The sequence below is a fragment of the Megalopta genalis genome, chromosome 4 (assembly GCF_051020955.1).
Source record: "Megalopta genalis isolate 19385.01 chromosome 4, iyMegGena1_principal, whole genome shotgun sequence".
Lineage (NCBI taxonomy): Eukaryota > Metazoa > Arthropoda > Insecta > Hymenoptera > Halictidae > Megalopta > Megalopta genalis.
Window position 1 is genome coordinate 1469311 of NC_135016.1, and position 72089 is coordinate 1541399.

Genomic DNA, 72089 nt, shown 5'->3' on the forward strand with positions numbered 1-72089 from the left:
CCCCGCGAGGAACCCGCGAACGCGCTCGAGCATCCTCGCCGGATCGAAGCGCGTTCCGATTCCGGTCCCGGATCGTCACCTCGGAGACGTTGTAACAGCGTGTCCTCGATAAATCGTCTTGCGATATCGCGACGCCTTTATTCCACTTCCAAGAACAATAACCGACTACGGTCGAGCGTCCGTCGCAGGTATACGACACGGGATTTATGGTTAATCGACGATTGAATTTAGCGGCCGCTGCGATCGCGTCGTTCGCCGTTCGCCGTTCGCCGCTGGTCGCGCGCCGCGCGCCGCTCGCCGCGGGCCTACAGAGCTGTAAAATTAAATCGCGATTCCGTTCGAAGAGGCAGAGGCAAGATCGTCGAGGCTAGTTGCAGTCGGATGTGTTATTTACCAAGATTACGTTGCCTTTCCGTGGTGCTTTACGACGATAAGTATAGGAGCATCACGTGGGAAGACGTTGTATCCGACGGCGGAATGGTCGACGAGCAAAAGGCGGAGCGGAATCGTTTCTTACTCCCGATGGAGTTCGGCCGTGACGGATGACATTCGGGAACCGACTTATTCTATTATAATCTCGGTAATGGAGTAGCCGGTTCGCGCGCGCGCGAATCGCCGCACTCTTCGCAGTCCGCGGACCGGAGATCTCGTCGGTCGAATCGCGGTCCGATGGAAGATTCTCGGACACCGCGTATCGTCCGTACGCCGATCTCGAATTTGGACGAACAAGATGCGTCCGTTCGACGCGACAGAACCTCGCGCGCGACGATAAAACGACGCGCGAGGCAAACTCCATTGTTCGCGTGCTACCAACGCGACGCTCGAGGAAAAATGCGCGAGTCGACACGGATGCTGCTTCGTTCGAAGATCTCGACGGCGATCGAAGGAGCGAACGCTTTCGTGGTACGACTCGGTGTTCGGCGCACGCTCGTTAAGCCATTCGATGGCAACGAGCCTCCGGTTATCGTTTGCCTAATAAAACCGGCGCGGCGCGGCGCGACGCGGCGTCGCGAACACGGCGAGGCGAGATAAGGAAACTCGTTTTATTTCCGAGGGTACTAAATCTCCATCGTAAACGCGCGTAATGCGCGACACCGCGCCGTTGCGGAATCGCGATACGATTTCCAAATGTAAGATAATCGCCGATCGTCCACCGAAACTTCGACGGCGCATCGATTTCAGGAAGCAGAAGCAAAATAAATTTGTACCTGTTTTTCTTCAGCCGTTTCGCTTTATCTCGACCGTCGATACGTTTATGGTACTTTAGCCGTTTCGAGCTCGTTCGCGAAAAACGCGCTCGGACCTCGGGGATCGCTCGGAAGTGCGAAAGCTTAGAGCCGGACCCGCTAATTGATTTTAAAAGACGATAATTCTCCTCGTTCGTTCGGATCCGCCTCGGGCGGCGATTTTTCTCGGGATTTCCAGAGCGTCGACGAGCGTCGGCGAGCGTGCGCGCGCTCGGCGCGGCGGGGCCGAGCCGTCGTTAATTTCCATTGGACACTCGTCGAATCGTTCGGGCCCGAAAGCGGCCAAAGCAAATTTGCTTAGTCTGGTCACGCGCGCGCGGACCGCTCCTCGGCGCGCGCATTCTGCGACGCGACGCGACTCGGCTCGGCTCGCTCGCTCGCTCGCTCGCTCGCTCGCACGCCGTTCCTCGGATCCTCCGTTTACCCGTGTCATTATTACCCACGGGGGTAAACCAAATATGCGCGTCGGTTAGTGGCAACGGTAGAGAAGAGAGTTAAACGAGCCACGGGGAGTGAAAGAGGAAATCCTCTTTCCTTTCGACGGCTGACGTCGGTCGCTGGCCGCTGCGCCGACTCCGAACCGAGCCGAGCTTCGTCGTTGCAACGCGACACGCGTCGATCCATGGAGAACGGTACGTTCGGCGAGTTTCCGTGGCGACGCAACGATGGAAAAACCTGCGTTGCCTGGCAAACCGTTTAAAGCGAATCGTTTAAAAAGTTGATTCTTTTCAACGGTGCGATCGAGATCGCGCGAGTTTACTCCGAGTAGCAAATAATTAATTAGGGCAGAGATATCGCTGCCTGCCATTTCGAGCGCGCGTTCTCGAACTCTCTCAATTCCTCGCCGATCGATTGCTCTTAATAAGCGCGAAGCTCTCGGTACGGTGTGCCAGCTCGTTTCGAGCCCGAAATAACCGATCGAAGAGGAGCAACAACCGCTCGTCGTTTCTCAACCGAGACCAGCGTCGCTCGATCGGATTTTCGAAAATTTCGCGACTCCCCGTTAAAATATTGCTTGGATTACGGAGCTTGTAGAGCTTGCGAAGCTTACGGAGTTGGACGAATCACCCGGTAGATCGAAGACTTTCTTTCGCAACGACGCCTCTTATCGAGCGCGCCGCCCGAAGCAGAGTGGGGGCCGGGGAGGGGGGGAGGACGCGGCCTGTGACCACCCGCGTGTCATCAATTTCCACGAATAGAATTCCGCAACGGCGATCTTCCTTGTATCGAACGATCACGTTCGCGGGCACGTGGCCAAGCGTGCCGCGGATTATTTTTGCGAGCCGACCGTCGCGGACGTCGCGCCGAGCCGAGCAGAGTCGGACTATCGGACGTCCGTTCGTTCTTCGGACACGACGCTCGTAGAAATCGGCTCGATCGTATTTTCTCTTCACGCTTTTTTGCTGCCTCCTTCCTCCTCCGCGCGTCGACGGCGGACCGAGGTCTATCTCCTGCGATAGCGTGCCCGAATTTATGATTCGATAACCACGGGACATCGAACCTAGCGTCGTCGTTTCGGCGATCGATGGAAATTTTCGGGCGACCCGTTGTTTCGAAACGATCCCCATTGTTCGCGCGTTCTCCCAACAGCCGATGCGCCTTTCGAGACGATTTCCTGGGGAAATTCCAGGCTCGAAGCACCGCCGAGTCGTACGAATTCGGCGCGTCTTACGCTCGCCCGGGGCGGCCCTCTCTCGTCTCGAGCGACAAGAGGCCGGCCGCGATCGTCGAAGGAAACGAAATCGCGGCGGTATCTCAGCCACGGCGGACGCAGAAATCCGCGGGATCGGACGACCGGCCGACCGTCTCGTGATCCGCGTTCAAGTTCCACGGCCCGGATGACCTCCCGCGACAGGGCTTCACAGGGGAGTACGGCAATTACACCGATATCTCTTTGTACGCGACGAGGGGCGCCAGAGGAGAACCGCTCGTCCGTCTCGCGTCGCGTCGATATCGGCCGATTAGCCGCGAACCGGCACGTGACACCCTCCACGGACTTTGAACGCCTCGTTAAGATTGTTTACGAGGAAACTTCATTAATTCGATCGGACGCGTTCGCGGTGATTTATCGCGCGGAACGTCGGCGGCACGATAAACGCCGATAATTAGAGACCGGATCGGATAATCGTGTCTCGTGTCTCGTGTCTCGTGTTTCGTGTTTCGCGTCTCGATCTCGGTCTCGGTCTCGGTCTCGGTCTCGGTTTCCTCGATCGCCGAAGGAGAGTCTCGCGATTTCTTCTTTGTCGCGATCCAACGAATCCCCGAGTCCCGATCGCGCGGTATTTTTCGATCGGCAGGGTAGACCAGTCGCGCAAAGATTTTTGCAAAGATCCGTGGATCGACCAAGTACTCGTACGTTCCGATTTTTCGGTACGATTCATCCTGGAGAAAGGGTTTTAGAATTTGTCGTCGATACCGTGGAATCTTGGCCAGATCCGGTATCGATCGATTCCCGCGATTCGATGCTCGGAATATTCTTGCTGAAACGCGTCGTCGCTAACGATCGCTTCTCGCGCGTACTTTTTCCAAAGTTTTTCATCCGTCGTTCGAGCGTCGGGCGAGGTGTCACCTTTACACTTTAATCTGTCGTAGCAGATGCTCATTTCTATTCAACCACTGTCGCGGCGGCGCTCGTTTCTATTCAATGTTAATGCCGTATAGTTATCTTCTTGTCCAGTCGACGACGCTCCTTTTTAAGAAGTTCGTTCGATTGAAAAAAATTTATTTATACGAGCCTGCGCTTCGACTTTTATACCGTTAAGGTTGATACGCGTATCCGAATATAAGCGGCGAATTAACGACCCCGACACAATGGACTGCGGACTCGTTCAGCTTCCTCCCTTCCGTGCGCCGCGGTTCTGCGTGCTCGCGCGACATTTTCGACGATATTTATTACGTTTCGAATTCTTTTAAACGAAGAGATTTCGTTTTCTACTCGACGTTGATTCGTCGACGTTTATTCGATCTCGATGTTCGTTCGATTCGCCGATGCTCGCCGATTCGCGGCAAGTCGCGATCGATTTCTCGATAAAACGAATCGAGCGCTGTCGCGTTCCGGCAACCGCGAGCAATTGCGACAGCGCCGCCAAGCAAAATATTTGCGAAATTCGCGGCATCCGTTCGCGTCGCGCGGTAGACATCTTGAAGTCGAAAGCCGATAACGCGAGTCAATGATCCCGATTCGTCGCCGAAGCAGACTAGACGGTTCGAACTGGTTATCGTTTCTGGAGCACCGTTATCATCGTCCGGCATTTCTTCGACGGCTGTCGGGCGCCTCGTTACCGTCCCGCTCACCTGGCGTCCGCTTCCCAGGACGTAAACGAGCGTCGTCTAGACGGTCGTTCGAGCAAAAACCGGCGGATAATTGCCTGGAAAATAGGAGCGACCGACGAGCATCGTCGGCTCTAGCAGAATCGGCTGAATCGAGTCGGATCGAATCGGTGCGGCGAGACCGTAGCCGACGCGACGCGACGCGACGCGACCGCGGCAGAAATTTCCATCGACTCGGTCCGCGGCGGAAAAAGTTTATCAATTATTAATACTCGAGACACCGGCGCGCACGGGTCGAGCAAATTTTTTTGTTAACCGCGAGTGGCGAAGGTCGAGGAGAAAAGATCTCGAAGAACGCGCGACTACGTTCGTCCAATTATTTTTGGAATTTATGGCGCCGTTGGAACGCGACGGGCGACGGGCGACGGGCGACGGGCGACGGACGGTGGATATCGTTGTCGTTACATATTTGATACTTGATATTTCGGGATCGGGTGTACGGTCCGATGCGCGATCGTGCGAACGATGCGAGAAAAGATGCTGGATCATGGAGAAATTGTAGAAGCTTTGCTACAGATCGTCGAATCTCTGTTTATCTCGACAGATTTTTATCAACGCATCGCGTCACGATATTTGTTCGCAACCGCCTCGATCAGCCCTTCGCGTTCTCGATCGTTTTTCCGATAGATCGAGACTTGCCGAGTCGATCTTTCGCGTGGTTTCGATGGAAGAAAGCTCCGAAATTGCGTTTCACTTTTCGTTGCCGATCGTATTTCACGATTAGGAAAACCGTTAAAACGACGCGGACTGCTGCGCTGATTACGGTTAAACGCGAATTCGCTTCCTGCCTCGACGAATCGAACAGCTTCGAAACAACGTGTTCCAACGTTCCTACGATTTTCTATAACCTCTAGGCAATTTCCGTCTAATCACCGGCCACTTTCCATCGCCCCGAGGCGAGGCCGCAAATTTCCAGCGAATTCCCAGCGAATTTGACTTTTGATTTCCCTCGGTCGGAAATTTGCATCGACTTTACGGCTCCGTGTCGGAGATCTTCCCGAAGGCGGTAACCGCGCCTACCGTTGCGCAAAGCGTTCCCAACGCGATCAAGAAACCCCGGAAACATTCTGCGCGATGTATCGCGTTCTCGTTAAAGGGAAAAAAGTGGATCGTTCGCATTCGCCGGCGCAGCAATTTCTCCAGATGTCGGGAGGCCGACCGAGAGAAAAGGACATTCCTTCGAGAAACGAGTCGCGGAATCGCGGAGTCGCGGAGTCGCGGAGTCGCGGAGTCGCGGAGTCGCGGAAGCGAACGCGTGGGAGTAGCCGGGACTCGGTAGGAACGGCCGTGCCGGATATTACGCGGTAATAAGAGTAAGAGTCACGCGAGCGACCATGGGAAGGAAAATTTACGAGCGTGCGCCTACCGGCGTTGCAGCGGCTCGTCCTCGTCGTTTTCTTGGCCGCGGTCGTCGCGATCGTGGTCGTGCTCGTTGCCGTTGCCGTTGCCGATCTCACGGCGTTGCGACGAAAAAAATTAAGCGACGCGTATCTGGCCCCGGAATCGGCCGCAATCAGCGGATTCCGAGAACGTTATTGGCAACGCGGGTCGCGAAACAGGAAACCATAACCTAGCACACGGAACAACGCGTTTCGCGCGAAGCCGCGCGAGCCGGCTCGTGGCCGCGGCGCGTCGCTCGGATATCGGAGCGATCGGTCGCCGGTCGCCAAGGACGACGGTCGATTGCTGCGTTCGCGTCGCGAACAGAAGTTGTCGATGCATTCGATAAAGTCGAAACGATTCCGGCGAGTTTGGACGTAGGGTCGAATTCGATCGAAGCGAAAGAGTGTTTCGATTCGTGACCGAAATCGAAAATACGGCAAACGCGTGCCGTATCGTCGAGGATAGTATCGGGTTAACGGTACGCGTTATTCCTATTTTGACGTACGCGGCAGTCGGCCGTCCACCGCAGCGCGCCGCGCCGGAAGTATCGTAACGGCGCGACGCGGCGCGTCTCCCGTTCGCATACGCGTATATTGTTTCATGAGAACTGTGACGCCGCGCCGCGCCGCGCCGCGGAAAAGGGTCATGTGAACGTGTCACGGGCATCCACCGTATACTTTCGTCGCGAATCCGAGCTCGTGGGACGTTGACCGAAACGAACGAATGGCTCTGCCTCGGGAATCCGATTCGACGGTTCGCGCGACCACCGAACGCAAGGTTGCGTTCGGGCCTGCCATTTTTGTTGCGTTAGGATCTCGCGCTTCGTAACTCATCGGAAAGGCAACGGAAAAATGCAGAAAAAATAGCGGCAAAACCGCGGACGAAACTCCCGGGGAATTTCATTGGCGCGAGGATCGCGTTCGCCCTCGCATCGAGGGAAGAACGCGGCGCATGCGATTCGGACCATTATCCGCGGGAGCAGTCGGTATCGTCGATTATCGAGCCGCGTTCTTTCGCGATCCGACCGTCCGGACCGTCGGCGACGCTGCACCCATAATAATCCGTCGAAGAATTCCTCGCGCGTCTCGGAGACACCGATGTATATTCCATCGGCCGGTGGCGACGGTTTTTCTCGCGCGGACGGTCGGCTCGCGACCGAGGCGAACGCCGTCGTCTCGGTGGCGAAGCAAAGAAACGGTCGTAAATTGATTTCTCTAGCAGAGAGAGAGAGAGAGAGAGAGCTCGGACCGGGCCCGCCGACATTAATTGGTCGCTTCTATTTCGTTCGCGAAGTTCCAGGAACGCGAGCGGATCGCGAACGTACGATCGTCGGAACGAGGACGACCGTATAAATCGAGCGTTCGGAGACAAACTTTCGCGTACCGAATTTCCAAAATTTTGTAGCAACGTTCCGATCTTCGTTTGTATTCGCGATCGGGCCACCGATTCTGCCGAAGCCGCGATGCTCGCCGTTCGCACAGATTCCTCGATCGGGGTTGTTCGGATCTTCCGGTTTCACGACAACGCATCCTCCTCGTCTCGACCGTGGGAGATCGCCGGATCTTCCTCGCGTTTCTTCGCGTGGTCGTACCGCGGGTAATTGGTACCCACCAACGGAAGAAACGCGGAGGCAAACGCTTTAATCGCCGTTATATCAGCGGAAAATACGACTATCTCTCCGACCGGCGCGCCGCGCCGAGCCGAGCCGAGCCGAGCCGGGTCGAGCCGCTGCTGCAACGGGAAGGTGCATCGACTTTTGTATCGCGTCGCGTAAGCGCGTATAACGTTGCGGTAAAACGACACGGCCCGTGTTAACGCACGCGACCGCGCGTCTGCCGGACTTTTGTTCCACGAACCGAATCGTGTTTTCGCAGCGTCGCGATAAAGTGCGAACGATTCGTATCGTCGCCTTGGATCGTACGAAAACTTCTCCGTGCTCTCTCTTCTCGTCTCGTCGATTCGATGCAGCGGTTGCTCCCGTCGTGCAAATTACGATCGATCGTTATCGCTGGATGAGTATACGTACCGATCGGTATCGATGCCATCGCGTGGCGAATGCAGAAATTCGCGAATGCCCCGGCATTCCGTATCGACGACTTTTTCAAGGGTTTTCGAGATTCTTTTCGCGATGCGAAAGTTTGCCCAAACATCGGCGGTGCGGTCGTCGCGATTGATATAATTTCGTCGAGTTTCGGGTTAAACCGTGCGGTCTGCGCGCGTTCTCGGGTTCGCAGCGCTCTCCCCCGTGTTTGCACGGTCGGTGCACACATGACACATGGTCGCCGCGGCCGGTGTGCGTGTGCAACACGCTGTGACTTGTTCAATGCGTGAATCGGAGTGTGTCGCGTCGCGGAGGATGCGCGAGGGGCCTGCCGAGCGGGCCAGCGAGCGAGCGAGCGAGCTAATGACTGGAGCTTCCTGCTGTTCGCAAACTGCACGGGACGGGAGTATGGGAGTACGAGAGACGGGAGACGGGTGACGGGAGACGGGAGACGGGAGACGTCCCCCGTGCAGGATATCCGACATTTAATCTGATTTCTGGATTATACCGGCGTGGACAGGGCTGAAAGAAACGCTCTCGCTCTCGCGCCTCCCCCGTCCGTTCGACCATTCTCTCTCTCTTTCGCTCCCGCCTTCTTGTCCGCCGTTAAAAATAATACCGGCTCGTTACTCCCTTCGAACCTTATTACGAAGTCGACGATTCAAGGGGACACCGGTTATCGCGATAGGATGAGGAATTATGTGCTAATTGGACGGTATACGGCGCTCTTCGGGCAGGATTTCTAATCGATTGCACCGGTTTAAAAATAAACACCGCGGACGATGCTCCGGCGAGTCCGACGATCCGCTAAAATCGGACCATCGAACGAGCCGGCAAAATTTCACCGAACGGAAGATTCGGTTCCGAACAAATTTAGAAGTAGCAATTTCTGGCGTATTTCCGAACGATCGGTGAAATCGTAGCAAAGATCGCGCGTCGGCTCTGTTACCAGGAACGATCGGTCTCTTTCCTAATCCCGTGGTTCCTTCGTTTAGCTTGCCAGCCGCGCAACGGGAAGAAGAGAGCGGAACGGTGGCACGCCGGACGACGGGCAATTAAGTAACCGCGTGTTTTCAAACCGAGCCCCCGAAAGCCGAGTCGGGTGTTATTTCTCATTTGGACGGACGGAGAGACGAGTATGTACGCGCGAGCAGGCGCGCGCGGCTCGTCGACGACGATAACGAAGTTACCGTGGACGCGTCGCGCGGCCGCGTGCTTTAATAACCAACGTTTCTCCGATATCGTTCTGCCGCGAAACGACTCGCAGCGGCGCGACTCGCGTGCTCGGCATCGGTTACGAAACGTTGTCGTTGTTCGGCCGCTCGCGGACACGGGCAACGAGCAGGCGACGATCGCGCGACGACGATTTCACGCTGAATTCGATCTCGGCCGCCGATCGGTCGTGAAATCGATCGATTAAAAATCCGATACAGCGGTCGAAGGATTCGAACGATTCGCGAAGAAAACAGATTTCAATTTCGTCCCGTTTCGTTGCAACCTTCGTCCGCGTTTACGGCGTTCCTCGCTCCAGCTTACGTAATCCGGTTGTAGCGCCACGCTCGCGGAATACGGAGCGGTCCGATAAGCAGCAGCAATTAAAAGATCAAGAACACGGAACGTTCTCGAGGCAGCGGCGAAATCCTGAAACGATGCCGGGTCGAGGCCACGCGCGCGCATCGTCCCGCGCCGCTGCCGTTTTTCTCGCCGCGTCGAGTCGAGGTTCGAGGGTACGCGAAAATCGCGCGTTCTTTCGCATTCGCGTCGAGGGACGAAAAGATTCGTTGCCGCGCAGGCACCGACTGGAAAGGAGGGTCCGCGAACTATCGTTAACGAGAGCGCGTGGCGTAACACGGACCGGATGCAGCCGCGTAGGGTTGCCACCGTCGACTTTTTAACATCGGTCAACGGCAATTTTTTCCTCGCGACGCTAAATTCCTGTCCGAAAGTCGCGTTTCCCGTCCGTCTCGTTTCTCGAGGCGAGAAAAACGAATCTTTCGGCCGAGACCGAGCGATTTTAGCTCACCTATTTTCGTGGGTGATCGTTCGACGTTTCCACGCATTCGTCTTCCCCCTCCCCCTCCCCCCCGTAACAAATCCGGCGCGCACTCAGCACCCCATCTTCGAAACGCGTACATACGTGCTACATCCAACCGGATGCCAAGGAGCCAAGGGTGGCCGCGCCGAGTGCCTCGTTCAATTTTCTTTCCGGCGTTCATTTGTCAAAGGATCTTTTCTTAAGGACGACGATTTGACGCCGGTCGGTCGCGACACTCGGCTTTAATTTTTCAAGCTTTGCCCCCGGGATCCGTGATCGCCGCGCCGAGCCGCATCGGTGTTTTTCTTCCTCCGTCCCGTTCCCGTCCGGCCCCCGTGTTTCCAGCGCCGCGTAATTATTCCGGCAGCTCGCATCATTTGTCAGGACGAAGGTCCTTCCTCGCTGGCGCGTCTCGGCGAGGATCGTCCGCCTCGGTCGCGGGGACCGGGGACGTTTCGACAGCGCGGCAAGAAAATCGACGAGCGGGGAACAGAGTTTTATAAATCTGTCGACATCTGGCCCGTCTTATGCCAACCCGTGGCTGGCTTCGGGGATCGTGGATCGAGCTCCAGCTGCGAAACGTAATTGTCGTTTTAATCGAATCTTCGGCGCTGCCTCGACAGCCTGTTCGAGACTGTCGCGATAAATTGCCGCGACGAATCGGTCCGCGTTTAAGACGAATAGAATTTTGAATTTCCATCGCAAATTTTGACGACGAGGAATCGAATCGTAACTTTGGACAGCGATGATCTGTTAAACGGCAAGATAAGCGTTACTCCGCGCTCGATAAAGCATCGCGGTTTTAAAAAGTAAAACAGCTTCTTCTCGAAACGATCTCGTACGGTACCGTTCCGCCGAAGGAGAGATCGGGACGGCAGAGGTCGGAGTACGTTGTATTCCGCCTTCCGCTAGCGCGAACGCGTTTAAAAGAAGGAGGATAATTGATAAGTAATTACCGTCTGCCGCACCGTGATAATTAAACCCGTTTCCTTCCCATTTTGCGTACTCGTTATCTAAACTACAGCTTCCTGTCCACGTTTTACGCAGCATCGTTGGATCCTGGTTTATCGCGCAGTTGCTTCGAACCGAGCAACGTACGGCGAAAGAAAAAGTAGATTCTCTTCGATGACAAGTAGATCACGGAAGCGGACGCAATTTCCTGAATCGCGCGCGAAAAACTAATCGCGACGATTCGCGCTAAAAATGATAAAAGATAACGCGGTTGCCGATCGCTCGGATCGAGATTCAACGTTCAACGTCCAAACGTTCCAGGGAATCGGCACCGAGCGCGAATCCCGGAGCGGCGCGCGTCCGGACGCGATCTCGTTGAAGCGACGCGCGTTACGGTCGCGGGGCTGTCGCGTAATTTCGCACGGTTCGCGCCGAAAAATTTCTTCGTCCTGCGACGGAGGCGATCGTTGCCTCCGCGCGAACGGAGCTCGGAACGAACGTGAGAGACGCGGCCAGGACGAAGACGCGTTTACGGGTGGCCCATTACAGTTCTCCCGAACGACAGCGGATCGTCGTCCTTCGGTCCTCGCGGCGAAACGAGGCACCGCGCGCGGACCTGCGCGGCGTCGCCCTTCGCGCGCACGGAATTGCGGGCCGACCCTAATTTCCTTTTAACCGACTCCGCCCGGCTCCGCTCGGCCCCGCTTCGCTTCGCGGCGTTATCGGGCCCGCGAGACTACTCTCCTCGGTCATTTGTCCCGGTGGACGGCTGCCGAAACGAAGGACCACACCGCCTGCTCAATTTCGGTTTTAGTCGACTACGGCCATGGCCACGAGCGCGACCACGGTGGACAGAGAGCGCGGCCAGGCTCGCCGCGGACGTAATAGAAGATTGATGTAGAGTGGAAATTGATGCCTTTGGTATAATTGAACCTCCGCGAGCTACGGCAACGATTTACCTGCCGGCGGCGAGGCGAGGCGAGGCGAGGCACGGCGATTCTTTAATAGTGTTTTAAAAGTCAGCGATCAACGCGGACGGCTTCCTAATGATTTTTTCTATCGCCAACGGTTTCTCTCGTTTCAACTTTTCCGGCAACCAGCCGTAGAATTTCGATTCTCGTAGTTTCTGTGCACACCTTTTTTAATCTCGGTAAATCGTGCCTTCGGAATCGATTTTTATACCGATACGCGTTCGACCGATTCTTATCGGTCGCATCCTTGCGCGTTACCGCTACCTTTTTATCAGGATTTACGTTCTTTTTCTCAAGGGCGAAACGATCTTCGAGAGAAAAATAAAAGGTCGGATGGCGTGCAGCATTCGCGAGAACGGACTCCTGCCTCTGATGGCCCGACAGACCATTCGGGCATCGCGATTCCGTGCAATTACCGATTATCCACACCCCGGAATCGGGCCACACCGATTCCTCTAATCGCCGTCAACTACCTAGTATCTCAATTCACCGTGTATACCGAAATATTGATTTTTTGCCGTCCGATCCCCTTTTTTCGCGGGCCTGCCCGGTCTAACGATCGCGGATCGTAGCTACCGCCCTGGGAAACGATCGTTCCACGAAATTGGGGATCCTCGGTCGGTGGTCCGTGCGGATCGCGATAGAACGCTTGTCGGAGATTCGCCGATCCGCGCGGCATTGTCCCTCCTTGCCAAAATTCTCGTTTATTTGGAGCGTTCTTCGATCGACGGAGTCGAAAAATAGTAGAAAATAGTAGAAAATAGTAGAAAATGCTATACGATCGGAAAAATCGTCTTGGTTTTAGCGAATATCGTGGATCCAACTTCGAAGACGATTCCACCCGCGCCCATAAATACGTAGAGATACTCGCAACGGTAATGGCGGAAATATGAAAGCTGGGAAATAAAGGAACAGATTTTTCAGACACCGTCGGCGATAATAAGGCGTTCCTTTTCGCATAGAATCCCGCAGGCAAAATGGCGTATAAATTGTAGATCGTAAAATCTCGGATCGCTCGGTGTACGCAGCGAAAGCGAACGAACGCGAGACGGCGAAAACGGATGCCGGGTCGCGGTCGTAACGTTCCGCGAGCCTTTTCCGACCGGTCGCGACTCGCTGCTCGCTACTCGCTTACTCGCTACTCGCGACGACCACGGTATCGACATCGGGAAGGCGCGGTGGCCCGTTCATCCTGCAAACAGGTGTATCGGAGGTGGTTTCCGGGCCGTATCGCGTTATCGTCGTTCCGCGTGGCGGCGATACGGCGATACAGCGATACAGCGGGAAATATCGTCGTCGAAACGACGGAGTCACCCGTGAACTGCGGTTTTTACAGCGTCGATTAGCTTATCGCGGCCGACGTAACGGCAGCGCTCGGCCGACGACGGCGACGTGTGCAAAAATGGCCAAGGAAAGGGGCCGAACGGACTTATCTGAACTCGCAGACGAGAATTCGTCGGTTTCTTCGGGTTTACGCGATCGTCGAATTCGCAAATTTCTGCCAAATTTCGATTTCTCGAATACGATTTCCCTACGATTTTACCTCGCGCGGACTTTCAACGTTGCACGAACGTTTGCTACCGTGCTTTTAAATTCTTCGATCTTTTACGACGCATTCTTGTTGAACGCGAATAACGATACTTTCGACGGTAGGATCGCTATACGCGATTTCGTACGAAACGATAATTGAAAAAGAAATTATGAAAATTGACAGAAACAGGATACGATCGAGAAAATGTAGCGCTTTAATTTGATTCAACGAAGAAATTTCGGGATTCGATCGCCCGCGCGACACACCTTTCCGCGGCGGAAATCGATACGAGTCGATATCACGCGAGCAAGAAGCACGTGCGTCGACGGAGATATGCTTCTTCTTCTTCTTCTTCTTAGAGTCTTCGTTTGGGTCGATAAGATTAGATAGAAGCTCCGAAGAAAATCAATTTGGGCGATTCGTAGGATCGCATCGGCGGGTATCGTTCGACGGTATCGTCGGCGCAGCGCGGCGGTCGTGCTCGGTCGAATACCGAAACGGCGCGACGCTCGACTTGGAAATTTATTCAAATCGACCGTCGCGGTCGCGAATACTCGGGAAGGAGGAAGTTGCGCGCCCGCTGCTATCTGACTTTTAAAAATGCCTCCGTGACGGGGAGCGTTCGATCCTCCGTATACGATGCGGCTGAATTTTGCAACGGCTTGTGCACTTATCGCGATTAAACGTAAACCACGACGTTGAGAGGACGCGAATAATACTGGAAAATAGCAAAACCTTTCTCTCGCTTCCATGGAGAAACTTCTTATCGTTCGACCGGTTCGATCAACGATAAAAAGGATCGTCCGATTCGCTACCTCGATTCGACCGTCTACGCGCGTATGGCCGCGCGAATATGCGAAACGGTTGTCGCGTCCTCGATCTATCAGCCGTATCCGTCTCATATTTTCAGCGAATTCTGCTCGAAGGATCTATAACGGTGGACGCGTATCGATTTTTCAATGAAACGTTGTTTTCCGTAGAAAGGAAGCCTCCTTAATTTTGATCGACGAGTTTCTGTCAATCGCTTTCGCGAAGAATCGCGCTACGCGACGATCGAGCACGATCGCCGACGATCGCATCGCGAGGCGCCTTCAGAGTTTCTGCGGCAGAAGAACGACTACCGGCCGTACAATACGTACGGCATATTTTGGAACGAGGTACACCACCGACGAACAAGTTCATGAAATTCGACGCGCGTTTTCGTCTTCGTCCGTGGTAATGGATTCGGGGTAGCGGGAAACGAGCCTGCATTCGATAAGGAGCAGCCGTCCGACTCTGTTTCGCCGCGGGTGCGACCGTCGCGCGTCGCGACCGCGAGCCGACTCGACGAATCGTGGAAATAGCCGCGACTCGACTCGACTCGGCGGTGACGCGCCTGCGCTCCAACGGGTTTTCCAGGAGCGTCGAGAGACTCGGGGACACGCTTCTTTTTCTTTTTCTTTCTTCCCGCTTCTCTTCGTTTTTTTTCTCCGTTCGCTCGGCGTTTACTTAGAAGCAGATGCATTAGAAAACTCGTAGGACGAGCCTCGACGCGCCGAGCCGGGCCGGACTCGCGCCGCGTGGCCCGACGACGGCGAACGGAGTCGACGCTCCTACCGAGAAACGGACGAAATGGTAAAAATCTCGGGAACGAGGAGGTTACCGTTCGACTGATTTTTTTCTCTTCTGGTTGCTATATCCTCTTTCTCAACCTACACGACGAGAACGTTACAACGATAGCCTGTCCGCGGCCCCGTAAGCTGTAAGCCGTAAGCTGCGAGCCGTAAGCCGTAAGCCGTAAGCCGTAACACGCTCGAACGGCTCGCTCGCGTTCTGCCACTAGGAAGACGATCGACGTTTACGCGCGTACGCGCAAATGGAATTTTGCCATCGAATTTTCGAAATTTCTCCCGGTAACATCGAGTCGAACATTTTTCCCTGCACGCGCCGATACGCGCTCGCGTGGGTGGCCGTTAACGTTGCGCAAATTTTTACGACGGTACCGTCCCTCGGCTAGGTCTGCGAGCACGGCACCGGCCCGAGCCCGAGCCGGCCGATAAACGCGGGAAACGTATCAGCGGCTCGCCGTCGCGCGATTCGACGAGGAAACGTCGCCGAAGATACGTCGACGGTTCGCGATACGTGAACGCGGGCACGTACATGGATACGTTCGTCGCGACGCGACGCATTCCCTTGTTTTTTCGTTTTCTTTTTGTGGAATTTGTCGCGACAGCGGTTGCGAAACGTCGCTATCGGGCGACGCTCTGCTCGCCGGCCGACTGGAAATCTACGAGATGCTGCAATTATTTCGGACACGGATAATAATTACCCGTCGCCGATCACTCCACGCGATTCCCACGATTTGCAATTGTCCGGTCAACGCGTTGTTTCGCGCTTCGGATATTTTACGAAGATCGCGGAAGCGGGCTGTCGGGATCGAAGGTTTTTCGACGGAAACGATGTTAATATACCAGAATGTAACGTCGAGGGGTCCCATAAAACGTTGCAAAGAGCTGTAAACCGTGGAAAGAAGATATTGGCAGACACCTTCGCTTCCGTTCGTTCGGATCGACCCGACGCGACGACGCGACCGAGAGATTCGAATTCACCTATCCACGGTCCAGAGAGCGGCGCGGCGCTCGGAACGATCCTCGAGGATATTTCGGAGCGGTCCGGGTGGAAGACAGGAGTTAAAAGGAAACGTATAGATAAACAAGGGAGAAGGTGGTCGTTCGGACGGCCGTGGGCAGCGTAGGAATTTTTGAAATGGCTCCATCGACGCGATCCGCCTCTCGACGGACACGAAACTTAATCTCGAGGAGGAACGTCGGATCGGGCCAGGCCGCGTCGCGCCGTTATCTGGGGTTGAGCCGCGCGACGCGAGGTATCTAACCCCTCCTGAGACAACATTTGAGGAAACTTAGAACCTGAGCGGGCAGGTAGACACGCGTACACGCTTACGCACGGCCGCTGGAACCGCTCCTCTCTGCTCTGGGAAAGTCAAACAGTCGAACAACCACGCGCACCGAGTGTGTTGACTCGCGGCATACATTTCGTAGGGAACACTTTCCCCCTTCGCCTCGCCGGACAAACAACCTGTCGCGATAATGATACACCGGACCGGATAACGGCGGATAAAGCTGCACGGGCACCGGGGTGGGGAATCGAAAAGAAATACTGGCCCGTTGCGCGCGGAGGAAAACTACTGGACAAGGATGTTCCGACCAACGGATGCGCGCGAACATCGCGAGACGCGACGTTCCCGAAATATCGGATTAATCGACGAATCTTGCCGCAGCTTCCGATAACGCCGTTCGTCGTCGAATATACGCGACTCGAACGATCGAACACACGTTCGAACCCGTGCTCGATATTTCCCGAAGTCCAATAACGCGGACCGATTCGACCTTCGCGCTCGAATCTTCCGCACTCGGGATCGCAGAACTCGGAGCAGACGCGATGGCCGGACGATGGATTTTTCCAAGAGCGAAGAGCGATCGTTCCCGAATCGTTCGCGAACGCACCGGCCTAAAGGCTTCGTTTCTCGGCATGGGTGCACGCGAGGATCGCGAGCTACCACCGGCGGACGAGGAACGCGAGATGCCGACGGAAAAGGACGCGAGAACGAACCGACCGATTCATTCCCACAATTACGCAACCCAGCTACTCCCCTGTACCCGTTGCCTCGCGTTGCCTCGCCTTCGAATTCGTCCTTAATAAAGGATAATCGCGTGTAATTGACCGGCCCGAGGCGTTGCGTTGCTCGCGTCCTCCGGCCAGGGCCTCTACCGTATAGGTACACCGTTACCAGCAGTCTCGCGAGACCGTCCCGCCGGTCACCCATTATACAGCTTATACGTTAAAGAATACGTTGATTAATTATTTTGGTGCGCGGCAACGATTCGTTCGAAATCTCTCGCAAACGTGTTTTCCCCGGCGAGGAAACTCCTTCGTGGAAATCATCGGCTCGATGATTTCATCGGCGCGACGGCTCGCGACTTCGCAAACGACTCTCCGCTCATCGAGGATTGGAATTCGCGGGCTGGAGTACCGTAAATATTGCACCGAGGCGTCCAAGTATCTTTTACACCGGGGACAGGGGACCAGAAAAATTCGCATACTCGATCCTCGGATCTAGTGTCGGCGCTAACGCGGCCGCGGCTGCTACCGCCGGGATACTCGTGTTTCACCGTGGAAACGCGCGGGCTCCGGCGCGTTAACTTCGAATTTTACGGTCCGGCCCGGTAATCCGTTGGAAAGATTCGATTTCAGCTACGATTTAACCGCGGACTTTTGCCGCACCTCCGCGGTAGTTGTTTCGAACATCGTTTCGCCCGTGACGATGGCTGCTCGTAGAATAATATTTCTCAATCGAACCATCCGTTAACGTTGGCGCTACGAAAACGGTTCGCAACGGCGTTCCCCGCGTCGTTATCCTCGTCGCGGAACTAATTGTAATCAACGATTCCAAACTAACCGACGTAACACAGTTTGGAAAATGATCTCCCATCGTCCTATTTAATTACGATCGCAAACATTATCTCGGCCGCGGGACCGCCTTCGAACGAAGCGGGCGCGTGCCACGCGATGCATGACCAAAGGTACCGCGATTATAAATTATCCACGTGGCTAGAAATAGAAATAAATAGTGGAACGATGTCGTCGCGAGACGTTCGCAAACAAGTTCGAATATATGATTCCAGCCGATAACTACCTCGGGGTAGTTCGAATCCTGGGATGGGTTAGAAGCCGCCCGGGGCTTCTCTTTTCTCGAGGAATGCCGATGGCCGATGGCCGATGGGGTATATTTATACGGCGTGGACTCGAACCGTGAAGAAGGGACTCGGTTTAGAGTAGACGGTCGCGTGGTACACGAGCCGCCAGGCCTTCCAGGCGAGAGAGACACCTCTCGGAACGAGCGAGAGCGAGACAGCGAGATTGGCAAGTAGCGAGAGCGAGCAGGAAGCAGAGGTCGTTCTCGTTTTCATTCTCGTTTTCGTTCTCGTTCTCGTTCTCGTTCTCGTTCCCATTCCCATTCTCGTTCTCGTTCTCGTTCTCGCTCTCGCTCTCGCTCCCGCCGATTCCAAGAGGTGCCTCTCGCCTCGAAGCCTGCTTCAGCCTTCCCTGCTCGGTTGGCCTTTTTCTTCGCGGTCCTTGGTCCATTCTATGCCGCCCGGTAATCACCATGAATCACCGTTTAGAATCGACGGGATGCGACGAGATGCGACGCGACGCGCAGCGGTTTTCATGGGGCGAAGGCGAAGGCGAAGGCGAAGGCGGAGGTGGAGGCGCGCGGGTAAGCCAACTCCCTCCTCCGTCAGCGACTTTCGTCGACTCCGAGAAACGCGCGATCGTTCGCTACGATATAATTGCGAATAGGCACGTGGTCGATCGAAGGAGCGTCGAGGCGACTCCATTAAAACAAATGACCGGCGACCGAGGTTCCGGTGCGCGATTATACATATTTCATATTTCCACGCAATTATCGTTAACGACTCGAATTAACGAGCGGCGCGACGCAATCCTCCGAGGTAGTCAGCCGTGCCGAGCGTCTTATCTTTCGTCTTTAAGTTGTTAGCTGCTACCATCGTCCCCGCTTATTTAAGACCCGACGAAAGAATGTAATTCCATGGAAGCCGTAACAAATAACGGATGAAGCATTTCGTGAAACTCGTTCTCCGCGCGACGCGTCGGCCCATGGTATTTCGCCGTTTCTTTCCGAAAATATACGACAGCTCTAAAGTCTTAGAAACACCAAGCACGTTTCGGATAGATCGTTGCGATTAATTAAAAAAGATTCGATCGCCTCGTTCCCAACCGGTGTCACGAGACGATCCAGATAATAAATTCATCGACCCTCTTTAATCATTAATCGAGCACTGCCACGTCGAATTCATACTTGTGCCACGTCCACCGCACCGTTCTAAAAGAAGCAAAGTATCGAGCCGACAAAAATGCCTTCGGATTCGATCCTGTCTTCCAGCCGAACGCTTTGACAGCAAGCCCAGCCATCGAACTTCCGATGCGGAGAAGCGACGCGACGGTCCCCGAATTGTTCGCGATACGACGATTTCGATCGTGGCCACGGCGCCGATTAAAGGCGGCGACCGTCGAGCGAGGATCGATCGATCGATCGCGATCGCGATCCCGATCCCGATCGGTCGGTGCTCGGCGACGTCGGGCGAGATTGCATTTAGCCGGTCGATCGCTGGAATATTAATGACCCCATTGATGGAGACTAATTACCGGGAGTATGCATATAGGCTCGCTAATGCGCAAATTAAAAGTCGGAACGCGAGCGGACAGCACGGGGTGGATTTTTCGGGGACGGGTAACGATTAAGAGGGATCCGGCTCGCCCTCGGACCAGGGGTGGGAGGAATTGAGCAATCAAGGAACCGATTATTTCCTTCGCGTCGCGAATAATTACCGCACTTTGATCCTATGGACCGTAAGTCATCGATAACTCGGCCGACTGCTGCCGGCCGCCGGCACCCGGCACCCGGCACCCGGCACCCGGCACCCGGTCCAATAAACCTAATGACCGATACAAAATTATCGGCGGATCGTGCGAACGGACCAATCGAACGAGCCGCGTCGGCTGATTAACGATAATAATAATAATTCGAGGGATTAACCGCGCCGCTCTCGTTTCGAGCACGCTAACGAGCTTAAGCGCGAGCCGACGAGCTCGGGCCTGCAGTTTTTTCGCGCGGCTCCCTTTTAATAAGGGCACGGCTCTCTATCGCGAGCATTTTTTCGAACCGCGTCTTCGTGAAATCATTCTGGCAAATTGTGACTCGTAGGCGGGACTCGCGAGATCGCTGTCGATGTTTTAACGAACGCTTTATTTCGTCGATTTGGAGGTCGTTCGGGATCGGCGTTCAGCGGCGACCAAAAATTTCTCCGCGTTCTCTGCATTTTTTAGAGCTAGTTTTCTCTGACAAATGTATTCCGCATCGTAGCGTACGCGTAATGATATCTCGTAATGTATTTAGAACAGTGTCGCATTAATAAGCGATGTTAATTGTCAAGGTTTACCAACTCGCGAAGTAATTATTTTTTAAATGCCGGCACATATCGGGTCTATTGTTATAATAAAACGGTTATCTTTGCATGCGAAGGTCGAGAAAGCCGTAAATCAGTTATTAAAAGCAGCAGCCGATAGTAGAAATTCCAAACAAGAATTTCCATGATAACGGAACGCGTCCGAGTCTGGAAAGGTTTCTTCTTTCTTTCTTCTTTTTTTTTTCAAATCGACGAAAAATATCGATATTAAATGACATCTCGTCCAAGGCAACGTTCGAGGCATGGTCGGGGCGAGGGATGAAAATACGAGCGACAGTTTCAGCGGTGTTAAATCCTTCCCTGTCCGTATTTAACTATCTTTCCGGTTGTGTCGCGATGCGTGACAAGCTCGGACACGCCATCGAACGCGAATCTGCAGGGAAGCCGGAAACAAACGGTGGCCGAGCGTGGAGCTGCCTAGGGCCACCTGTCCCCTGTCCCCGGGCCTCGGGCCCCTGATACAGAAATCGAAAACGGAAGTCCGTCGTGGCGCACACGGGAAGCATCGAACCGTGGCAGTAGCTTCTTATCGGACCAGCAGCGATTATGCCGATTCTAATGTCGACACGTGAATTTCATATTTTTAGCTTTTCTCTTGCCGCGTTTCGCGCGATCGCGTATTTCTTAATCGGAATAATTTTTAATATCTTTAAACCTCGCGGTCCAACAAGTAACACCTAGAATCCACCGACTTTGCGAAGAACTACGTGGACGTTTGTTTCATTTTGTAATCGTTTTAACTGTTCGAACATCCTTCGTGCGGGAAAAAATTAAATAAAGTTAAATTCGGCGGATCGAACAGCGCCAACAGGTGTATAAAAGAAGAACGAACGATTCTCATGGACAAACTGTTATTACGGACGGAGGGCCGCAGTCCCCTGGCCACGAAACGATTTTCACAAGCTGGCCAACGCTTCCGTGTCGCGTGGACGACAGCGGACATCGAAGGCGATCGACCGCGAGGTGCAAAAAGCTTCGGGCAATTACCTCGGGGGACCATCGAAACGTTCGAACACCAACGAAACCGACAACTTCGCTCTTCCCAACCCGACCGTGTTCGGCCTGTCCGCATGGCAGTCGGTCACGCTCCGACTGCGCCGCGCCGCGTCGCGCCGCCCCCTTTTACTTTTAACTTTCAACGTTTCCTGCGACAGAAAACCTCGGCCCGACGAGTTTCAGGGGGTTAAAACACAAGGAACATCCGTTCCGGTTCCGGTTGCGGTTGCGGTCGCGGAATGCTAGCTGCGCTTCCGTGTCAGGTTCCAAGCGCGCAGGCGCGTCTCTGGTCCGGCGTCGGTTGGACGTAAATATTAGCTTCCTTCGCGGATTCTGTTACGCGTCGATACGATAATGCAAACTGGACCATCGATGGTACGATTCGTCGAATCGTCCATAGTTTTCGCGAGTGAAACCGTTTCGGGGAATATGCGTCGACGTTTTACGAAATGGTACGTCCTCCTCCGTTCGCGTCAGGCTCGATCTCGTTACGGATCGTTCGAAGGGTCCGAGCACCGGGGAACATCCCTTCCGGTTACGGAGGGAGCGCTGGCTGGTTCGCGCTTCCGTGTCCGTGTCGGGGTTAGGATCAGGTTCCGTTGCGGAACAGGTGCATCTGCCGTCGGTCGAAGCACCGCGGGAAAGGCTCGAAATGCAATTTGTTACGCAGGATGGGGCTCTTTAAATTACCATACCGACCCGGCGTTAACCATTATCTCGATAGAAAGTAGGTCAGGCTCGGGGATGTTTGGAGAACCGTCGACGGGGTTGGCTCGAATCCGAATCAAGTTCGAGTCGCTCGAGACCGAAAAAGATGAGAAGGACGAATACCTTTTATGAAATCCTTTTCAAATACATTGAAAATTGTGCGTTCCCATAATAGTTGTATAAACTAAACGCGCGTTTCTGCGGGAAACGGAAAAGAAATTTTCCAGGAAACACCGGGCACACACCGGGCATTCGCGACGATCGGGTTCCATTAAAAATCTCTCGCGTTACATATTCATGAGCGAAGCGAAGTAGCCGGGACAATTTTTATTAACATATTCATCAGCGAATACGGAGTACCTTGTTGTGTCCGACGAGCACGACGCTCGTCAGCGTCGGTCCTCGGAGCGCATAAATTAGGCATAAATTCGGAGTTCGCGCGGACCGAGCAAACCGCGCTCGGCGAGGTCTGCGAGGACCAATTAAACGTGGATTTATTAACGAGGTGTCGAAACCGCCGACGTCGGCGTCGGCGTCGGGGTCGAGGGGGGGAGGTCGAGCCCGAGAGAGACCCGAGCAACCAACAACGAGCATTCGCCGGTCATTTGTAAGCGGAGCGTTTCGCAACCTACCGAATTAATACGGGGCTCTTTCACCGCCTTCCATGTGCATGCCCTCGGCCCCGGGCATAAATCATAATTAAATCCGAATGATCGACAATCATTTGTATCAGTTTTTGTCCGGGCGCAGCTGCGACGCGGCGCGGCACCGCACGGCGTTACCGGCGAGCTTTCGGTGCACTCTCGATTCTCGATTCGCGAATCTCGATTCTCGATTCGCGATTCTCGCTCGCGGCGCGGATGCAACGCGGTCTCGTAAACCAGTTTCGCGTGCCGCACGCGGGACGATAAGACGGCACGTAACGCAGCGATTTTCGAACAGCGGTTCCTCCCGTTGGAATCTTACATAATTTATCCGTAATCTTTCCGCACCGATCGATTTGCACGATTCATTATATCATTTGTCATGCCTCGAGGACCCGACACGCCGCGCCGGAGAGTATCGACCCGACGCCCGATTCCGATTCCGATTCCGATTCCGATTCGATTATTTATCCCGTCCTTTTTATGCTCGGCCGCAGCTGCCGGCACCGCGTTCCGTAACGCACGGGTTATCCTTGACGTTGTACCGGGCGGTGGACAAAATCTGGACGGCTTTCCGTCGTACGTTCCTCTTCGTCTCGTTCGCGCGTTTAAAGCAGCAATCGGTTTTACGCATCCATTTTTTAAGCGATTCGGTCGGGCCGTTGCCTTATTATCGACGATTTATGGCGTAATTAGAAAGTTTCCATCGATTTACACTTTCGGAGACAAATTTAAAGGGTTCGTTCCCTCGCTGTCGAAGCTATCGGCGAAACGAGGATAAAATGAAATTGCATCGATTTAATCGCATATTGCACGTTATTTACAATGTTTCGGAGCCTCGCGACCGCTATAAACGTATAATATTTGTTCACCGTAGCTGCAACGAAGGTAATAAAACTCTCGGTGGAAGAAATAAAATTCCGGCCGCGTGTAGCTTTTAGTAATTAATGTCCGAATTTATGAATTTCTGTAAACATCCGCAATCTTGTAATTACAGGACATGTGTATTTTTGTAATAAACCGGTGAAAGCACTCTTTTTATACAGCAAAAAAGTGCTCGCGAACGCGCCGGGTGCTGGTTCGTTCGCGTATCTTCAAATTTCCAGCGTCGCGTGGAACGCGTGTCGCGATCTAAAAATTGGAGAACAAATAATAATTCGCATCGAATAAAACATATTCTTATTTCGAAAACAACGTCGGATGAAATTGTTCGCTCGCGACTCGATGCGTTCGACCACAATTTCATCGACGTCAAAACGAAATCGACTCGCGCGCGCGCGCGCGTCTCGGTTGCGGCAGAAGTGCTCGATCCATGTACCGATATAAATATTAATCTCAATATTTCAGCCGACCATTACCATGGAAGCGGTTGCTCCTTTTTTCGCAACACTCTGTGAACGACCGGGGACGGTGCACCGCGTTCGTTCGGTGCTCTCTTGCGAAATCACGACGCGTGCACGAGCGCGTGCACCTTTTGACTTTAATCCTCCGCGGAGGATGAAGAGGGATCGAGGAGAGGAGCGGAGCAGAGCGGAGCAGAGCGGAGCGAAGAACGTTGGAGCGGAGAGGAGAGGCGAGGAGAGAGGACGGGGATGCAGCCCGTTTCATGCCGATCCGTTATTAACTTACGTAATCCCGTAAGGGCTTTCTTCCAGTAGCCGTTCATTAACGAAACCTGTTGCCCGAGATACGCGAAACGAACGCTCGCGCATTAAACGTCGAAATCTCGCTTTCGCTCTCGCTCTCGCTCTCGCTCTCGCGCTCGCATGCCTCGTGATTTAATTCGCGGCAGATGCACCTGGGTGTAATAGCAGGACCCGCTTCCTGCCCCCCGGAAACGCGGCTACACCAGACAAATTTCGCTTCTCTCTCCCTCGCTCGCTCTCGTTTCTCTCTACCGTACGTCTACGCGTTCGTTTTGGTTTCTTTTCGCCTCGAACGCGGTTCGTAATCGGTGAAACTCGGTCTTGGGTGGTGGCGCGTTTCGCAGGCGGCGCGGCGCGCGTTCGCGGTTGGTCCCGATCGATACGCGTCGTTCGATGCGCTTTTATCGCCCTACCCCGGCATTCAATGGCCGCGTTCGTCGATGAAAATTATTTTCATCCACCGTTAGTCGCTCCTCGTTCGCTCGTAAACGTCGAACCGCTCGCAGGTTTTTCGGGATCTCGATCCGGAGCACAGATTTTTATGGTCTAATCGAAACGGTATCGACTCTCGATTCGGATCTTCGAGCACCGGTTCGGTTTCGCCGATCTTTCGAACTTGCTCCTTCGAGAACGACGTCGATCCTCTCGTCGACCAATGGTTTCTCCCGAGAGTATCGAAAATAATCGAGTTATTTCTCGAGGGAGCCGAGGCAAACTTTGTAAAACGAGCTATTGTTTTGCCGTTGTTGGCGACCGGCGACCGGCGACCGGCCACCGGCGACTCGGAGTCGTCGAAGCTTTTATCGACGAGTCGGGAACGGGGAACGATCGACGCGACGCGTTCTATCGCGGGACTACGATAACAACGAAAGCCCTGTGCGCTTCGGCACGCAGCGCGCAACACGCAGCCTGAAAGCCATAGAAAGTTATCGGAGCCCCACACGAAGCCGACGCTCGCGATTTATCTTCCGGCGACACGTAAACACTTATTAACGGCGCGCACTCGTTAACCAGTAAATCGAGTCGAGTCGAGTCGAGTCGAACCGAGTCCGAGGCGCGGATGAAAGTTATCGCGGCGAAGCGAGCGAGAGGGGACCGCGCGTTAGGCGAGGGATACAACGTTGGCGGAATTTACTTCCAGCGAATTTCCTTCCGCCGGAGTTATCGCGCTTCGGTAAATAGCGTGACCGAGTGCTTCGTATTTTTGGACTCGAGTTATAGAAATATTCGCGTTGTATTCGATAAATAAATGTCGGCGCACACGCGCAACGAACGATACGAACAACGCAAATTTCGCTACAACAAATTCCAAACGCCGTTTCATCGTTGCTCGCAATAACCCGAAACAAAAACGACTGCAGGGTCAACGGAAATACTTTTTAATCTGCGTCCCAGCTGCCATACCAGCCGCAATCTTGTTTACTATTGCCGCAAAGATTTACGCGAAGCAAACGCAATAAAAAGTCTAGCAAACTATCCGGGAGATCCGCTTATGCAACGTTCGCTGTCCCGAGACGCAGTATCTTCTCTGAATCACGACGAACGCGCCAGACTAAAAGTTTCTGCTCCTCGAAAGAGTTCCTATCTTCCTCGATTCTTTCTTGAAATCGCAACGGATTAATTAACTCCGGGGTTACCGAGCCGCGACAACGTTCGAGATTCGGTTCTTTCTCTCCCTTCGTCGTTCCCGAACGAGCGCCGGATCGCGAACCGTCGCGACGCCTCGGTTTCTCCGAAAGGCTTGGATCGGCGCGCACGAGCTCGAACGTTATCGGAGCCGATAGCTCTTCGAAGTTTTCCTCGAGGCGATTAGATTAGCTCCCAAGACCGTTCCCTTTCGATCGCGTTTCCACCAGCGTCGCGACGGTTCCTTTCCGCTTTCCCTCGGAACGTTCTACCCCGAGCACGCTCGACTCGATGCGACTTCTTCTTTTCAAGCGGAGCATTCACCCGATTCGTCGAATTCCGAAAACCGGGTTATTTTAACTCGAATCGAACGTCTTTCGATCCCGTCTCGGACGTTTCATTTTACGTCTTCGTACGATTTCAGCGTACGATGCGAGCGACGCGACGAGGAACGAGGGGAATCCAGTATATCGCCGACGACTTTTCTGAACGACTCGCATGCGGCGATAAGAGCGCGCGGAGGTCGCGGAAAAGAATACCTTTTAGCCTGTTTTATCGGGCTCGCGCGTGCGTCAATGACGGCGGTGGCTTCTTCCACGGAGATAATGGCTCGCCGCGCCGCGCCGCGCCGCTTCGCTCCGCTTCGCTTCGCTTTGCTTTGCGCGCCGGTTCAAGGAGGCCGGAATAATCGTTTTCGTGAGACACGAGCGTGCTCCGGCCGCGGTCGTGCACGTACACGTACGTGCGGCACACGTACGCGCGCGCTCGACGCCGCACGCGATTCGCTCCACGTGGTTTATGGCTCTCGATGCCGATTCGCAGTGTTCGCAGTTCGTATCGCTCCGCGGAGCGATTCCACTCGACTCGCCATTAGGCAACGTATTATTAAAGATACCGGCACGCGGATTAAGCCCCGTTTACGAGGCTCCCTCGCCGATTAAGAATTTGGAGACCGGCGTTCGTTGATCGTAGGAGACCCGGGCCGGATTTTCTGAGATGCATCAAGCACTATTAAGTTTTTATCTTTTTTCTTTTTGCCGCGCAGGTGGTGGATGCAACGATAAATATTTTTACGTCTCTCGCATTCCACGTCCCGGGCCAATTTTTGGGGAGGGTTTCCGTAATCGAGGCTCCCGTTTCGAGCGGTTGCTATTACAGCGGCGCTAGATTGCTTCGAGATCTTTTATAGCTGCCGAAAGCGTTGGGTAGCTTCTGGGAAACTCTGACGTTTCTGCCGCCTCTTCCGTCGTTCGTATTTTTTTCTCGATTTTCCCGATTTATCATTATACGATTCTCCTATTCGCAATCGTTCTACGAACGGTTTCGTCCGAATCGAAGCAGTCGAAACTGTTAAAAATGTTGAAAAAAACTTGCATCGTTCGGTTCGTTTGACTGGCGACAGCAACGACAACGGCAACAGCACGTGCAATCGTTACACCTACGAAGCATCGTAACCGCGGAGAAAACGAACAAAATCATCCCCCACCACCGTTACCGACCACCGTCCTCTATCTCCTCTTTCTCGAGCTGTTATCAGGCCGGCCTCTCGTCTCTCTCGCTTCTCTCGTCTCTCTTCTCTCTTCTCTCTTCTCGCTTCTCGCTTCTCGCTTCTCGCCTCTCGCTTCTCGCTTCTCGCTTCTCGCCCGGTCCGTTATCCATCTCCCGGTGATTTTTTCCTCGCGCCCGTCCATTTTTCTCTGTCTACCGTCTACGGCGGCGGAGCCAGCTCGTGTCCGTACGTCTGTCCGCCCGTAGACCGTTCGGCAACGTACAAAAGCCAGCCGGCTTGCGTGCGCCCGTATCTTTGACCTCCGACCCTTGGCTCGGTTCCTCGCTTCTCCGCCTCGGCTCGGCTTGGCGCGGCTTGGCGCGGCGCGGCTCGAGAGCCACGAAAAACACGGCGTTGCGAGTACGGGCGCGCGTGTTATCGCGTGCGCGCAGGGGGCATCGCGAATCGCGGATCGCGGATCGCGAATCGCGGCTATCCGAGCGTCGGGGTCGCCGACGCGGGTCATTCCGCCGACCCGCTCGAGCCCCGGCCCCGGATTACCACGCTGGCCGCTGACCGCTGGCCGCTGGCCGATAGCGATGGGAACGGGGCGGCTCGATCCGAGGTAGGCAGCAATCTTATCGATTGTTGCGGGCTGGATAGGCGGCCGGACGCCGGGATGTTCGTTTATCGTTCGAGCCGGAGAAATTGACTCGATCGTTCCTGGACGGATTTCTCGAAGAAAAATCGTCCGAGGAAAATAAGCGACGGAAGGGAAAAGGGACCTCTCGGCTAGACGATAACCTACAACCTCTCGCGGCTCCCGCCGATAAACTGCTCGATAATGGAAGCGGGTTCGCGCGATAAACGACGGGAGCTGTTTACTCGTAGCCTAGCGAGAGCGGAGCGACGTCGTTCGACGAATGTTCGATCTCGGGTCTCGTCGCTATCTGGCCGGGGCCCTCCCCGCGACGATCGATCCGCGTTCGACCAGGTAAATACCGGTCTTACCAGTTTTTGGCACCGCGGCCGATTAGAAGCTAATCGAGCCCCGGTAATCCGCTTACGTCACTCCTCGTTCCGGCCGCTCGATTCATCCATCATCGACGGACACGCGCGATTCGATCTTCGCGAACGATCGAACGATAGGATAGCCGCCGCGCGTCCGAGGAACCCGAGGCAACGCCGATCGCTCCGCCGGGGAAAAGCGAACGTCTCTCGTTGCGTAATTAAATTTCTTCCTCGGACGTTTCTAATTACCGGCCGATCTCGCTCCTAGATTCGACCGACGCGACGGACGATCGCGTCGCTTCGAGATCGACGGACGGTTAACGAGTGGCCGAGCGTCGGAACACGGCTATCGAGCGGGGATCGAAACGGTTCGGGCCGTGCTCCGATCGGGCGTCGCGCGAAATTACCGTCGTCGGTCCGATGGATAAAATCTAATTCGACGAGAACGCGCTTCCATTTTTCTAGCGGACCGGTTGTTTCGATGAAATCGACGCGACCTTCTCCCGCGAGCATCGTTTATTCGAGTCGCGCCGACCGACCGAACTTTTCGTATAATTTTCCGTTATCGTTTTTGTACCGAATCGTCTCTCGAGAAAACTGGGAGCTCGCGATTATTTGCGAGGAATAAAGTTAAACGCGTTCGTATTAATTTCGTCGACGCGCGACGTCCGATTGGGACGTCGTTACGGGTTTTTCGCGGCCTTGGAACTCGAGCGCGGTCGCGTTTCAGCGATTTCGCAGTCTTTATTTGCCCCATATCGCGCGGCTCGAAGCAGAAATTCTGTCGCCATGTGGGTAATGGAATATTCGCGTCCAGCTGCGGCTTCTTAAAGACGAAATCGTCGCGACCGCGGCGAAACCAAGTGGGTAATTACGAAAGTAATTCGCCCGGCGGGTTTCCATATCGAGAGAGCAAAACGAATAATTAAGGAATTCCATTGAAATACGATTAAGAAAAAGCCGCGCCGCAAATAGATTCCGATTACTCCGGTGTCTTCGAGACGTAACCGAGCCGGAGACCCTGCTGTACCGTTCAGATATTTTTCGTCGCAGGATTACGAACGAGAAAACGATTATCCACTGAAAGTGCCGTCGACGATCGGCGCGCGGACGGCTGATATTCAATTTTCTCGACTTATTAATTAGCGATCGGTTAACGCGATTCTCGATCCTCCTCGGGACTTCGATCGCGCGTCCGCGATGCTGAACGCGGTTAACCGAGAACGCGTCCAATACCGTGTAGCTTACGCGTTTCGCTATTAATTCGCGTTGCGCGACGATTTTCAAATTGTCGCGTAACGATAAATAATTCCGTAGCCTTTATTCTATAACGTCTTGAGACGACGTTGTTGCCAACTCGCTAACAGCTCCATTCCAGAAGACGGTCGCGGAAGCACGGCGAGGCGGGCAATTTAAATAAAATGACTTCGCCGAGAGGTCTTTCAACGACCGACTCCGATCCAATAACTTGCAAAGAATGCTAAGCGTCGACGAACCAAGGTGGCGTTGTCAGCATTCTCGACGCGTCGTACGAAGCGACCGTAAAGTCCAAAGGGATGAAAAAGGATGTCGGGTAGGCCAGAAAAGGAGCTCGAAGGTAGGCCTAATCACCCAAACACCCATCGTGCTCCCTAAACGAGCAGAACGCAGGCATGACGGACGAGCGGATCGAACGCTGGCACGGTAGACAAAAAGAACGGAGTAAAATCGATCGAGCACAGTCGTTCGGCGTCGATGCAGCGAGCGTAATCGTCGAATCAGCTTGATTCTCATTGTCCGGTGCTCGGACAAAATTAATAAATCGCTAGCTCGGCAATAATCGAGTCGACCCATCTCGGCGGCGCGGCGTGACATTTCAGGGGAAAAGGAAAGAGAGAGAGAGAGTGTGTGTGTGTGTGAGAGAGAGAGAGAGAGAGAGAGAAAAAGAAAAGCAAACGCTAAAGGAACCGAGGCCGAGAGAGCGTAATCTCAATGGTCGTCGGACCGGCTGGTTGGAGCTGGTCGGGGCTGGCCGGTTGGTTTGGCCCACTGGAGCGGACACCCGGAGGAAGCACACCCGCCGGAACGTGGCACGCTTTGTAGCCTCGCGTACTTATATACCGGCACACGTGCAGCGGCAACGGCAGCCACGGCCACTCGCGTTCGCGTTCGCCTATAGCTGTACGCGCAACCGAGTCGTCTACAGGGTGCTCTTTTCGTCTCCGATTCGGTGGACTCGCGGGTACTCGTTGGTACGGTCTTTCTCTACGATTCGATAAATTGCGAACAACGCGTATCGTTAAATTGTTCGGTCTTGGTTGCTCGATACGCTTCGTACTCGACGATGGTCGGCGATCGGAAAATCCCCGATCGATGGTAAACTGGAAGCCGCGGCCTACCCTGTATATGGCGGTGCACGGGTAACGCGACAGGGTGATCGCACCGAGAAGCAAGTGAAAAGGAAAACCAGGTTGCGGGGCTCGACGGTGGCCCGACGGTGGCCCGACGGCGGCTCGAGAGGGGTCGGAGGAGGCCAGAAGGGAAAGAGAGAGCGAGCAGAAAATACGGACCGAAAGGAACCGCGCACCACTAGCCGGAACCGTCCATGGCACAGCGATCGCGACCATCTCTCGTGTCTATCGCATCTGCATTCTGCATACGCGTACGCGAGCGACGGAGCGCCGAACTCGTCTGCGTGCGGGTGCACGCGTGGACGCGTGCACGCTTGCACGTACGCGCAGGGATCGGCGGCTAGGGGACCAAGGGGCTAGGGGCGTAGACGTTGCATACGTGGATTCGACGCGGCCCGAGCATACGAAGACGAACGGTCCCGGCGTTAACACGATCCGTACGGTTCGGCGATCTTTATTTCTGTCCGGCACCGATCATCGTTTATCGATGCCCGTCGGTGGGAAGTAACGATCGCACCCAGGGCAAATTTACTTTCATCGGACATGCTCCGCGAGGATTAGAATTGCAAACGATGCCCGCGGCTGGAACGGCGGCCGCGGTCGGGGTATCGTTGGGTCGTTGCCGAAGAAGCGTTCGCGCGTCGGTTTCGTTGGTCGATCGATGCGTTTCCTATCGGCTGAAACCGTTTCAATCATCGGACGAGATCGAGATGGGATCCGCGGAATTCGAGTAGACCGAAAGAGCATCGTGTCGTAGATTTTTGAGAAATCCTCTTCGGGTCGCCTGTTGTTCGTTCAAAGGTAGAGAAGATGTTCCTCGCGAGCTTGCTCGGAACCAAGATCGACGAAGAAACGCGACGTTCGCTTTCCGACAGCGGTTCCAGCGGCTGTTCCAACTCCGACTACGAGGCGTACGCTCGGTACGCTTATCTGCTTAAAATTCACGCCTCGAAGTTCATCCTACCGTGGCACTTTTCCCAGACCTAGCTGGCGTGCCTATTTGCCTCTCCTACCACGGACCGGCTATATCTTTCGGCTCCCGACGCGGACGGATTGGAGAAACGCGCGATAGGATTCACGCTGTGGCGTCGCGTCGTTTCTTCGGCGCAGAACCTGACAGCGTTCTCTGCGAAATTTAAGATCGAATCTCTTTCGTCGTCTGCCGCGGAACAAGAGGTAAAAAGTCCGCGAAAGTATTCGAATTCCGATCGGATCGTGCTTTCGCGGCAAATTGTTTTCCAACCGTGCCGCGCGATCGTTCGGTTCGAACAAATGTTTTACCATAAGGAATCGATCGAGGAATCAGCGATCGATCCGATCCGATCCGTTCCGTTCCACGTCGTCGAAGCGTTGCCAAAGCGTCGTCGAAGCGTCGCCTCGTGTCGCGCAGCGTCGGGCACGCGGCAGTCGACCCGGTTCCGATCCGCAACTTCGCGGTCCTGGAGGTTTTTCTATCGCTATTCCCCTTTTCACCCCTCGCTCGGTTTTCGATTAGGCGAACCAGCCGAGCAAATCGTCGGGTTCCGGAAGGCGAAGCGTGCAGTGGCGCGCCCACGATCCCTCGAATCGTACGATCGTCGAACGTTTCTTGTGCCACGGTTCAACTTCCATTATCCGAACATCGTTTAACCGAACGATCCGGGCCAACCGATGGATCGATTTCTCCTGTTCGTAAAGAAATTATATATATATATATATATTCTCTGTTCGTATCTGTAATTCATTCGCAACGTTCGTGCTCGCTACGAGTGCGCAAACTTTGCGAGGTATAGCGGACGATACGTTGTAAAATGAATTATTTTATCAGCGTTCGGGCGTTCGGGAGCGTTTCACGCGCTCGCCTCTGACAGCGTCGGTAGCCGTCGGCCGCCGTCGGCCGTCGGCCATCGGCCGCCGCGCAAAAATATCTACCCCAATCATCTCTGTGCATCGGCGGGCCCTCGTAAAAAAATCAGCCAACGCGATCGTCGAGGCGGTTTCTGGAAAGCACCCTGCCGGATCCTCGGCGCTTCCTTCCCGTCGTCACGGTGCGGAGGATTTCCGCTCCGCGGGGCCAAAAATTTCGAGTCGAAACTGACCGCACGAGTGACTCCTTTGTTCGACGGAGTTATGCAAAAGAACAGCAACGCCGCGAACGAAGATGGAGCGACAGGCGGTCCGCCGGATAAAGAGAAACGACGAACGAATCGAAAGAAACCGTCGAAGAAACGCTACCATGGGATAACCATGGTCTTGTCGGCGCGTGAATTATTTTTACATTTTGCGAGACTCGTTAGGCATGATATTTAACGGCGACGATTCCGACGACCCACGCGAGACGATCGACGCGATCGTACAAAGCGTCGAAGAACTGTAGCCGAAATGTCTGGTTTCCGATTCTTTCTTCTACGGTCGTTGAAACTTCTTTGGTCGAGCACATGTTATAACAAAGATTACAGAACGACGAAACAAAGTCTTGCCATTGCGATAAAATAAGCATTATCCAGTATCCAGTATTAAATTAGATGCACCGATCCGAATTTCTCGGGTGTGCAAATCCCGTAAAAAAGCGAGCATCGAATCGAGACCAGCGCAGCGTGGAGGGTACCGCGGTTTCGCGAAAGCAAAAAGCAGCGAGACTCGTGCGAACCGCAGAGTGCCGAGGCGATTTCGGCAACGGAAAGGCTGGTTTCGCAAGCGCGGGCACGATCCGGCGCGAGCAGAAGCGGCCAGAAGCGAGCAGAAGCGAGCAGGAGCGAGGAGAGGACGCGACGCGACGGGACGCGACGCACTCGACGCGGCTCGTTACCATTCGGGTTAATTGCCCGGCGGTGGTTGGGCCCGAGTGGGTGCAGCCGTGGTTATGCCCACACAAGCACGGTGCCGACGCAGCCTCTTGCGCGGTGTTGTTGCACTCGCGACTCGCTCGAACGTGCCGCAATTATTCGCCGTAGTTTCGCGTTCCGCTTAGTGTCACGGCGACGCTCCGGCTATGCCCTCCAAACGCCCGATGCACTCGGGCTCGCTCGTTACCTCCGCCGTTTTCTTCGTCCTTCGAAGGTACCGCGATCTTGCGAATCGGCGATCCGCGTTTGCTCGCCAGCCGATTCGGACGGGTCGTCGACGTTCGAACCGTTCGAACTTTCTTGACAAAAATCGTACGACGACGAGTCCGGGCTCGTTTCGTAACTAACGAAGCTTCCACTTTCGAAGACCGTGGCTCGTTTTTGTGGAAGATTTTTTTGCACGATTCGGTGCACGATAGTGCTTCGCGAGACGATGCAGCGACGCGATTGCTAGGACTGTGGATGTTTATGGAAATGCGAACTTTTATGAATTCGTTTACAGAACCGTAAAGCTGTATCTTCGTTGTCTTAGAAATTCTATTCAAGAAGATAAAAGCGTCGTAAAGCTACGTAACGGACTATCTCGAGTTTGATCAATAACGGTGGAATAAAACGCGTTTGATAGTCCCGGTGTTTTACACGAACATTCGACCGTTCTTTTATCATTTTATAACGTTATGGAACACGCGTTTGGAGCACAGGTGTGAAAAAATGAAACTGTCGTAGGGAATATTTGGGGCATCGAAGCGTCGGCCGGCAGCGCGATCGATCGATCGATCGATCGATCGATCGATCAGGGTCAAAGAGCCCAGCCTACCACCGAAACAACGAGCATCGACTACCACCGTAATTCCTGCCGTGGTCGCGACCGCGAAGCGTTGCGACCGACCGCGTTCCAGTTCTAGCAGACGCCCCCGACGCCGAGCCGCGCCGGTAATTACATACACCGAAATCGACTACGAACGGGCTCGCCTCGGCTCGACTCGGCTCGGCTCGGCTCGGTTGTAATTGGCCGATTCGAATTCCGCGGCCGCACAAAAAACGTATCAGCATGCCGACTAATAGCGGGCCACGCGGCCGTAATATCGGAAGCAACGAACGATCACCTGTACAGACCGATCCGTCGGTTAATAACAATAATTAGCCGGCCGGTGAGAATCATTGCCGACGAAGAAGCCCGGCCAATCTTCGGTTTTTCGAGCGCCGAACGCGGACGAGAATCACCGTGGATCCCACGGATGACTGATTATTCCGGTGCGGCGGGACGTTAACGTCGCTTCTAGGTTGCTATTACAACCGGGTTTCACGCCTTTCGCGCGGAAAAAACCGACCCGACAACGTGATTCTGCGGTTCGAGCCCACCGCTTAATGACGCGGGCTAATTGTCCGATGGACGACGCCCATAAACGCTACTTAATGGGAATTCGTTACACGGAATTACGGTATCGTGGACATTGTCCGATGCCTGATTTATCGTTGATTTCGAACGGTTACCTTACCACGCACCTGCTCCGTGCTTTGCGCAATTCGCGCGACGGCCTCGTTAAATATTAATTTATTGTTACGAGCGACCGCTTTTAACGGAGTCGGTGGAACGGGCTTCTCCTTCGGAGGACGACGGCGTCCTTGCGAGGATCGTCCGTCTCGATTTTTCAATCGTTCGCGAACGTAACTTTTGTATCGTTTGCTCGCAGAATCGAAGGAACGTTGAATTTTCGGTGAAAACTTCTCGATCTTTGGACCATCGAAAGGGGCATGTTCAAACGTTTCCGTGGAGTTTGAAGATTTTTTTTTTATTTCGCTCGTAGACGACCTTGTAGAGGAAGATCTGCTCTTCGAAACGACGCGTTAAACTTGGATGTACGATTTTTTGTCGTACTTCCAGAGCAAAGAGGATCGTCCGCGTCTGCTATTAATCGAGGCTCGCGCGAACCTCGAATCGAACTCCTCGTTCGAAGCGTGATTAAAGGCCAATCGAAAATTCCACCGGAGCTCGACGTCTATTTAGCCTCGAATAGGCCATTGTCGGGGCCAATGTCTCGGCCAATAAAACGGTTAAAGGAGACTTCGCGCTGCAGAGGAACGAAAGCGAAGAAGAATGAAAAGGTGGATCGGAGAAATTCGACCGTAGGGACGGATGCATCGATACAGGTGCTCGATACCTGGTACCCCCGTCGATCTATGAAATCTCGATTATCGCACGGAGTTTTCCTTGCACCGCCTTGAGAAATTATGGCAGCGAGGCTAGGGTGGGAAAGAGAGAGAGAGAGAGAGAGAGAGAGAGAGAGAGAGAGAGAAAGAGTGGGAGAGCTATAACACAAAGAATACTGGTCGCGATGGTGAACCGATGCTAACAGGCTATTGTCTGAACTTTCCTTTGGTTAGGATCTAACCTACGTATACGGTGTTCGATCGATTATATATATATACACACACACACACACACACAAAAGCTCCTCTATAATACTCCATCGAGTTTCCCAACACCTGTTCGTTTCGACGGTTTCAGGGTGATTTTTCGATTTCTGTTCGATCCATTTATTAATCCGTCGATCGTAAAATTTCGTTGGAATCGATCTCTGGTCGTTTCGAGCTCGTTCGCGGACGTTCGGACCGTTTTTCAACGCGGATAATAAAATTGGCCGGCGACAGAAAATCGAGGGACGTCGACTCGAAATATGTAAAGAATACGGATAACTTCTAGAGAATGTAAAATGGCGTTTACTTTATTACGGTGGAAGATTTAAATTTTCTCCACGAAATGGAGTATCAACGAACATCTTCTGCCAACACGATTTACAATATTTCACGAAACGAGTCTCGCGATATCCCACGTGCGCCGATCTAAGTGGCCAACGACGTTCGGACAGCGATATAGAAATCGTTGCTTCTCGCAGCGCTCGAGTGCCATTTTCCGTTGCGTGGGCCCCCTGGGATACTTCTCTCTAAGCGACGCGTCGAAACAGCCGAAGTAAAAGTTGTCTTCGTAATAGTCGTTCGAGAAACGATACTTCTGCCAGGAAGAAACTCCGAGAGGCTTCGATCTCGAGGCGATCGTGCCGTGGGCGACGCGCGACGCGTGACGCGCGACGCGCGACGAGCGGCGGTTTTGCGGTCGTCGCGGAACGATTTCTCCCTGAAATTCCTCGGCTGCGACAAAGATTGGCAACGGTCGTTCCACAGGATTTAACGCTAAACATTTCGTAATTAATAAGACCGGCCGACGGTGGGAACCGGAGGTTGCGGTTTCGGTGGCTCGCTCGACCCGACGCGTCGTCCGCGAACAGTTCTATCGAGGAGCAAGGAGTCGACCGGCTCGAGATCGTTCGATCGTGAAACCGCGAGAAAGAGGGTCCCCTCTTCGCCCTCTGCTCTTTCATCGCCTGCTCCCTTCGACGACCGAAGAAACTTCGTGCTTCCTCGAATGTGAAATCGATGGTTTGCGACGCAACGTGCGCGAACGCGTGAACCGATCGGCGAACGATTTAAACCGCTTCGAACGAATCGCCGTTGGCAAGATTCGGAATTTTTTCAGCTTGGTCCGGAATTTCCTCCACACCCGGTAGACCACCGTTATCGGCGAACACAATAGTCCCAAAAATCTAATTCCCTGCTTCGATTATCGAGCTGCCAAAAAACCGGCGCGGCTCGCCGGTGGTCGAGAAACGGTGTCCGACGAGTCCCACGCACCGAGTTCGACCGTTTTCTAATTAAACCGGCATTGTTCCTCGCGAAAAGAAAAAGCCGCGCCCGGACGGCCCGAGAGTAATCGACCGTGAAAGTAAGACAATAGGCAGAAAAACCGGCGAGGATTTGGTCTTTTCCAGCTGCGCGATCCGAAGCGAAGGCGACGGCAAAGGGCGACGGCGGAGGGCGACGGCGGAGGGAACAGAAGTTACGAGATTCGGTTAATCGGTGGTGAAACGTTATTTAACGAGGCTCCCCCGCCTCCGTGTCCGAGTCGAGCCGATCGTGCGTATCCACCGTGATGAAACAATGGATGTCGGGGCTCTAAGACAATGCGGGTGGCTGGAAACGGCCGGAGAATGAGGAATGGTCCTAAAACGGCTCGTTTCCACCGCACGCTTTGAAAAATCGGCGTTAGAAAATCGAACGTCTTTGTGTTCTCGATGAAACGGCGGAAGATTCGAACGTGGACTCGTTCGAACGTTTAACTCGCTCCTAGAACGAGCTCCGATCGCGGCTAAATTTACGAACAAAGTACGATTCCCCGCGTATGCGGGCAACGATTCATTAGAGATGGCACAGAAGCTCCCATAGGTCGTTAAATCGTCGCCGAGAAAGGTAAGACGGTCGATGTAAATTCTGCTGGGTGTAGATGGCGGATAGTCGATATGCCGGGTGGATCCCGTAAAATCTCAGCGGGTAGCTCATTCGTTGGTAATGCTGAAATAGGGTCCGCGATAAAATGACAAAAAATTACGAGCCGCTGGCGATGGCAACGGCGGCGGTGGTGGTGGTGGTGGTGGTGGTGGTGCAAAGACGCGAGCAGCCTCGAGATCCGAGGCGGGACTACACGGATTCGGATCGATATAATAACGATAATATCCGATTCTCCGGTCGCGCGCGCCCGCGGGGTGGGACCGTGTCGTTGTCGCCGTCCGATTTTCTTCCTCTCCGTTCCCGGTTTCGGAGCGTGGGCACCGCGTTAAATATTAACGATCGTTTAAAATGTGCCAACGCCGCGTGCACGCGATCCACCCTATCCGTATCCGTATCCGTATCCGTATCCGTATTGGTGCCCGCATCAATTACCGTATCGAGATTCGGACCGTTTTGCAGCCATAACGTCGATAAGAAAACATCGTAAACCGGCCTGCATCTCTGCCCGCGCGCGACTCTTTCCTCCTTCCCATTGTCCTCTCTTTGTCGGTCCGCGCCGCGCAGCGCCGTTCCCGATCGTGATCGGCCGCGTCCGTTCATTTTTTCGTTTTCTTTCCCGGTAATGAGAATCCGTTTGGCCGTGCGTTTGCGTGTTTCACAAAAACCGGGTGCCCCTTCTATTAAAAGTTGCAAACGATCCCTGTCTAATGAGATACCGAGACGTTAATGGCCGGTTTAATTGGGTTGTTAATTTCCGAAGATGAATTCATAGGGTAAAAATGCAAAAGCTAATAGCGCCGAGTGGGAGGAGCCGCACGGATTAAATGGGCTATTTTCAGAGTGTTTCGCCAGCCTCGGGGCCTCGGGGCCCCGGAGGCCCGGACCGGTGCGCCGGTGCACCGGTGGCACGTTTTTACCGAAGCGCTAGGCGCCGACGATCGAAACCCCCCAGCCTACCAACTCCCCCATAGGACTCTTTCGGATTTCGAACGAAGAGCATCTCGCGCGAAAATATGTACCAATTATCGTCTCGTACGCTCTTCCACCAACGGTTAAAGCGCGAGAACGTTCGAAGAAGACGCGATGGTTGACAAAGGCCTTGCTTCCGAATCGAAGGACGTCGCATCGATCGTTCGAACGGAAGAAAGAAAGATGGTAGGAGACGAGAAAAGCCAAGGAGGAGAAAGGGCGGAAGGAGAAGAAGTTGGCGAAGGAGAAGGCGAGGAGGACGGGGAGGGAGGAGGGGTGGCGCGAATAATTAAATCTCGATGAAGAACTCTCGGGACAGTCTCGGTCTCGGGTATAAATTTATGCGACCTCGGTCGGGACCTGCCACCCTCATTAACGATATTCATTGGCGGTTCCGTGCCGATAATTCAGCCATTCATCAAGACGATCTAACGATCCGTTCGGTTCTTGCGGCAGCTCGGGCGAAATCGATTAAAGTGATCGACTGCGGGCGTCTCTCTATAGAAAATGAAAGGCAAATCCGCAGGGGCGATCATTGGATTTCGTGAGCGAACGCGCGCGCTGCCGACTAATCCCCGAAACAATGCATCACCGTGTTCGGACAGAACACCTCATCAGAGAGCTTCGCCATAACGAGCGCGCCGAACAAGTATCCTATTTTCATTTCCTTTTATTCGTTTCGTCGAGCCCTCGAACACCGGATTCTAGGTGCCTCGGTTTAGGTTTAGGTTTAGGTTTAGGTTCAGGGGGTGGACGGAAACTCGTTTTATCGGAGAAGGAGAGAAATTTCCGCCAGCTTTTTAATCAAGATGCAAACGTCTACTTAATAATTTAGCACTCCAACCGGCAAAAGTCTCGTCGACTATTATTTCATGTAAAAATGGGGTCGTAAAAATTCTAACTCGAATACGAATCTCGAGAGAAAAGGTTCAATTATCAATTTAGATTAATCCACGTCGATTCCTTTACGGCCGCGAATGTAGAATTCTTGCTAATTTTAATTTTAAAGGGTTGGTTAATGTCTCGAGAAGAGCAGAGTGCGAATAGGAATGGTTCACAAAGCAGCTATAAACTGAAATTATAACGTTTCAGGTGTAACGCTCGCGCTTGTAATTTGATTTTCTCGGGGGTAAGCAGCATGACCGTGGCAACGAACAGGTGTTCGATTTTTCTTCTAAATTGGATCACGAAGATTCGTCGATTAACATTTTTATTCGAATTCGCATCGTAAATTGATAACGTCTACCGTGTAACCCGAAGCGTATCGCGTTCGAACATTTCGAAAGCACAAATTTGAAAATTCATTTCCACGAAAACGAAGAGAAAAAGCGACGCGCGGCATTCGTTTCTTCTGGTCCGTATCAGCGTCCACGGTTCGAGGGACCGCCGCTCGACGACCATCGGCCAGAAGAAAGGGACCCTCGTTCCGCGGCAGATAAGGATGTATCTCGGTGCCGGTCATCGATCAAATCGACAGGACACGCACTGCTCGTTCGATCGGTCAGTTTCGGCGCCATTTTTCTCGCCGCGCGCCGTTCCTTTCACAAAGATCGGAAGACTTCTGTCCGATCTTGACGAGCAGGTGAATCGCAGTCGGTGGTGTTTCGACGGTCTCCTGTCTCTACTCTCTCGACTCTCTCGACTCTCTCTCTCTCTCTCGACGTCCCGATGCGTTTCGCCGCGGGTTTTAGGGATCCCCGTGAGCCCGTGAGCCCGGTGCCCGATGCCCGATGCCCGGTGCTCGAGGCTCGGGCCTCGGGCCTCGGGCCTCCTGGCCTCGGAGCCGCCCCAACGGGGGGCACCCGGCACCCCGTCGCGATGCCCCCTTCCTAAATCGTTTTGATTATACTTCGAGACCTCTGGTTAAAACCTTTCGATAATTACCAACCTGCAGCGTAGTCCGAGAAACGGTTATGGACGGTTATTTAATTACTCTATTTAATTTCCCTGATTATTTCGCGACGCGACGCTCCGGAATAAACCGCTTAACAAACGATATATCAAGTATTTTCGACGTTTTATCTTGTCTTGGTTTACGAAATTATTTTAACTTTCATGAAATGCGGAACAAAAATGAAAATTTGCCGAATGATCCCCGGAGGAGAGCACGAGTCACGCCGGTTCAACGATGTTTCGAGCGTGATCGAAAGCCCACCCAATTATCTATCTCGATAATTATTATCGAGACCGACTCGATCCTCCTTTCCTGGAAGAGTTCGTCGCGCGAAGCGACCGAAAATTTGTCGCAGCCGAAAGATCGTTCGAAAAGTCCCGTACGGAATTATTGCGAGGCCCTGCCCCGGCCCATCGAGACGCATCCCCGAATTTAACCATTGTCGAGGCATCGGTTCGTCGGAGGCGCGCATTCCGCCCAGGTCTTTTCGGGAACTCGCCGTTTCGGTTAATAACCGTTCGGAAGAAAGATTGGACTCCGGGCCTGAGCGGGGGCTCGGGCCCGGCTGTGAATTACGCCCGTGAATGTATTCATGGACTCGCTCGGCCCTTGTTCCTGACAAATGACGAGGATTACAAGGATTTATTCGTTCGCCCAGGGGATGTCGATCCTTCGATGGAGAACACCGAAACTCGCTACGAACGAAAGATCGAGAGATCGTTGCCCGGCTTCGCGATAATATCTGGCTTTGGTTCAGCGTTCGACAAAGTTTCTCTTAACGCGAGTATCGTCGATGCTTCGAGACTTCCGTTCTCGATCATCGAGATATATAGATATTTGTACGGAATAACATTTACGATTTTAAATATTCGTTCGTTGTACGTATTAACTCGGTCCGATCGTGCTGCTCCCGAAAGTATTTCGCGAACGCGAGTTCGAACCGTCCTCTATTCCAGTCCATACATCCTGCCTCGTTATGCGATTCTAACGTCGAGGCCGAGCGCCTAAAAAGGCGTGCCTAAACAATGAAGTTTATGGGCTAAGGCCCTGCGGGAGCGGCCATTAAAACAATCGACGGTCGCGCGTACAAGGGATGCAAATGTTGGCGCGAGCACAATGGCGTTTCGGGAGAGGCCGCGGCAGTAAATACCAGTATAATTGCCAGTCTGAAAAGTTAAGGCACATTTGAGAGGCCCTTCGGCTTCTTTTCGCGTCGCCTTGTATGCAAACCCACCGCCGGGCCAGGGAGAGAGAGAGAGAGAGAGAGAGAGAGAGAGAGAGAAAGTCTCGGCTGCTTTAGAAGGTTACATCGAACAACGCGGTCGGCGTCTTTTCATTTTCTTGCGAATCTCGCTCCTGTCCGCATAATTTCATCCATAACGTTTTCTTCGTAAAGTATAAATAGTTCATTTGGAATACCGACGATCGTTGCCACCCATTTCTTTCCGCGGATCGAGTCATTTTCAATGAATTGTAACGAGCTAAAATGCTTCGTTGTCTACAAATTTTAACGTTTTCCCAATTAGGTTGTTGTTATAATTCGTCTTTCTTATTTAAGCAATCCGATATCGTTTATTCGAGTCGACGTTGTTCGCGCAACGAATTCGTAATCGCATATTTCTGAAACACGATTAGCGTCACGGTCGCGTTCGGTCGACGTACATACGTTCGAGTGTCGAGCGTTTCCTGTCGCGAAGCGATGGCACGAACGATTAACGATCCCTCGACGATAAATTAACGGACGATAATTATCGCGGGATTCGGTCGCGAGAAGAAGAAAGTAATCAGGAAATGTGAGAAATACGAGGTTTTCGGTTTCATGAAAACGATCGCATCCGCGGGGACTTTCGAGCCGGCGGAGTCGGAGCCTCGTAAGAAAAAGCGCAGCCCGAGTCACGAATCCGGAGGGAATTATGCGACGGTCATGCGCAACGCCACGCCCGCCAAATGGCCAATTCGTGTTTCCAGATTGCCTCTATCTCGGCGCCCTGTCGTGGCCCGAGATTGCAGTTTCCTCTTTCCATCGAATTAAAACTGCGCGAACCGGGATCGAGACCGCGGACCGGGCCGGGCCGGGCCGGACCGGCACGATACCGGGACGCGTGCACGGGCCCGATAAAGGCCGATCCTCGTGTAAGAATTATACGAAATTCGGTGAATCGTTGAGCAACCGCTTATAAGTTATTGCCGATTCGGCGAGGACAGGGAGCCACTTTTACCTTAATTGATAATTAAGGGGCGCGCGATTGTAACGCCGGAGCTGACAAGTCACGCCCGCGGGAATACTCGATGAACATCCTTCGATACGCCGCGCAGTGCCGCGCCGTCACCTATAAGGCTGCGTCAGCATAAATTACCATGTCCGGTTACTTCTTTATTTTCCGTCTGCCCGAGGAATGTCCCGAGAGAAAGAACCTCCGATTAATCAACCCTGTGGCCGCTCCGAAAAAAGTTAAGCGTCGCGCGTATTACGACGTCGATCGTTTATCGATCGGCTTCGCGAATCTCGAAATCGATTAGATTATTTTCCTACGGTACCGACGACTCGCTCGGAGAACTATAACATCCTCTTACGATCGGGAGAAGAAACCGCAGAAACGTTTCAAAAATTGCCCAACGCCAACGATTCGATACACATCGGTTGTTTCGATATATTATTGTTTCAATAATTATATAATATATTGTTGAAAATTCCGAACAGACGAACTCTCTCTCTCTCTCTCTCTCTCTCTCTCTCTCTCTCTCTAAAGAAATTCCGACGAATCCTGCTCGATCATCGTCCTCTCGCCGTAAACATCGTTCCCGACGCGCGCCGCGTTTTTCCCCAGCGCGCGAGCGTAACTTTCCACGAAAGCATTTTCCACGGGTATACCCGTTTCCTGATTTCCACGTAGCACCGTTTCCTTTCACGATCATCTTCCTCTTCGCTTTCACGCGGCGTCCGCTTTCTACGGTTCATTTCCGATCCACGGGTTCCTCGTCGACGGCGTCGTATCTCCGACGCGAATTCCGCCCGGATTCGATGGCCGCGAACGAGCGCCTAGCCGACACGGCGCCGATTTAACGTCAGTTAAGATTAAGTCGAGTACCACTAAAGGTGCGCCGCATTAGGTATTCTCCGGCCGAAGTGGTTCGCCTTCTTGCCGGCTCGTAATCTGCATCGACGCCCCAATATGCGGCACGAGCCAAATGCGGAGCGGACTACGCGCGAGACGGCGAGACGGCAAGACGGCGAGACCACGATTTTCGAGACTTCGCGCGCGAGGCTGTGCCGGGGAATCCTGGGGATTTCTCGACGACGAACCGTGTCGCTTTTCTCGAAAAGCTAGCGTCGTGAAAAATCATTCCGCAAACATTTTAAGCAAAACAAACGGACGAACGCGAGTACTCGTTTCAACGATGCTCGTTCTCGAAAGACCAGCCGATGCGCGCGAGTCGAAGCAGTTCCAGCTCCTCGTTTCAACGAATCCAACCGATCGGATTTATCGCGATTCGTAGTCGCAGATATTCGAATCGAATTCCCGACATCTATCGATCTATCGGCGGATCGAGGCAGCAGCCGCGGATCCGTGCGCGGGCAAAACCGTGTCCGTAAGCGTGCCCGGCGAAGAATTCCGCGGCGCGTTCACGGTGTCCATATAAAGCCGTGGATCGAGTCGCGCCGTAAAAGCCGAGATCTAGCCGCGATATAGAATATAGATCGTCGGGGGAGACGATTTCGCGTGGCCCGCATGGCCACGTGACCGTAAATAGTAAATGAAATATCTCGCGGGCAAGCGAAGTCGGGGGCGAGGCGCCACGCCTCCGAGAGTCGCGACCGGACCCCTCCAGAGTCTCGGACTCCCAGAGCCCGTTCGCTGTCGGGAAACCCGTATCCGCGTAAAGGCCAATCGGACACGGGATTAAAAAGGACAGTCAGGGACGTCGAACGGCCGCGTATAATTTCTAGGGCACAATGGGCGCCGAGGAAAACGGAAGGCGATCTCGATCGCGGCCGTTTCTTCGCCGAGTTTATCGCGCCCGTATCCTCTTTTTTCGCGGCGATCGAATTTACAACGTGTTACGAGCGCGCGCGCTTTTGTGCCGCGCCAGCAGCCCGGTCCTGGCTGCTTTTAGCCGCAGCCGAGGAACGATTAGCCACGCGTTGCAATCTCGACAGGTATTCCGGGTTGAACTTTCAAAAATTGATCTTTTCGCATTTCCTTGAAACGCGCGAGACCCCACCGGTCCGTTATCTCACGTAACGGTAGACGTCCGCGTTAAAACAGTTGCATGCTCTACGATTCGAATCGTCCAAGTATTCGCGAGAAGAAAAAGGAAGAGGGGTTCGCCGCTCGGCGCGGAGCAAGGCGAGCGCCCCGTATCACCGAAATAAGTTTTCGAGAACAAGAATCTGAAAATATCGGGCGCTATCCGGCGACAATGCCGCGATAAATCCGAGAACGCTTTAAAAATACAGCTCGCACCGGGAATATTTTTGCGCGCCGGTTTCCGTTCCCCGCATTCGCGACTCCAATTTCTCGGGACCTAAAAACGACCAAGACAGCCGAGCGAGCGAGGCGTTCGCGCGACGCAACGAGCTTCTCGGCCCCGTAAAAAATAAGAGCGATTTATCGCGGAGGAGCCGTATCGGTGCTCGCACGAAGGAAGAAAGGGAATCGGCGAAATTTTTGCCCCGAGGTACCCCGTGGTCCCGTGCATAGTTTGCATATCCCACTTTTCAAAGTAAACGCGCCACGACCGACTTCCCTAACCGCGCACGTGCGTGCCTGTCGCGTCGCGCGCGCATACTCGCGTTACCGCCGAAACGGAGATAAAAAGGAGACGCCCGAAACGCGCGCGAAAAGGCGAACGAACGAACGAACGAACGAACGAACGAGAAGAAAAGAAACGCGCCGCGAAGAACCGGGGTCTCGAGGCGCGGATGGGAAACGATCGGGAATCGATCGGAGCATTCCGGGAATCGTTGTGGACCGATGGCGTGCCGATCGGTCGATCGGCGTTAGGATAATGTCCCGCGAATCATCGGTTCGGGCTTAGAGATGCGGCAAAGCGAAATCGATGTGCTCGGTATTTATTGATGCGAGCGAAAACGAAGACGACTTCGGCCAACATCCTCCAAATTCGAAATGCCAAAATCGATTCGATCGCTCTACGGAAACGCGTTCGGTTAATCGACCGGTAGAAGATCGAACAGGGAGAATTTTCGCGAATGACCGGGCACTTTCGGCAGAAGCTGTAACCAACGTTTCGAAACCCGAGGGACCGCTGTACGACGTGCAGCGTGCAGCGTTCGATATTCCGATCGATTACGTCCGTCAAGGAAGATCACCTTTTTAGGGCGTGCTTATGGCACGTTCGAGAGCCTCGGACCCCCCCAAAGTCGCCGTCTTATCGGCCGTAGGCCATTCCGTTACTCTGTTACACTTTCTTCTGGGAAGGAAGCGGGGCCACTGGGTAGGTGAGGCTTATCGGAGACTGGTTGCTGCCAATATTGATTATCCGAGCGTACAGAGGCCGAACCCGAGGGCGCAGATAGCCACGACAAATTGCACGCCTTCGCGGTTCCCGATAGGCGATCGGTGTTTATTACCATTTGGCGCCGGTGCCACCGGTGACATCATTCCCCGTAGCCTCACCTTCGCGCGAGACAATTTATCGAAACCCGGGGAGACCGTATTGCCCGAGCGCTTTCACTGCCGGTGGAACGATCCCCTGTACCGCGGGCCCTGCAGAAAATCATGCTTTCGAACGGTGCTCTATCCTTCTTCGATTTTGCCGACGATCGATTCAACTTTGCGTCGGCTGCGCGACGAAAGTCCTTCGAGCCGGGAAAATCGAATTCGGCGAAAGAAGTTTGCGGTCCCGCGTCTCGGTGTACGTTCGAGGAGGGTCACAGGCAATCGTGTTCCGGATAATTGCCCGTGAAGTTTCATTATCGACGATCTCCGGAAGGCATGGCCTGTGCACCGTGCGCGCCCCGTTAACACGCTCCGCGGTTCGACGAACTCTCTCGCCGCTGCTCCGCGCCTCGCCGCCTCGCCTCGCCTCGCCTCGCCTCGTAAGATTGTCTCGAGTCTTGAATATCGATTAGTCCGGTTCGCATGCGGCGAACAGTGCTACCGGAGAAGGGAAGATAAATGACCCTAGGTTACATTGTGTCGAGTTATTATTTCGTGAACATTCCTGAAGAGTTGCCGCGCGCCGACTTTCACCGAACGAGATTCGAATTTATGAAGCGGGACGGACGTGGACTGGAAACCGCGAGCCGAGCCGCGGCCGCGGCCCCGGTTCCGAACCTAATCGTGTAATTTGGACCGACCGGCTAATTTATCGCCGCTGCTGGTATCGCCGATAACGCTGGCGACGGACGGCTGAAAACCCGTCCAAAACCGTTTAGCTTTAAGTACACGATTTTTAGAACGCGTTGTTTGGCGCTCGATTTATTCGCTGCTACCCGCGATACGTTTTCTTAATTGATTATTTAGAAATTTCTTATCTAATTCTAGTTGAAGTATAACGAATCGTTTGTCCGTTTCGCGCGATAGCGAAGAAACGCGGGAATGTTTGGTAATAGGGCGAGCAACGTTTCGGATACCGTGTCAAATAATAAATTATCGTTTGGACGGTGTCGAATCGAAGAAACGTCGTCGAGAGGCGATCGATCGTTCGATGACGCATTGTTCCAGCTGGATGAAATATTGCTTCGATCGGCTAGCGGTAAATTATTCGTACGCGTTCGTTTATTCGTCCTTCGGTCGTAACGATCGAGTTGTCGAATTAAACTGCTCGAAGCACGAAGCTAAAATAATTTATGTTGCTTCATAGTCCGACCAAAATCGTAACTTGTATCTCCACCTGATAAACATGGAAGTTCATTACCGTTTAATTTCACCGAAACCGCGTTAAGGCCGTTCGAATGACTCAATGCTCGCGAAGCGAAGCTCGAAGTTACACACCCAGTTTCTCTGCTAATGAAGAATACCGTCTCTCGGAAGAAAGAGAAGAGAGGGAGGCGGGGAGAGAGAGAGAGAGAGAGAGAGAGAGAGAGAGAGAGAGAGAGAGAGAGAGAGAGAGAGAGAGGAAGAGGAGGAGAAAGAAAGAAAGCGCGTTCCCTCGGGGCCCGAATCGAAGGTTTTAAAGTCAAGAAACGTTTTAAGGGCTCGTTTAATGTCCACGATCTCCGTTCCTCGGCGTTATTTTTTTGTCGCTCGGTTCCGGCCAGACAAAAGCCGAGAAGAGGAGAGAGAAGGAGAGAGAGACTTTGACTCGCGTGGGCCCGGAGGCGAGGCGCAACGGCACCACGGCACCAGTTTGCTTTTCGGCCGGAGCGACGGGGAGAGGTACCCGGAGTGTGCCCCCATGGAGGCTTCAAGGGCCACCTGCCCTACCAGGGACCCCCTTTTACGTCCACTTTATTAGCTATTATTATACGCGTGCTTTGGCTCCGGTTCTCTCCCTCTCCCTCGCCCTCTCGCCCCTTCCTTCTCTTTGAAAACCGAACGAACAGGTCCCGCCCGCGCCTGTTTAGAAATATTTCACGAAACGCTCCGTGGCTTAGCCCGACGCGCATCGAGTTCGTTAATCCTTCGACGTAGCCTAAACAATCTGGACCCACGAAACCTCGCGAGAAACCCTGCCCCTGTCTTGCCGAATTCTTTTGTTCGCAAGAAACGAAAGTTCAACGACAAAGCGTTCCCCTTCTCGATGATTTTATCGAATCGAGCAGAACGCGACGCTGTTCGTAAATTCTTTCGACGTACAGGTTTACAGTGTTTCGACGGTTCGACGCTTTTTACCATAAACGCGTACGATCCACGGTCTAAAATAGTTCAAAAATGGGGCTTCGGAAGCTCCATTACCATTTTCGTGTCGCGCGCGTCCTTACCGATATTTCAGAAATTTAAGCTTCTTAGCAAGGATCGAGTATTCCGTATACCTCGTTCGTATCGTGACCCGTTTTACGAGCCGGAAACAAATTCGTACGGCGTATATGTTCGAACGACCCTTTTAAATCCGGAGTTAGGAAAAATCGCTCCGGACGTTTCGCGTTGTTAATTGTTTCCATTGCGAAACGATCCGACAGATTAGTTACGGAACCAGCGAATGGTATCGTTGGCGTTGGTGCGACGAAATAATCTTGTCGATAAATTGCGACAAACGTTAAATAATTCTAAACTATCGAAATTATCGATCTCGCGATCAACGTTTATCGAAATTAACGGTGGGGGTAACTTTCGGTTACCCGTTCGGCGGAGCGCTGTTGTTCGATCGGTCGGAGCGCGATCGCTGGAGAAAGCGGTCGAATTTCAGGGAGTCATCTTTCGGAAGCGATCCGACCGAGGGCGAACCTTCGGGACGACCCCTGCCGACCTTCGATCCGGCCCTGTGGTCGGTTTCGGCGATCTCTTCGAATCGGCTCTGTACATATTTTACAGCCGGCGAAGCGAATAAACCGCGATTCCGATTTAGTTCGAATCGCGGGTTAATTCGACTTCGTTTTCGCGTCGATTCGTAAAGATGTTCGAACGAACGTTCGCGGTCGATCCGCGCACGGGCGGTGTTTCGTAAAACAACGATACCAGAAGTAACGCTCGAACTCGCAACCGGCCATCGAATTCGCATAATTCGTTATTTCCAGCGCGGCTATCGACGATGATTCCAATTTACATCCTTTCCAGAATGATCTCGAGCAACGTGGAAGCGCGATAAAAGACCGTGAACGCATAAATTCCCGTTTATCGTTGGTAAAATGAGGTAGCAAACGTGAAACAGGATTACGATGTCACGAGGCCTGGCCGAGCACCGCCGGGAAAGTCTCGTTAGCGAACGATAAGCGAAAACGATACGCGCATTACGCGCGAATGCGTATATCACGAATCGATACGGGTTCGAGCTTTATAAATAGTCACCGGTTCGGAATGTTACGATCGGTCGCGGTGGAAATCAAGCTCGATCGAAAAGTAAAATGTCTCCCGCGTGGGAGGTTATGTCCGAAGGATTTATTCGATCCTTGCTACAACGTGCACGCAGCCCCGCGCGCGGCTGTTCGAAACGCTTCCGAATCGCTACCATTCCGGCTTGGCAATATTTACGAGAATTCCAGTTTTCATAGATCATTTTGTAGAAGCCGCGCTCGCGCGCGAAAACTCTGTCGGAACGTGCGCGATAAAATAATGCACGGTTATCCGGTCGTCGATCGATCGGATCCTTGTACGGTCGCAACGGGTGCGAACCGATACGCGCGTACACAGCTGTGTACCCCTCGTGAAATTATTATCGGTTCGTAGTCGGAGTTCCGATCTATAATTTCCATAAAAATCAACGATCCGGCCGTCGAATCGATGGAACGTCGGACCAACGAAAAAGAACTCGCGGACTTTTAAATCGGACGTTCGAAACGAGAGATCGGTATCCTCCTAGGAACAACTGGAAGCAACCGATTCGTGGTCGATCGATCGAGACGGCCGCGCGAGCCGATACGATTATGGCACGCCGCGTCGGTGACATCGCTCGCTCGGAATTCCCGGAGCGTGGCGATCGATCAAATTCTCGAGCCCGCTCTAATTCTCTCCTCGTCTCCTAGCGGCGACGCGCGGCGCGGCCACTTATTCATCCTCTTCGAGGGCTATCTGTATCTATCGCGGCCGGGTGTCCCCCCGTGGCAATCGTCGTAGGCCAAGTAAAGTAATGTCCGTGTCAACGGGGTCCTCGGACCTCCGGCACGCCCACGCGGCAACTTCGAAAACATTAGCGGTCGAACTGGACCGTTGGAGCCGTAAAACGATGTTACGTGGCGTTCGCTTCGTCTTCTTCAGCCTTCTCTTCGGCCTCCTCTTCGGCCTCCTCTTCGGCCTCCTCTTCATCCCCCGTTGCACACACGTGGTCCCGAACACCGTCACGCTTCGGGGCTATCGTCACGATTCTCTCTCCCTCTCGCTTTCTCTCTCCGCCTCTCCCTGTTGCCCGCCCTCTTCGGCTCGTTTCTCTTCGAGAGCAGCACGAGCGCGTACTTCCTCGGTACTTACGACCGTCCCCGAGTAGTTTTATTCTGTCTGGCAGCGTGGGCGGGAGCGGGACGATGCACAGAACTTAGGGGCCATCTCCATTTGCCGATTACTCCGGCTCCTCTTCCATCCTTCTCTCTTTCCATCGGTCCTCCCGTTTGGTGCCTCTGCCCTCTCGCGTACCCGGAGCCTCTCCTTCTTCTTTCTCCGCGGTTTCTCCTCGACTCGTCTCTTCTCTTTCTCTCTTCTCTTTCTTTCTCCTCCGCTCTCCTCTCCTCTTTCCCGCTTGCTCCCGCGCAAGCCGCCCTCCTCGCCGCGCCGCGCCGATACCGCAAACTCGCCTGCGCTCCGGCTCGCGCTGGCGCTCGCTTCTCTATGCCGCGGAACGGCGTGCTCGTGAAATTGAAGGTTTCGTTGCGAGGGCGACGACAAAAGTCGGCCCCGGTAAATCCCGTCTTTACCGAAATTACTCGCCGGGAATTTATCTCGTCGCCAGGGAAACCTCGACGGCGCGGCACCCCCCGGATCCGCAAGAAATCACCCTCCGGGGAGCCCCTGGCGACCATCGTGCTTCCTCCATGCTCGTCGATTCGTGCCGACGCGGATGCCGAACGGTCGATTCGATCGGACTCGCTCTTTCGGTGAAACATCGTTTCTTTGAAATTTCTGATTCGAACGCGAGACGACGATATTCCGTTCGTCCGGTATCCGAAATCGAGCAACGATCGTTTTCAGCCGTTCGATGGTTCTAGCGTGAAACTCGCAGGGCAGAGAAACGTTTCGAAATGTCCACGGGGCCTCGTAAATCCCGGCAAACGATCGCTCGTTAATTTGCGCGGATCCGATCGGCTGCCGTCGATCGCGCTCGCGACCCCGCGCGGCCGCGCGGCCGTAACCGCTCGTTCCCTCTCTCCTTTTCCTTGGCTTTTTAATCGGCCAACATCCCCGACGTAATAACCGTTAATAAGCGCCTTTGCCGCCGTTAAGTATCGGCGCGTGGGCGACCACGGGGAAACCTGGGACGGCCCACGGCCCACGGCAGGTTGTTGTTGCGGCGTTTCGGATGCTTTTCGGCCAGGTGGACCGGACGAACACCGCGAGGATTCGCGACTCCTCCTTTCTTTCGAACGCGTGCGAATCCGTGAGACGGGCCATCGAAATTAAGCGACCCGACCGGCCGCGCCGATATACCCCGGCATTCCGTGTTCCGAATGCGAGAAAACCGAACGGGATTTCGTTGGACGCGTCGACGAACGATTTATCGCTTTTCACGAAATTTTTCATTCGGTGTTTAGGAAGCTTCGGGCTTCGGGCCGCGGGTTTCGGCCAACCGATCGATAGGGGCAGGGGATTTAAATTAAAGGCGCCGGTGTTCTTGTTTGAATATCGCAACTTTATATTTATATATTCCGATGGTATTTAAATTTTGGAATTTCATATTTATATACCGAAGTCTCGGATTTGCATATTGAAACCGCGTATGCAAATGCGATTCATATTTTACTTTCGCACGGTCAGTTCTGGGTCACTCGTGATCCATGTCTTGGTCGTACCAAGGACGTTCGACCTCTTTATCGCGTAGTTTTTGAACGTATCGCTTCTCATTGTTCGCTCGAAGCGACGCGACGAGGTCGCGAGCATCGACGAGGTCCGGTTCCGATCGAGCAGATTCGTCCCGTGCTTATCGGGCGGACGAAATTATTCGACTCGAACGTTCCTTCGCGACGCATCGTCGTCGTTACGCGCCGTTCTCTTCTATTTGAACGAACGTTAACGACGAATCTTTTCGATCGATCCCACCGGAAAGATATTCGGCCGATCGCGAGGAAGATTCGTTGGACGGACGTTCGTCGCGCGACGACGGCAACGAACGCGACGTGGAACGCGCGCGTTCGCTCGGGACTGCATTATAAATTTTAACTAATTCGAACCCTCGTAACCTACGCCGGATGCGTTCTTAATTTTATATGCCTACACCGCGGGCCTATAAATATACAGCCGTATTAATATTTTAATATCCTCCGCGGGGATCGCGCATAAATTATCGGAGACGGTTGTCGAGCCGGGCGTTTACGGGCCGATTTTTACGCGCTGCTTCCACGCGTCGCGACGGCCCTATTTTTATGGCGCGGCGATAGCCGACGAACCAGAAATCCTCTTCGCCGAACCACGACGATTCCTCTCGAAACCGTTCCTCGTCCACCCAACGGGCCACTCTTCCGCGAACGTGGCTAAATTTCCTCGTTTTCGACAATTCGTCGTTTCAATTGTGCCCGAGTAACTTTTTCGATTTAGTTGCTTCTTCGTTGCGTCTAGCAATATTTTCGAGTTTCGATCGCTTTCGATCGGCTTCGATCCACGATGTTTTTCACAACGGGAAACGAAAGTTATATCGAAGCTACTTTAATTCGTAACTTCGTTTGTCGTCTATAGTAGGGTTTAGCTAACTTTTCGAATCTACCATAGACTCGAACCCCGAACTCTCCCCTTTGCAACGAGCTCTTAAAACTTTGCGTAGATTTTTTTCCTCGTGTTACCGTGACACGATGCAAAGTCGGCGATACACATTTTCCACGAAGCTCGACGCGAAAAGAACTCGCGTTAAAAGAATCCCCGAAAGTTTCCAGGGCAAGTCCGCCGTTTGCAAAGAAACGCAAGGATTCCGGGTGTCCCCTGTTTCCCGTTCCACCCACATTTCGTTTCCATAAATCACCGGGCGCGGCTCTTCAAGAACGGGCAGGTGCTCGAGCACCCACTGCCGCGCTCCTTGCGCACCCGTGCCACCGACTCTTCCTCCTCTTCTCCTTCATCTTCTTCTTCTCCTGCTTCATCTCCTCCTCCCCCATCTTGTTCTTCTTCTGCGGTCGGTCCGCTCGCTTCTCCAGTTTCTTCCTCTTCCTCGGCCAACGCGCGTTTCGTCCTCGCGCAACACTCCACCTTTAAGTGCTTTTTTATGTGGCTCCGCCGTTTTGTTTCTCCGTCGAACTGCCCCCTCCCTCGGCCCCTTTCCTCCCCGACTGTCCACGACCACGCTCCCCGTGTTCGCCCTTGCCTCCTCGGCTGGCCGTTTTCTTCGTTTTTCCGGCGGGTTCGGTTCGCTCGAGGCCCGCGGCATCCCCATCCCACAGCGGACCGACGCGCCTTTACTTTTAGGCCCCCGGCGTAATTATCGCGTCCTGCGGTTATGCCGGTGGTTTGTCCCGCTGCCGTTCGGCCCGCAGGTGGTCCTCCTCGCTCCCCCGAGCCGACCTTCGTTACGGGAACCTCTATTTTATTCTCGCTGCCGATGCTACGAGCATCGCTGCGGCAGCGTCGGAGGAAGGACCGAGTTCCGTCGACGGCGACGCGCCTTCGTTTCTACGACGAACGCGAGTACAACCGCGCGAACTAGACAGGACGGGGACGCGAAACGTTTGAAACCACTGCGAAACGGTGGAGCCGGAGATCGACGGTTCGAGAACGAAATTGTCCCGTTTTGCACGCTTCCTATATACGCGTACTAAGAAATCAGCCTGTATTCTTTGGTGGCGCACGCGGATGCCTTTATTACCGAGCCAAAAAATTGAGGGCCATAAAATCGCGGAAGTTTCGGAGCGCATGCCACGGTAATCGATGCCACCTGTTCGCGTGCTTCTCGATTTTGAAGGAAACGCAAACGGGCAGGCTAATTTCCCGTCCGCTTCGAACCGGACCGTATTAACGGCCCGATCGTAAAATCTCTCCCTCGATCGGACACGCGGACCCTAATTCCTCGATCGCGAAACATTCGTCCGCTTCGTTGCGCGGCGAATTAAAAAGCTCTTTGCGCTCGGCTTTCGGGCCCGTCTGTGCGGCAGATGGGCGGATCGTTAAAATTTTATAAGCCATTTTTGCGTAATTTTGGACTTCTTAAAAATCTCACCGCTCGTCGATCGCCTAATTTTTCCAAAGTTTAATTTTCGCTTTTTATTTTGTTTCGTTCGAACGCGTTCCATTTCGTTCGTACGCGCGAACCGAATCGCGTAAACGTCTAACGTTTACGGCTACGGACGAATAAAAAGAACCGTATACTCGGTACGCGACGGTATCTCGTTTATGCGACGAGCCAGCGTACGAGTCGAGGGATCGTTCTCATTGGAAACGTCGAGACGTAAAGCGACTCCGCCCGATAAAAATTGCGACAAAATAAGGTTTCACGATCCGTGGAACTCGAAAACACATTAAAAAAAAGAATTACGTCCTCGAGTCTCTTTCCGAAACATTAGCGGCGCGTCGATATTTTACGAGGACAGGTTCTCGGCCGGGCAAGAATTGCATTTTTTTTCCCCGTCCCCATGGTGCAGGATCATTTTGAAAATAACGTATTCGCGAGCGGACAGCGCGAGACCCTTCGACAGCATCGAAATTCCTGTACTTTATGCCGCCAAACAACGTTTCCTGTATTAAAAAAGAAGAGGAACGACAACCTTTTCGCGCGGCGTTTAAACAGTCAATTTGTCCTTTCTCCGGTTCGCCGCGCCTCGCCTCGCCCCGATTCGCCGGAGGATTCCGTAACTTAATCCCCCATCACGCAGGAGGAGTCTCCGTGCCCTAACTCAGCGGACTTAATCGCGACAGGTTGTCATTTCCACGCGACACGCGCAAATAATTGGACACGTTGATACAAAAGGAGAACCGCGATACCAGAAAATGACAGTCGCTTATCAATGTTTTTACACGCCGCACCGTTTTAAAAAGTTGTCGCAACGCAGCGATCGCTTTCGAAATAAAACCAGAGAATTCTAGCTCCGTGAAAACTTTATCTCGCCACGGTACAAATTGATGAACGCAATTATTTCCACGCACCCAGCCTAACGGGAAATTTGAAAACCCCTCGGAATGGCCGAGCTTTTTAGATCGGTCCGTCGCGTCGAGCGTTCGCCTTTCGAAACAGAGTAGCCAGGAGATAGGCTCTGCTTTATTACGGGCGAACGATCCATCCGGTGCTTCCGAGAGTTAGCCGCTTTCCTACCCTGCCGGATGGGTCACCTTCGCTTCTAGACCGAGAAAGAAAGGCTGGCAGATAGCTCGAATCGGGGAAGAAAGATAACGCCGAGAAGAACGAGTATTTTACTCGCGAGTCATCGGGGCCCTGGGTCAGGCCCGATGGCGCTGCACGGATAGCCGACACGTTGCACTTTGACTTTTATGCCGAAATAAACGTTTTATAATGATGCGGCAGTATCTCGGGAACTCGTTTCGTCCATTAGCCGGCAACGCACCTGTATCCAGGCACCGGGGACCGTGCGGGGGTGTCGGCCCTCCAAAGGGTTGGGATCGACCCTCTAATTTCGACCTCCCGAATAGACCTTTCTATGGTTTCAGGGTCGACGGGGTCAAGTCTCGAGTTATAATATCTTTTCTTTTTTCACGGGTCCCGCGCGGCTCTCGATGGGAGCGACCATCCTGCCAGGATTCTGCGACCAGGCAATCAACGGGGCCCTGGGCGATTCGGGTAAATTAGGAACCGGAAGGGCCCGAGTCGGACCCGTGGATCGAGGAAACGCGAGAATCGCCGAATCGTCGCTGTCGAGCAACTTTCGCGACGAAGGGAATGTATTTCGAGGAACGAGTAAAATCGTAAAGTAATTTCGATTCATCGGATACCCCTCCCACCGAAATCAGCTATAAACGGAAAAACTATTTTCCCCATCGAGAAAGCACGGCGTCGGTCGATTCCGCGACCAACGATCTCTCGCCACGATCGAAAGGAGACCCGGCGCCGCCGAAACTAACGCTCGCCTTACCGCCATAATCAAGCGTTCCCGGCGCGCCGCGCCGGAAGCGCGTGCAAAGTGCCCACGTATCTACAACGGCCGCAACACCACGGGGTCGTCGGTTGTCACCGTCGCCTATCCGGGTACTGACAAACGACCCTCGTGACCGTCGTTATCAGCTTTCGCGGCGTCGGAAGAAAAATCCCCGATAATTCGTTGTCGCGTTCGTTAACGAGCGCCGATTTTTGCCTCGAAACGGGAAGGGAAATCGCGCCGCGCCGGCTCGGATCGTATAAAAAAAGAAACGATCCCGATAGGATTTCGGAGAGAGAGAGAGAGAGAGAGAGAGAGAGAGAGAGAGAGAGAGAGAGAGAAAGAGAAAGACGATCACCGGAGAGAATTCACGAACGAGGCCCGGAATTTATCGTCGCCAGAATATTTACAGCCGGCCGGTATGAATATTCAGCCGGGTTTATTTTACGTGCTCGCCGGTTTCCTTATACCCGGCTGGCACGCCGCGCGGCCGGGTCAAGGGTTAATGAAACTTGCCGAACGGAGAAAAAAGAGGAGAAAGAAACCATGCAAATAAGTCGTGAAACGTACGCGGCGTACGTAGCGTACACACGCCGCTCTCTGCTCGACTCCGCACCGCTCCGCACCGCTCCGCGCCGCGCCGATAAAAATATCCGCGTGCAGAGCAAATTAGAGGCTCTCTCGAACGAGCACCGGGCGAATTCGACCGGGCCGAAGCCCTGCCACGTACGCGGAGGCCGGTAATGATACCCAGGCTCTTTCTCTAAATCGACGCTCCGCTCTCTCGCATCGTCGGCGCCTCGCAGCAGATTTCGCAGTTCGTCGACCAGCCGTTCCGGTACGACCCGACACCTCCGGAGGGACAGGTGACTCGGACTTGACTCCTCGTGGGAACTTTCACGCCGATTTCTTCCGACGACTCTTCTCCGTCCGTGTCTTTGACCCCATCTTCGATCTTCTTGGACCTCGTTTTTGGTCATTGTCATGGTTTCGCCGCTGTTCCGGCAAACTCCGCTGGAATTTTTGGACAGCCGTTCCGTTCCGCGTCGTTTCGAACTCGTTTCTCTTAGATCGGGGTTCGTCCGAACCCCTGATTCTACGAGATCCCGTTGGCGGACGGACGATCCGCTGTATCCGAGAAAATTATTTTACGAGAACGTTGTTCGTTCGTTCGTCGAATAAGTACCCAGAAAGCGCGCAAACGTCCAAGAAGGATGTTGATTTCGTTTAAAATCTCGAGGAATGTTAAGTTCTGAATCTCATCCAGCAGGGACGCGGTCGCCAACCGGTCGGCTCTCCGTAGAATTAATTATTTCCCGGTGAAATTTCCACGTTTGTCGAGGCGGAAAAGAAACCGACTTTCAGCGGTGATTTACGTACCGTGACCTTTACGCAGAGCGGCGACGATGACGGGATGGGACGGGGCGGGACGAGACACGCGCGTACTCGCGTAAACGAGGATGAGACAGCAGGTGCACGTAACGCGGTAGTTCCAACGACGGGGACCATCTGGGGACGTACCGTTCGGTTCGTTGGAAATAGGACGCGAAAGGATGCTAACGAGTATCTTTCGTGGACGACGAATTAAAATAACCGACCGAACGTACTAATTCGTCGATCCTGAAGTGGCGAAACGCGGTCGTCGGATAATTTATGGACAAATTTATAACGATTTCGTTGTCGGTGCGTACGGTCGTCTCGTTCGACCGCGCAGGGGATCCTGACAAAATTTCCGCATTCGAGAAAAAAAAATCGTTCCTCGAGAATTTTCGCGCAGCATTTCGTCGCGTCGACCGCCGTTTCTCGCGCTTCGAAGTAAGCGCTTACAAATTCCTATCCGTAGCCGCTTCTGACACGATTACGATCCTCTACCGCAACAAATTTATTCAAATCGTTGGTGGAAGCATAAAAGGATCGCCGGACATCGAATAATCCCATAGTTCCAGTGGTCCGAGTGGAGAAGGAAGAAGCTGCCGCGCGCGATCGGTCGGATAACGCGGAGAACTTCATTAGAAGCCGAAACGGTCGGCTGTTTACGAGCGAGTCGTGTAGAAACACTTTGTTCTACGGTTTCGAAGCGGACGCGCCGGATACCCGTGGAACGAGCATTTGAAAAACGTCAGCGCCGCGTTCCGACGCGTTCCGTCGTCGCGTCGCCGGCAATTTTACGATCGCAGCTGCGAATCCTGGACCCAGCTTGTAGGCATTTAAGCAGAATGTTTGCAAATCCATTAATTCTATAATTTAAGAGCGGCCCGGGAGATATATTCCCGCCCGTCGACTCTCCCGTAATCTGCCCAAATGTATTTTTACTAACCGTCTCCCCGCGTAAAATCACAGTTACGTTCCATGAACGCGCGTCGATTCGGAAGGAGAAAAAGAGAGAAAGAGCGAGCCTGTGGGTTCGCGAATTACAGGATCGCGAATACCAAATTTTAATTTGGCCCCGCTGTTCGACCGAAATATTTAAACGACTCGAATCGTCCGGGTATGCGCGCTTATAAAATTGTAAGGCACGGTAGAACGGAGACCGTGCTCGACGCCCGAGGCCGCGAAGCGAAATCGATCGGGACGGGCAATTCGAATTTGTAGAAAAATTCTCTCGCGACAACGACAAAGATTAAAGTATCTTTGCCGGCGTGTTTGCTTTCGGTATCGAGCAAATAACTGGTCGACGTTCTAACGCGAAGAATAACGTTGCGAAACACGGTCTTCCAGAGGCTACCGAGCGAGCTACGCGTCGGGCACGGTATCGGAGCCGCAGCGGCGACTCTCGTGGCTAATAAACTTCCCAAAAATTTGCATAATACATCGCCAAACATGGTAGTCGTGACTTTCCCGCGGTTACCCCCGTGATAGTAACGCAACGTGATTTACTGGCCGGCTCTGCTTGCCTCGACTCGGCTCTGCTCGGCTCGGAACGGCGCGGCGCGGCTACAGCAACGCGTGTATTACCTTACAAAGCCCGAACACTTCTTGCACCCATGTTTGGCGATCGATAATGCATGTTAATTATCGTACATTGTTTTAATTCCTGCGTGGCGAGCTTTATTATCGAGCGATTTTTGATTTACGGGCCGATCGTAAAGGTGTACCTCTGGCCCCGAGGGATACCGTAAACCTGCTTCGCCCTTTTCGGACGAAAGTACAGTTATTAACATTTCCTTCGACGGTGTCCACTTTTCAATTTTGTTCCTTATACCTTCGGGAGTAGAGCCGTCCCGCGTGACGTGTATATTATAAGGCGGTTGATTTGCAACGCGGCTGAAAAATGTTTCCGTCCGTATCACGGACTGTTCCTTATCGCGTTCGCGTCGCACCGGCCAATATTTTTTACCGAGTCGCATAATTACGCGCGTCGAACGATGAAAAATGAACCGACGCGCATAAACGTTGCAGCGGCACGAAGATGTCGTCCGACTCGTATTTAATCGATGCACGCGGGTACCGTAATCGGTATTCAATATTTATCGAACGACTCGCTTCGCGAGACTCCTTCGCGTCTCGTCGTTGGTTTCTATAGGGCGAAAACGTAGGATAGAAAATAATTTTTCGATTAAATTTCTACTCGCATTTAAGCGATCCTAATGCGAACCGAAAATCTCGAACGTCTGCAGATCGGAATCGCCTGCTTACGGCTAACCATACCCTCGGTTACGGTTCTCCGCGCGATCACGCTTATTGCCCCGGCACGATGATAAATCTGTTCTACAACGAGCAATTATAGCTCCGTCCGATTATCCGACGAACTCCGGTCAATTAGCTATCGACGTCGCACGATTACGTCGATCGTTTCGCAAGGAACGAAATGCCAATCGTTTCACGCGATTGGAATCCGTTCCGGAGAAAAATGTGAAATAGTGCGAAGTAAAAATAAATGTCTGCATACCTTAATTTCGTAAGGAATAGTTATCGACGTACCGCTTTCGAGGAATTCTAACAGCCTAACGCGCGTTGCATCCGTTTCATATTTTCCTCCAACCAACTTTTACTCGATCGAAGAACGACCGTGCTCGCCGGTGGTAACGTTAAAAGTGCCATTTCTATTTCCCCGAGTTATTTTCCATTTTTCATTTCCTCGATTCGTCGGACGTAAAAATAATAGCGCGCGTTCGGAAATCCTTTTCGATAATTTCTTTTCGAAATTTTAAGCGAGCCAAAATCGGCCGATCGGTGGCTGAACAACGAGCGATCGAATCGGCAAAGTATCAACGAAGATCGTACTTTTCGTATATGTACTATACTCGGGACGCTCGATTCGACAACGTCGAATTCCGCTACAAAAAGGCTTGTGAAATTTCGGCTTTTGTAATAAACCGAGAACGCGAAGCACGAGAAACAACCGTAAAAACGATAATTGACAACGATATTTTTCTCAGCCAGCTATGAAATACCAAAAATATGTTCGTTCCTTCGTCGAAGATAATAAAAGGAAAGTTATCTACTCTTGTTTGCGACGTCAGAAATCCGCGAACAGTTGCGAATTCGCTCTACCCGAAAACGAGCGGAAATAAATAACTAAATTGAAAGACCGACGACCGGCGAATGTTAAAATTGAGATTACGAAAACGTTATTACAGCGCGCATAAAATCGCCCCTCTATACTTTTGCATTCGGGTTCACGCGGCATCGGTTGTTACTCGAGGATTCGGCGAAATCACGCATTCGTGACACCAGCAGTCGACGAGCTCTTACATTTATACTTAATCGTATCCACGAAACCTTTCCAAACCGTGACCGTGCGTCGTCTCCGACAAAAAATCGTGGCACGAAAACCGAATATTATCGACATCGACGTTCCACGATCTCGATAATCGAAATGAAGGTTACCGGGGTAGTTCGCGCGCCTATATGCATCTTCGAATTTCCATAAATATCGCAGGACGCGGATCGCGGAACGCGGGACGTCGGGAGCAGATGGTCGAGGACCTCCGTGGATTTAATTACGTCCAATTAGCTAGGTCTTGGGCGAGTCGAGAATCCGAATCTCCGTACTCGCGGTCGTTCGAACCTCTCGTTACTTTTCCTTAATGTTTGCTATTCGCATTTGTTCTCCTCGCGGCTCGTCGTGGTCACTGTTACGTAGAGTGCTTCGAATCGTTCGAATCTACCACGAATGAAAAATTAGGATAGGAAGACTTTTGGAACCGAGGGCCACTGTGCACCGAGATCGGGGCACCGACCCACGGGGTAATTTGGTCACGCAAGCACTAAGCACTCTTCGCTACAGCAATACTGTTCTGCCTATCGAACGGGTTGGCCCTGGCGCCTCCCCTCCCGGTTTTAGCACGATCTTCGGCGGGGCTCGCACTCGCCGTTCGCCACTCGCCACTCGCATCGCGTGTCCCCGGTGGCAAAACAAAACGGTATGCCAGTTAAGTAAAGGCATAATACCCGCCGTGAAACGGCACGACGGTCGGTGAGGGACCCCTTTTAGGACGATGTCGATTAAATACGTCGCGCCGATATAAATTCTGTCGCGGTGTTTATGCACGATGTCGAAGGTAAAAATTTGAGTGGCCGTTACCGACCGGTCGTGGCTCGCCGAGAGCCGAATCGTCGGATTAAAGTTTTGGATCATCGAGCCGGGACCCGGGACGGATTTTTGCGCCGTCGCTTGTAAATTATGCGAGGCGTGCCGACGACGATCGGTGCCGCGGGAAGAAAAGATCGAACAATTTTTCGTCGGAAAATCCTACGCGATTATCTTTCTATCGATCTTTTCTCTCCGGAGTCCGGAGACCGTTTAAGATGTCGAGAGGGATTATCCGGGCCAAAAAACTGATCCAGCGGTGCTTAAAATTCCGTTCGAAGCCGAAAATATGAGACCACTTAGGACCGGGGCCAAATGAACATTAATTCCGATGTTGTTGAGATGTTACGGTGATCTCGCGTATGCGCGCGTTATCCGTGATCGATGCTACCGGGGCCGCAATGAAGTTATTATCGCAAATGCGATCGATCGATCGATCGTACGCGGATCGACCGCGATATAATATGCGGTTAACCAAATGAACGGCGAGAGAATTAATAGTTGACCGCGTAAGAATGATTCGGGGTATCGGTGAGAGCAGGTGAATGCCGATAGACGTTGTCGGGTATATTTTCGACGTTTTTATCGTGTTAATGATCCGATTCCGATCAATCGTGACCGATTTTATGGCCAAGAAGATTCGAGCGGTGCGACGATGAGCGCGGTTGTTACGGGAACGATGTCGAAGATCGGCCGATTCCAGGCGATTAAATTTGATATTCCGGTATTCTTCCGCATTTGGGACATGCGCGAATTCGTCGTATTCGAAAGAGTAGGAGGAAACTGCTGGAGTCTCCTACCGTCGACTGTCCGAAAAGGTCCTAATATCCAACATTTCTCACGGGGTCGCCGAATCGGCGAATCGGCGGATCGAGAAAGGGTCCCCCAAGAATCCCCCGCAAATCGTGGAATCCTCGTCGGCCCGTGTGCTCTTTGAGCGGGTCCCGACGCCGGGGAAAATTAATTCGGCAAATTACGCGCAGGGATAAGCGTGCGGGAAGAGGTTGCAGCATCGCAGCCTCCGCGATTCGGCCGTGGCCGTTGGTCGGGAACTCGCTCGCTTGCTCGTTCGCTCGCTCGCTCGCTCGCGCGAGCGCGCGCGCTAGCACGGGCAGGCGCGCGAGCCTTTAACGATACGGAACGAAGGTTACACACGGCATAACCGTTGGTTATCCGAGTGCACGAGTAACATTCCAAACATCCCACGAGCGGTCACGCGATATTCCCCGGGGTCCTGAAACATTCGTTCCTGTATGGCGGGCCGCATTATCCCGGAATCCGGCCAAACGAATCGTTCTTTCCCACGAAGCGTGGTCCCTTTCGTGGCCTCCGCCGCGCGTCGGTCGCCGCGCGCCGCGAGCCGAGGCGGATTTCGCGTGCGCATAACTCCTGGGGGCCGATTAATTATCGCGGCCCCCTAATTGCGGTAATAATTATGACCACGCAACCACGTGGACAGAGTCGGCTCTCTCGCTCTCTAATCGCGGAGGTTCGTGAGAGCACGGTCTCGCAGCGCCGCGCCGCGCCGCGTCGCGCCGCGCCACGCCGGGGCGCAAAGGTTATCGACGACGATAAGCGGCTGCAAATGACTCGCCTGTACGAACCAGACTCGCAGACGGTAGTTGCCGCGAAAGATAGCGAGCATCGGACGCGCGAGAGACGAAACCGTTGCCGTAACTCGCGCGACCAGGGACGCGGCTGAAAAATTCCTACCCGAGAAGTTTACTCGTTGCATCTAGAATTTAAATCGAGTCGGTGGTGTCGAAGTTCGCGCACGCCTTGATTTTACTACCATCGAGTAAAATACTCGATTACGATTAAAATACAACGAGACGAATTTGTCGCTAACCTCGTCGACCACCACCGTTGCTACGTACCGGTTCGTCTAAGATTCGAATAAGATAAGTTTTTCGAAAGATTTCGTCCCGAAGTTCGCGTAGATCGTTTCTTTCTCTCCGCCATGACTGTTCCAAGAAAGCCGCTTCGCAGCAGCAGCCAAATGTAACCTATAGTTTGTCCACGATAATTACTACGGACGCAGCATGTGTTTTTCATACAAAGTTCCAAAGCAACCCTTGGCACACGCGGAGTCTGCGAACGGCCGAGAAAAAACGATCGGACGATTCGGGGTAGAATTCCTTTTCGGGAAGCGTAATTCTTTGGTGCGCAGGTTTCTTCCCCGATGACCGAACCATCGTAAATAAATGTTGTTTTTACGGCAGCGAAATTGGGCAGTTAAAGTTCATTCGGGTTTTACTGGCAACAGGGATAGGGTGCATCGAAGGGCTCGCCCTTTCTTCTTCGTCAGCCGGTGCCCCGCTAATTCGAGATAAAACTTCTCGTAACGATAAATTTCACAAAATTTCTGGCAGCGAGAAAAAAGGATTGGCAAATCCTTTTACATTCGGCGCGAACGTTTCGACTAAAAATAATGAAAAAAAAACAGGGGAAGCCTTGAAAAGAATTTATTATTGGTATCGTATCGAGATTACGCGACGAGCAAGATGTCGCGGTATTTAAAGTATTTAAACGGCGAATTTATATTTAAACAACCGATTTTTAAAATAAAGAATATTTTAGACCATAGGATACACCTTGCGCTTCGTCGTTCGTCCTAGCGAAAATTCTCTTAATTTTACATGTTTTATTTAAAATGATCTAAATTGCCTTGTCCACGAAAATTGATTCTTGGTACGATAAAAGTTTTTAGTTGCCGGTGCAGCGGAAATCGATGCTGCGTTCTCCTGTGAATCGCAGAACGAAACGACACTACGAAATTGCCATTGGCCGGTGCAGGGTGCTCCTCGCCGGAGGTAGCAATTTTTTCTGTGAAGATAATACAGCACCGTAACGCATCGGGCACGCAAAAATACGGTGCACCATCGCCATCGCCATCACCATCATCGACGAAAACCATCCATGACGGGAACTCCGAACCTAACGTTGCCTGTGGAAACGGACCGGCTGCAACGTGCCTTCCATTCGACAGGCGTACCGTGCACGCTGCTCCATACCGTTCGTTTCAGTTATCGTAACGACGCATCGTCATCGATTAATTGTAAATACGTAAAAAGATTATTAATATATATATATATATATATTTGCATGCACGTATTGCGCAAACACGAACAAGATCCATCGAACAATTGCCGAAGTACGTAAAGTTAATTAAACGACTCTCGTCGATTCCGATTCCTGCGGTCCCTGTTTTCGAAAATTTACCCGCATCGCTGTCGAACGCTGGCGACTCGTCGCGTTTCCTCCAAAATCGCGGAACGAGTTTCACTTCCCCGAAATCCAATTTCTCGGTGCGTTCGGCAATTACGCGGGAGGTCAAACGTGCAGCATCGTTTTCTTCGATATGTAGGAAGTCCCTCGTCAAGGGAGGACCTATTAAAAGAAATAGGCTCTGATTATACTCGGTTGGGCAGGGTTGCAGCTGCGGCGCAAGATCGTCGAAGCAGCGAGACGGGGGCCGGAGCCGAGGACAATCCTCTTTCGTGGATGCGCTTACAAAGTATGAGAGGAGCTCTCATTATCCGGCCCCGGAATTCGGATTACACGGTGCCGCACGTGAGAAAGATTATAGTGTAATCTTGTAGGGATATCGATATCGCCGTTCTCTCTCCGAGCGGAATTTGTACATACAAGAAACCGGCCAAAGGTCTTGGAAAAATCTTCCGAAGCCTGTTCGCTTCTCGAACCGACTTTCAGCTCTCGAAGCCTCTTCGTTGGCAAACGAGAGATTCGAACGCGGTTCGTCGACGTTTCGGCGAGAGACTGGAGCGAAGAAAATAAACGGTCGACCCGTGTATCGAAATAATATTCGTTCAGTCGTTTTCGCGACGCGACAGTGGCAACACGATTTAATCCGGTAATTTTCCCGTACCCTAAAGGTATCGATCGAAGGATCTTGTCGTTGGTTTTACAAAATCGAGCGCCAAGTACCGAACACGAGCGTGTTATTACCGTCGATGGAGGTACGAGCCGAGGCTAGGCGGTCGGCTTATTACGTTTAAAATATTTCAGTGGTCATTTGCAAGTCAACGTTACGAGCGGTTTGCGCCTCTGCCGTGAATTTTGAAGCCGCGGCAAACATTTTATTATTCAATTAGCGTTTCCTTTCTACGGAAAAATGTTTCGCCGCGTGCTCGTTCGTGGTCCAACGACCGACGAAACATTTTTCTTACGAACAACGTTCGAGTTGTTCCGTCGAACAACTCTCGACTCTGAATTTCTATTCTTACTCTAAATTTCGCTCGCTCTCGTTGCCATTTTTTCTTTTTTAGCAACTTTATCGTTTCTACACGCTTCTCGAAACTCTGGAAATTTGGATTCCGACACTCGCGAAAGAGCGTCTCGGAGTTTCGCGGTTTCGCGCGACGACAGGCGTTCCTCGACGAATGGGAGAGCAGAGAATCCTCGGAGCTCTATCGCGGAGAACCGGCCACGCTAACGACGGAGAATCTAGGTCTCCGTTCGGAAGAAAAAGGCGTCCCTCGGTGCCCGTGTGGAAGCGAACCTCTCCGACTGGTTGATGCGACGCGCCGCGACGTGGCGCGCCGGAGCCGGGATGCCCGAATGCCTCGATGCCTGGATGCCTGGATGCCTCGATGCCTGGATGCTCGGATGCCTGGATGCCGGGAAAGGTAATCGCCTCGCTCCGTGCCCCGGACCCCGGGCCCCGAACCCCGGACCGCGGACCCCGGGCCTCGGGCCACGGACCGATCGAGGCGTCCGCTCGGCGAGCGAACAGCACGCTCCGCCACGCTTCGACATCCCCACCCGCGCTTAAAGCCACGTTTACACGCCACGATCGTGACTACCGATTGTTCCCAGAGTACAATGAGTCGATTAATCATTTGCCACGGTTATTGTTAAAAGCGCGCCGCGGGTGGAGCGGCCGGCGACGACAGATTTTTCCCCTCTCTTTATCGGTTTTCTTTTCCCCCGTGTCGGTTATTCTATTCCCCATCGGGTATTCGCGTGCCGTCGAGGCGGAGGCGCACCTCGGTCCGGCGACCCCCATTGTCGCCGCGTAGGCTGTGGGAAAGCGGGAACCGAGCGAACGAGGAAGCTGAATCTAGACTCTACTGTTATCCGGTGCTTTTAATTAGAGACGATTCGTTGCCTTCGTTAACTCGATCGTAGGCTGACGCGAACGCGAGCACCTCGATGATTTTTTATTCGGTTTGCTTCGAGATAGAGGAATACGTGCTCGAGTTTCCCGACCACGACGACGCGAATACATGTGACGTAAGGTCTCGTCGAGATAATATAAAAAGTATAGTCCATTATATACGGAAGCAAACGCGTTTCAAGAAATTCATTTCGAGGGAGCAAAGGAGCAGTCGCGAGAATCGTGGCAAGCGGAGCAGCGGTTAACTCGTTCGAAATTTTTCTCGAGGAAAGGGGAATCGAATGGCGGAAGGGTAATTCGATTCCGCGAACTTCTCGGAGCGAAGCCGGTGCAGCTCACCGTGCTACGAAGCTTGGCAGCCCCGAGGGCGACCATTACCCTTGCGCTAATGTACGGTCCCTTGATTTTAGTGCCGCTGCCACTCGAGAACTTTACGGTCCTTCGTTTCCATTCGACTTTACGCGGCAACGTTACGGTTCGCGTCGTTGTCTTACCGGTTCGTTAGCGACAGATTCCACCTTGGTTTCTCGCCGCCTCGTCTTCGTCCTCGTCGCCGTCGTCGAGAGTAAAAACGACGACGATCGACTCCGCGAATATTTCTTATTTCCCTTGGCACCGTAACGGGCACGGTCTCGACGTCGAAATTACAACGCGCACAGTTGCTATTCGCAACGTCGTTTCCGAGAAACGGTCGATTTCTTCGTTTAAATTTTCTTGCCGACGCAACGATCGGTCTCCTCGCGTAAACGAAAAACCGAGAAAACGACGATCGATTCGACAGCTTCGCGAGTCGGAGATGGTTGTTCGACTTCGAGCAGCCTCGATCGATTCTATTTCTTCGGCCAAGCGACGAAAGAGCGGCCTAATCGATGTCAGCGGCCGGCGGTTCGATGCCGATCCAGCGATCCCCGTTGGTCGTTGCCAGCCGAGAAATAAAAAGCGGGGAAACGAGTCGAAGCGTGATCGCGCGAAGGCGAAGGCGGTCGCGGCTCGATTTCCGACCGGTCGATCGCTCGAAGTGTTCTCGAGGGCCGAGTAATGGCCAGGGTAACAACTCGAGTAATCTGCCTACGCAATTTTACTGGATCAGCTCGGGGCGGCGAAGCGTTTGCTCGCCGTGGTCGTACGTTGCGCGCGTTGCACACGTTCCATTTGCAAGAAGGCACGAACGCTCGTGGCGACTCCGGCTTCGGCTTCGGCTTCGGCTTCGGCCGTGGACTCTGCAAGTTTGTGCGTGCAAAAGTCAGCGTGAAGTCGTAACGACCGGGTCGCGCCGGCGGAGGCCGGACACGCACGTTCTGGCCCCGGGTTCTCCCACACGTGCGGCGGCGGCGACGGCGACGGCGACGGAAATGGCAACGGAACAAGGGGCGCTCGGGAGAGCCTAGAGAACGAGAGAACCGGTGCCGGCAATTTTCAGAGCAATTTGCGCGCAAAACGGAGGAAAATCGCGACAGATACGCGGCCGCCGCGAATCTGTATATTAAATGCTACAGTAATGCAGGGAATCGGGGAATAGGTTATCGGATCTTCTTTACAACGACGCCTCGAATCTAGCGTATTATCGACCTTCGAACGAAAAGTGTTTCGTCGAATTTACGACGATGCAAGGTCAACGTCCGATGAAACGATAAAGCAACGAAACGATCGCATCGCCCGTACAAGTCTGCGATTAAATTCCGCGCATCGAACCGAACGAAATCTCTTCCAACAAACTCTCGAGCAGTCGCTCCAGCCAACGACCATCGTCGAACCGGCAGAACGAAAATAAAGAAGCGATTCACGAGAGGCATCGTCTCGAAGAAAAGCCCCGAAGGGAACGATCGCCGATGAGTATCGAGCAGCAAACAGCCCGGGCCGTGGCAATCACCGAAAGGCAAAAGGAGATGGCCCGTTCCGTCCAAGGTAACAGGAAGTGCCAGTGCCAGCGCCAGGATCCGTCGATGGTGCGGCGAGATAAGATGGCCTCCGTTGGGAAGAGGCCCCCGATGGCAGGGCTTCGGCTCGTGACTCGCGACTCGTGACTCGTGACTCGCGACTCGTGATTCTCCGGCGCCAGTTGCAGCGGCGCGAAGCTCGACGATTTTCAGTAAATCTTCCGGAAACGTGGCTGCCAGGGTACCGCGCGGCTAAACGCGAGCGACGAGCTCGGCCCGCTCTTCTTCTCCGTGCGCCAGGATCTACCGGAATACAGCGTTTCGACGCGTCCGGTTGCACCATGGTGCACCGTGGCTCTCCGTACCTCGCTGCACCGCTCTCCACGATTGCATCGGTCGTCGTCGGTCGATCGCGGCGAGCAGCGACCGGGGATCGGCGACCGGTGACGCCGGGCACGCGCCTCACGCTGCGCCGGTAACGGTACCTGCCCTTGCTCCAGGATCTTAACCCGACCCTAACGACTGCCGCCTCGGCCAAAAAGCTTGTAGTTTTTTCGCCGCGAGCGGATGCGCGTGCACGCAGGTGTCGCGCGAGCTGTTAAAATTCCGCGGAAACCGCGTCGCTCGTTTTTTAGCCGGCGAGCGGGAAGGACGACCGTCGCGTCGCGCCGCTTCGGAACTCCGATCGGCCGTTTTAGGAGCGGGCGCGCTTACAGGTTTTCGGCGAGCGGACGGACCGGCATAAATCTGCCGCGAGCGCGACCCGCTGACGCGGAAACGGGCTTGCTCGCCGCTCGCCGGTTCTCCGGGCGCGCATAGCATGCGCGACCAACAGGACGCGATGAATTTTAATAGATGTTGCCGCGGAGACAACGTTTTTTTTCTGGCACCGGGATGACACGCTACGTGTAAAATACCTCGTCGGTGACGGCCTGCAATTATCGAGGCTCCGGGCTCCTGCGGCGGATCGTCGTAAATATCCGAGGATTTCTGCCGTGGCATTTTCGAGGAAACAGCGACGCTTGTTTCGTCCCTGATTTTGCTGGCAGCGGCGACAATTCTCTCGGTGTTTACGATGGCCTTTAAATCCTAGATGGAGATGTTTCGATTCTTTCGGATGGAACAGCGTGTGTCACCGATCGTGCAAATTTTAAATGCGGTCTATGAAATGTCAACGGTTCCTATTTGCTTCGAATCGGAATCGTTAACGCTTCGTTTGTTAACGCGTAGCGACAAGTTTGGAAGAATATATGTTTACGGTTGAAAATCTAGGAGAATATTTATGGTCGAAAATTTCGACGAATATTTCTGGTAGAATTTTTCGTTGAACGTTCGCAGTCGAGAATGTGGATAAACGTTGAAAGTCGATCGATTCGATTCGAAGACTCGGGAGATCTTTTAAGAAAATAGGTTTCTCCCAGCGGAAAAGAGGGCTTGAAATTCGAGAGAGAACCGGCGAGCCCCTAACGGGCAACCCCCATGGCGAGCCTCGTGCGACGAGAGCCTCTCGACATACGGTGGTCGAGGAGGAATCCATGGGGAACGCCTCTTCGTAATGGATTGTCATCCGCAGGTGGACGCAGCGGTGTTCCCTCGGTTCGGAGACGGTAAAAAGGAGCGCGTCGCGTCGTTTAAACGGGGGGCGAGGTCCTCGATGATTTTCGAGTAATCTCGGGCGGGTCCGAGTAAATTAGGGCACACACGTTCTACATTGTAATTCCGAGAGGGTGGCGCGGTTTCTTTTACGCGCAACTCGGTAGCGCTGGGACGTTCTTTCCGCCACGCGTGGGAAATTAGAATTTCCTTTCCGAATGTTTCCACCCTTTGAACGTAAAATAATCAAACGAGCCGATCTTCCATCGCGGCAACAGCTGCTGCAGTTTACAGGATATAGAGAAGAATATAGAAGAATTCTAAAATTTTTGCGCAAGTTTTGCTCCGCGTAACAAGCTACTCGAGTCTGGAGAACGATATGAAATATTCTTATGGAAAAAATTAGGAACGCTGTACGATTTGAACACGAAACAAGGTACAAACTCTTCGTCGATACGTTTGTTCGGGCCTCGGTTGAAATTAGAATCGTAACTCGTCGAACAACCGATCGGACCCCTCGTTCACACGAGCAACCGACTCTCTTTAAAGCGACCGATTTACCGTAACCAATCACCGGCGTAACGCATAGTTTTCAGGCCGATCTCGTCCGGCAGAATCTCGCGATCGGTGACCGATACAAATAACCGATTTTATTATTTCATTTTTCAAGCACCGCGCACGATCCGAACAAGTATTCGTTCGATCTTGATACGGCCGAATATGGTTCCCGTTTAAATCAGATTTATGACTCAGCGATTACACCGGGCGCTCGAGCATCGCGCGGATCGTTTAGCGAAACGGATGAGTAATCAGAATCCGACGGAACCGGTGAACTCGCGCAATAATGATCAATTACAGGTTTTATTAATGGCGTATCTTGCCCAGTGATTTTTGCGTTTCGCGAACATCGCCGTTGCCGATTGCGTAACGTCGTTAAATCGAAAATGAACGTCTTTCGACGTCCACGGTCCGAAAGGATCCGCGCGCGTTTTGCAACCCCGGAATCCGAAAAATTCAACGGTCTCTCGGTGTCCGGGCTTTCGAGGTAAAACGCACTCGCCGAGCACGATGTAGCTCTTTTAATTACTCCCGAA